Source organism: Acinonyx jubatus, chromosome A3, assembly GCF_027475565.1.
Source record: "Acinonyx jubatus isolate Ajub_Pintada_27869175 chromosome A3, VMU_Ajub_asm_v1.0, whole genome shotgun sequence".
NCBI lineage: Eukaryota > Metazoa > Chordata > Mammalia > Carnivora > Felidae > Acinonyx > Acinonyx jubatus.
The window spans coordinates 36,898,089-36,970,177 of record NC_069388.1 but is presented as its reverse complement, the minus strand read 5'-3'; the positions used below and the strand labels follow the sequence as shown (position 1 = coordinate 36,970,177).

General features: G+C 40.9%; 2 protein-coding genes across 3 annotated transcripts; one reads left to right on the top strand and one right to left on the bottom strand.

The window, feature by feature from the left end:
* Nucleotides 1–29,357: 29,357 nt before the first annotated feature.
* Nucleotides 29,358–64,433, bottom strand: BTBD3 (BTB domain containing 3). Of its 2 annotated transcripts, XM_027069563.2 has the most exons (5): nucleotides 64,304–64,433; nucleotides 37,710–37,995; nucleotides 37,128–37,218; nucleotides 36,418–36,536; nucleotides 29,358–33,368 (listed from the first exon to the last, which is right to left on the bottom strand). In XM_027069563.2, the coding sequence occupies exons 2-5, from the start codon at nucleotides 37,850–37,852 to the stop codon at nucleotides 32,336–32,338; spliced, it is 1,386 nt and encodes a 461-aa protein (XP_026925364.1). In that variant the 5' UTR covers nucleotides 37,853–37,995; nucleotides 64,304–64,433; the 3' UTR covers nucleotides 29,358–32,335. The 2 variants fall into 2 exon arrangements, with proteins under 2 accessions (XP_026925364.1, XP_014935125.1); XM_015079639.3 differs by lacking the exon at nucleotides 64,304–64,433 and having other exon boundaries at nucleotides 37,710–39,980.
* LOC128311160 (basic proline-rich protein-like) lies at nucleotides 62,566–65,607 on the top strand. Its single transcript, XM_053200256.1, has 2 exons — nucleotides 62,566–64,693; nucleotides 64,852–65,607. The coding sequence occupies exon 1, from the start codon at nucleotides 63,630–63,632 to the stop codon at nucleotides 64,602–64,604; it is 975 nt and encodes a 324-aa protein (XP_053056231.1). The 5' UTR covers nucleotides 62,566–63,629; the 3' UTR covers nucleotides 64,605–64,693; nucleotides 64,852–65,607.
* Nucleotides 65,608–72,089: the final 6,482 nt, after the last annotated feature.

Here is a 72,089-nt window from a genome sequence, read left to right as displayed (position 1 = left end):
GGGGACTCCCACTGGATTCACTGAGAGTCCAGGCCCCTTGAGAAAGGGAAGATAATTGTGCACAGGGAAGAGCCACAGGGGCACCTTAGCAAGATGGGGTGCTCTTTGGTTCATAAGTCACTCAGTAAAGCCATTAGATATTTAATTTTTTTAAAAAAGGAGAAAGAGAAAGAGAGCGAGAATGAAGGAAAGAACTAATGAAAGAATGGAAGGAAGGAAGGAAGGAAGGAAGGAAGGAAGGAAGGAAGGAAGGAAGGAAGGAAGGAAGGACAAGAAAGAAAAATGTCTGCATCCTGGGAAACTGGGGCTTCAGAAGTGGCCCTACCCTTGTGATCCTCCCACCCCACAGCCCCTCCCCTCCTTCACCCCCTTCCATCCCTACCCTTCTCCTCCTCTTTCTTTCTCTTTACTTGCATTCTGCCCTTCCTCCTGCTTCCTCTCTGTCTTCCTCCTCTTCTCCCCTTCCCTTCTTCCCCTCCCCCATCCCTCCTGCTCTCTCCAGCTCACCATTTTCACTATCATATTCAGAATACTGCCAGCTTCTCCATGATCCCTTCCCTCTGAAGAACTGCCCTTCTAATGTCTGTCTGTTGTCACCAGTAAAGCCCTGTGGGCCAGACATTCGGCACAACACGCAAATCTGGACTGCCTGTATAGTGAGGTGGCCGCTCCTGGGCGCTGCAGTGGGCAGCAAAGCCCTGGGAGACTCAGGGCCCCAAGTGGAAGCACACACGTGGCTTCTTTCTTACCGGAGGCATTTTATTGGCCTTGCAGTTCACAGATCTGCAGGGCGTGATGTATGGAATGGGAGATCGATGTGAAAATACTGTCAAGCTTCTGGAACTGGGAAGATATTTAGATCGTTCCACTCACGTACATCATATTTATGAAAGAAAAAGGAAGTGGGTGGATTATAAATGAGAAAAACCTGGAAGAAGAAATGCTATCCTTTCCAAACTCAGTCTTTTACCAACTTCTTTCCAAAAGGCTGAGCCAGCCCATTGGTAAATTTACGTTTGTGGAGTGTGACAATTTCTGGCTTTCAAAGAGCCCCTCTGCAAAAGAGGCAGCCATCAGGATTTCCACATGGGCTCCCCCAGATCTGCCCACACCCAGGCTTCCGCCCCACCCCAGAGCCTCACCCTGGGCATCCACCAAGTCCAACATAGGAAATGAGCCTGGGGAAGTCAGAGAAATCATTGCCTGTCTCCATCTTTCTGTAGATGCAGAAACTGAGGTCCAAAAAGGCAAGGGTTATACAGAGATTCCAAGAACCAAACTAAGGTCAGCCCTGGGGTCTGAGAGTCAAGAGCCCCAGGCCTGAATCCCAGCCCTACTCAAAGTTTCCCTTTTGTGACCTCAGGCCAATCACTGTGCCTCTGGGGCCTTAGTGTGGTTGATTTAAAAAATGGCCACAATTATTTATGCTTCCCCCTATCCACACTCTTTGCATGTGACTCTACTGTATCTCCCATCAAGAGGAGGAGTCTATTTCCTGGCGCCTTAATCTGGGCTGGCCGTGTGATTTGTTTTGGCCGACAGAATGTCACAGAAGTTCTGAGACTAAGCCTCAGGGGCCCTGTACACTATGGCTCCCTTTCTTGGAACCCTATCCAGCCATCATGTGCAAGATCTCAGGCTAGCCTTTGAGAGCATGAGAGACCACATGGAGCCTAAATGAGCCCCCAACTGAGGCCATCCTAGACCAGCCAGTTCTCAGCTGAGCTGGAGCTGCCCACAAATGTACAAATTTAGCATCAGGAGACCATAACAACTATCCAACTATGCCCATCCCCAATTTGTGACCGAGGGTATCATGAAATAAATAAATGGCTGTTATTTCAAGCTACTGTCTCGTTATGCAGCAGAAGTTAACTGATGTATTTGATTTCTTCATCTGCACAAATGCACAAAAAGGCTGGAACAAAAAGATCGCTCTTTTTTTAGGTGCTTTTGGAAATACCAAATCCATAAAAGGTTAACACCTAGAACTAATCTGTCCATTAGGGTAACCACTAGGCCCATATGGCTCTTTAAATTTAAACAATTAATTAAAATTAAATAAAAGTAAAATTCAGTTGTTTAGTTGCACAAGCCACATTTCAAGTGCTCACTAGTCACGTGTGGGTAGTGGCCACCGTCTGGGGCAGCACAGGCACAGAACATTTCCAGAATCACAGACATATGCATCAGATGCTGCCATCCATGGTAGCACCAGACCTCTTGACCCACCTTGTCTACACTTGCTCCCCCAGCACACCTTGCTCCATAGCAAATGCCCCTCACGTACCCTCTGAAAATTTCAGATCTATGTTTGGAGTTTTCTGTTTTACCTGGAATATCGATACCATCAAGGAGTCCTTGGATTGACTGTAAACAATTCCAGTATCTTAGTGAGAGAGAAGGGGAGGAGGGCTCTTGACAAGGTAGAAGAGTCTTCAGATGGATGCCAAGCTTTTCCTCCTTCAGGGGATTGCCCTAGTTTTTATTTTAAGCATTTTTTTCCATGTTGATAGGGTTGATAGCCGACTTTATCTGCATTCAATCCTTAAAAAAGATTGACGATTGATTTTTTTTTTTTCCTCTGTGTGTATGTGGGAGGTTTCCTCCCAATTCTCTTTCTACTTTTTCCCCCCTCCAATGCCCAGGGCTTCCTCTGACTTCAAAGAACTAGAAAAGACTCAGAGGAAAATGGGTATCTGACCTAATTAAGCATATAGATTAAGATTTTCTCTTGTGGTTGATAAAAAAATTCCCTTTTCTTCTCAAGCCTCACTCTGATTCCTGGATGAAGGAGACTTGGAAAACCACCTTCTTGCTCCCCCTCGATGAAGTATTGTCCCTGCAAGGAGTTGGAAGCAGGGCGGGCAGGTGAGGCCCATGGGAGAGTGGTGGCAAAAGGGGGCCATTAGTAGGGATGTTTGGGGACTGCACTTCCTGGGTTTGAATCCCAGTTCAGCTACCTCCTACCTCAGGTGGATCCTTGGTCTAATTACTTAATCTTCCTGTGCCTCAGGTTTACATTTGCAAAATGGGGATGGCAACTGTTCTTCCCTGGTAAGGGTTTGATGACTGAATTCAAGAGAAGCCCTGAAAACAGTGCCCAGCACGAAACAAGAGCTCAGGGTAGCCAAACTGGACACGCCAGTGCTCAGGGACCAGGGTACTGGTTCCAGTGCCCGCGCACTAGCTCCTGTATGCTTTGCCCTGGAGCCACTTTCCCTGCACAAGCAGGGAGCCTGCATGCCAGGTGTTGTCCAAAGCAGACAGTTACACAGAAGCCTCAGTTCCCTTGCCTTTGGGCAGATACAAGATGAGTTGCAACTCACACTCCAAAGCTGCCCTTACTCAGGATCAGGTTGAGCCTGGGGCTTTGCCTTCCTTGGCTTCCTCCACTATTCTGTCCTGCTTCCCCTACTCCTAGGTTCCTCCTGAGAGCGCCTCCCCAATAAATCACTCACTCACGAATCCTTTCAGGTTCTGCTTCCAGGGAATCAGACCTAAGACAGTAACGATGATGATGGTGATGATTTATTTTTATTGTTACTATTTTTATTATTGCAGTCATGCCATAAAAAGTGATTTTGATTCTATATAAGGTGATACTCATCATTTCTCTAAGTATACAGAAATCAGCACTTTCAAAGCACTTTGCTTTTCTCCTGTTTCCATTAATTGTTACGACCAGATGCTTCTGGGAACAAGATATTAAATGAAAACACCAGTCCATCCCCTCTTCTCTCCCCTCCCCTGGCTACTTCCAGCAAAACGAGGACTTCCTGTGCAATAATACAGACACCTCAGACCATAAGACTAAGCTGAAGCCTCTCAACCCTCTTCCAAACCACCATCTCCTGGGCCCCAGACTGCATTCATGTTAGGATGGCCTACGCTGAGAAGGACAGACCCTGGGAAAAGACTCCCACACATACCCTGGGTAGCAATGGTTCTCAGTCATAAGCCTACTTCACAATCCCTGGAGGGCTTGTTAAAATACAAATTCCTGGGGTGCCTGGGTGGCTCAGTCGATTAAGTGTCTGACTTTGGCTCAGGTCATGATCTGGTGGCTCATGAATTCAAGCCCCATGTTGTGTTCTGTTGTCACAGCTTGGAGCCTGAAGCCTGCTTCGGATTCTGTGTCTCCCTTTCTCTGCCCCTCCCCCACGCGCTCTCTCTCTCTCTCTCTCTCTCTCTCTCTCAAAAAAAAAAAATAAACATTAAAAAAATTAAAACAAAACAAATTCCTGTGTCTCATTCCCAGGGGTTCTGATCCAATAGGTCTGAGAGTCATGAATTGGCACACCTAACAAATGCCTAGGTGAGGCTGCCACTGCTGTGGTGTAGACCCAGTTGGAGTAGCATGGGCCTGCAAGACTCCTGGCTCCATGGGGATGGGCACAGCTGGGGGGTGGCCAGAAAGGGGCTGTGTCTGCAGTACAGAGTCCAAAGCAAGGCCTGGTTTCTGGCTCTTGAGTGATAATGTTCTTGGCCATGCAAGAACGTCCACAGCCATTCAGGGACTTATGAAAGGCAGAGTCTGCAGCATGGCAAAAGCTTGGTGTATCCGTTCCCTATTGCTGCTATAACAAGAGACCACAAATTTAGCAGCTTAATACAACACAAATTGATATTACAGTTCTGGAGGTCCCGAGTCTGAAATGGGTCTTAGGCAGCTAAAGTCAAATGCTGTGTCCTTTCAGGAAGCTCTAGGGGAGATCCACTCCTTGCCTTTCCAGATTCCACATGCTGCCCATATTCCTCCATCCATGGCCATATTAATCGGATCTCTGCTTCCATCATCACATCTCACATCCCATCTGACCCTACCACCTCACTCCTGCCTCACGCTCTCTCTTCAAACTCTGCCTAGCTACCATGTGAACAGTTCTGGGCTAGCCTGCTGGAGGATGGGATGCCACAAGGAGTAGAGATGAGCCATGCCATCTGATGTCATCCTAGACCAGTTAGCCTCCAGATGACCTTCAAGATATCTGTAAATGCTTGTGTGAGCCTAACCAGACTTACGAGAAATAATCAATGTTTGTTGTGTTCAGGCAGTACATTTTAGGGTGGTTTGTTAGACTCAGTGGACAACAGACACCCATCCTGAGAGGAGGGAGGGTGGTTACATTCTGGTTACTTTCAACCAAGTCCACCTTGCAAATGTCACTTACATGGCCACCACACAATACATTAAAAATCAGAAGAAAATTTACTTTAAATTTCATACTTCTGGCTTATTTGGAAATATTATAAGAGAAGTCTGGAAGGGAGCATGAGGAGGCCTTCTGGGACACTGAGGACATTCTGTTTCTTGATCTGGGTGCTGGTTGCACTGCAGGTGTTTCGTTTGTAAAAACTCATCAAGCTGTACACTTAGATATTGCTCTTTTCTGTAGACTTGTTAAACTTTAATTAAAAATCAAAAAAAAGGGGGGACCTGGGTGGCTCAGTCGGTTAAGCGTCCAACTCTTGATCTCGGATCAGGTCATGATCTCACAGTTCGTGAGATTGAGCCCCACATCAGGTTCTGTGCTAACAGCACGGGTCCTACTTGGGATTCTTTTCTCTCTCTCTCCCTCTCTCTCTGCCCCTCCCCTGCTCACTCTCTCTCTCTCTCTCTCTATCTCTCTCAAAATAAATAAACAAACTTTAAAAAAAAGTCGAAATAAAATGAAATACGGTAAAATAGCACTCTCGTTTAGTCCAGGCCTACAACATGAACAGAGGCAGACGATGAATTTAACTCCCTGTTTTGGAAGCCTCAGAGAGTTAAGAAAATCCAAATTAGCACAGTTCCCCCTTTATCCTGTTGCCCTACTTGAGTCATTATATTTCTTGCCTGTTTCCTATAGGCACCTGCATTTGCCAACTATTATTAATAACAATTTAATAATTATTAAATTATTATCTCTTATAAAGAATATTATAGGAATACCTTTTACTCAAATTATTATTATGTGTTCACTCATCTCTCAGTTTCTGGCTTCTTCTTTTTCTTCTTCTTTTTTTTTTTTTTTGAAACTATTTTGACAGTAACAATCAGCCCCCTCATGCAAGTGTGTAGAGTTGAAAGGCACACCAGGCCTAATGAGGGATCTTACTTTCTGGCCTCCCTTGGGTCGAAGTGTGGCCATATGACCAGGTCTCTCCAGCTGAACGTGAGTGGAAGTTGGTGAATGTCCCTTCCCTTTCAGGCAGTTGGGGCTGATTTACATAGACGCCAAGGCCCAAGCCATATATCGGCTGGACAGAGCCTGGCCCCATGAGTCAACATGTGGTTGAAAGCCATTTGCTGATTAGAACACCCAAATTGGAGTCTTTGGTGAGTAAGCAATAGCATTCTATTCTGATAAGCCACTGAAATATATTTATTTCTGCTGCTAGAGTTACCCTGATTAATACACTATTTCATCCCATGGTTATTCATGCATTCACTCATACAATAAATATTCATAAAATCTTCTCATATGCAAGGCACTGTGCCAGCTTTCTGACTTCAAGGATTTTATACGCTGGCTTAAAAATAAGGACAGGCTACTAATGCTTGCTTGCTTCACTATGTGGCAGACCATATATAAGACATTATAACATGTGATCTTCACACTTATTACAATATAGGCATAATAGTCTCAGTTACCTGAGGCTTACAGAGTCTGGGAACATAGAACTTCCTGAGTTAAACACCTGTGTTTTTCCCAAGACATCATTCCACATCCTAGAAGGGACATGAGGAGTGCTCATAGGAACTTTAGGCAAGTGCTTGAGGATTCAATGGCACGAGAGGGCAATGCTGAAATGCTGACAATATTCAGCAATCACTAATTACTTTGATATTCACACTTTCTCCTGGCGAGGCTGCCCACTAATGAGTCTTCTTCTGTCTGTGTTGTGACTGAGCCCCATCCTTGACTTCTCTGATGGCGATGCTTAGGGGGACAAAGAGGTGCAGAAAGGTCCACGCAGCTACCAAAGTGCAATGTGCCAAAAAAGCACCATGTGTAAGGACTCAGTGAGTCAGTAAGTGCTGCATCCCTCTGCACTGAGTGACTGCTCTTGGTGTTGCTTTTTTAAAACACTCCCTTTATTCCTCCATGAGATTGTCTTGGTAAAGCCTGTCTGGGTGAGACTGCATTTGATATGTTCAGTAAAACCATCAACAGCATAAAGCAATCTTAGCAGTTATCCCATCCATTCATTCATTCATTCAACAAATAATAATTCAATACATCCCCTGTCCCTGGTGATGTGCCCAAATTTTCTACATATCTTAATTAATTTCAGGCATATTCCACTCAGGAACATTCTCAGCATCCTAACTTGGCTGTAAAATCGAAGGCTTTGCATTGCCTTAGATGTAAATACGGGGGGGGGGGGGAGGGGGAACCGCATGCGGTTAACAGCACACAAGATCTTCAGATCTGACACCTTTCCCCGCGACTGGTTTGGAGTCTTACGGAAGTGGACAACCCACAGACTTCAAGGCTTCCTGTCTTAGTTAAAAGATATACAAATTGCTTCCCCAGTGCATCTTCTCAGGGGAGCTGCTCAGGATAAAATGCTGAGATTGCATGAATCCATCTCCAAGCAGAAACCTGAGGCAGATGCCATTATTTTTTCATGTCATCTTAATAGACTTGCTTTAAGAAAACAGTGGCGTGTTTGTGCCAGGGTCCTTGGTATTTTAAATTGGCTTCTGTAAGGATGCTTTATGATGGCAGAATATGCTGTTTGGGGAACCAAATGTTCCCTCAACATTTCACAAGAGATCCTTTACTCATAGTTCCTTTACTCATAGTTTTCCTTCTCTTCTGATCCACGCCTTTACTTTTGCCCTGGCTCAGAACAATCTCTGTTTCCTCTACTCAACAAATACTTCTGAGCACGTGTTTCATGCCAGGCTCTGAGCAGGGCTCTGAGCAGGGCTCTGGGGATAGGGTGGTGTGCAGACGGCAGTCACTGCTCCTGACTTTTAAGGGGCTTGCCACTGAGGCTGCGTTCTGCTAATGACGCTTTTCCATTATTTAATTTGTCAGTGCCCTCTAAACAACGACTCCTTGAACACTGTCTAGGTTGTGTCTACCTCACTGTCCCCAGTCAGAATTACAGTGGCAGGTTTGTAGGGTGAGGGCAGGTGCTCAGCCCATGGCATTGAAGGAATAATTGAGTGTTCGACAGGGTAGTTTGCCTGAATGTTATAACAAGAACAGTCTACTTTGTATTTCAGACTAACAGCCTTGGTTTTGTTGCCCAGGGCCTGGAGATGAAGAATAAAAGGATTGAAATACTCTCCCAGGAACTCTTATTTCTGTTCTACAAGGGAAAAGATCTTTATTCATTCACTCATTCAGCAAATATTTATTGACGGCCTGCTATGTGCCACAACTGTTCTAGGTCTAAGACAGATAAGCCCTTGCACTAACAGAGCTAACTTGCAACTCTGTAGGAATGATAGGCTATCGGTAAATAAATCATAAATAAACAATATAATTTCTGACCATGATAAGTACTGCTATGGAAAAGATATTAAACAGGGTGTTCCAGTTACTACTTCATCATAACAAACCACCCCCAAAAGTAAATGGCAATAAACAAACCATTTGAGTATGCTCGTGGATTCGGTAGTTCAGGAATTTAACAGGGCACAATATAGATAGATTGTTTCTGTCACGATATCGCCTCATCTGGGAAGATTCTAAGACTGGGGTGCTTGGCTGCTGCAGGCTAAACCCTCTGAAGGCACCTTGTGCACGTCTGGTGGCTGAGGCTGGTTGTCACCAAGGATATGGGCTGTGAGTGCCAACTGGAGCCCTGGCCCATGGCCTTTCTATGTGGTTTGGGCTTCCTCCCACCATGGCGGCAGCCTCAGGATAGCTGGCCTTTATTCCTGCTGGCTCAGAGCTCCAAAAGCAAGTGTCCCAGCAGACACTGTGTAAATTCTATCACCTTTAATAACTTGACCCCAGAAGTTACTATGAGTTATGCAGTGTCATTTCTGCTATGTTTCGTTGGTTTTAACAGAGTCTTTGAGACTGGCTCAGATTCAAGGGGTGGGGATTTAAGCCCCATCTCAGATGAAAGCAGTGTCTAAGAATGTGTAGACATGTCATAGAGCTGCCAGAGATGATAGAGAGTGGCCAAGGAGTCAGAGAAGACCACCCTCAGAAGGTCAGTTTGGGGCTAGGATGTAAGTGACAAGAAAGCCATCCATACAACAGTTATGGGAGAAATGCCTTCCAGACACAGAAAATGTCCAGCCCCCTGAGTAGGGAGCCTACCCAGTGCATTCTACCACATCAGGGGCACTGAGCCTGCCTGAGTGTGAGGCTCAGTGTTCAGAAACCCACCTTCTCATAGATATAAGCCAAAGACTCCATCACCAACTGCATTTTAGAACATTTACCTCCATCTGCCATCTATTTAGTCTTTTCAGTTGGTTCAGAATGTAGGTGGGGAGATACCCTTTATTGTCACCCTCCACCCCCTAATAACCTGCAGCAACTGGGCAACTGGTCCAGGAACCTGGAAGCATGTCACGGGTGTGTGATTGGTGGGTCACAATAACAAACGGAGATGCTTAGGATGGGTCTGTGACACAGTGTGGGGTTGCGAACCCAGCAAATTACAGATGCTTATGTTAGCCCTGGGGCTTGGTTTTACTATTCTGTGATTGAGCCCTAAGTGCCATGACCCAGGCAGGTGGCTTTAAGCCTAAAGTGCCAGTTTCACAAGACTTCACCATGGCAGAGGCTTTGTCCACAGGTGAACAGATATATTCTTGGAGGCAAGGCAGTGAGCAAAAGTGAGTGCCTAAGCAAAGATGCTTACCTTTGCTCCAAGGCACAACCTTAATCCTATGCCAAGAGGGCAGCAAACACCAGTCAACTATCAGGAGCCTAAGAAGCAAATACTGTCCTAGACTCAACAAGGAAAAGCCTCAAGAAAGGTAGGGCCACATGGGTCCTATGCCAGCTCTGACCCAACCTACTCAGTGTCTTCAAGTTCAATTCTCTCATATTACAAAAGAGGGAAGAAAAGCACAATGGCAGGCACAGAGTATGTGCTAAGTAAATGATCACATTATTATCTGGGAAGACAAAACCAGTGTTCCTTAAGAGTGGATGGAATGAAAAGAGAGTGGGGCAAGGACACCTCATTAGCAGTGACAAGTATTAATGGAACTGATTCACTGACAATGGGAAGGACTTGAAGAATAGTTAAGCCAACAGTCTTTACTAGGATGAAGAAACACTCTCAAGAAGGAGAACTGCCTGCATTTGGCTGATGAGCTGACTGGTTGATTTGAAATGGAGGCCGCTCTTTCCCTTTGTACTGTCGTGCTCCCAGAGAGGTTCAATGGGAAAAGATTTAGGGATCTTTTCCTTAGGCTCAGAGCAACCAAGGGGTAATGATATTCCAGGACCACTTTTTCCTTAATAGAGAAAAGCTTACGCTGGAACACTAAACAGCCAGAGAAAATAGATATACAGCTTCTGAAATTAGACAGGACTTGTATCAACCCAATTAATAAATGACACAAGGGATTTGAGGGCAGGGATGTCACATACAAAAGTGTATATTATGTCAGAGGATAAGGCCCAAAGGAGCTATTGATACCACAGACTACGAACAGCAATCTTTGATGTTGTGCAGTGTACAAGTTGCACAGCTGTACATGTGACCCTGCTTAGGTGGAAACTTGTAACTTATTAAGCTAATGTGGAAATTCTGAGATCTTATTCCTTTGTCTTTGGAACAGTGGCAACTTTCTCTAGACTAGGCCTTGATGCAACATTTTTTCTTCCTGAGAATTAGGGCAGATTTGAGTTTCTACATGATTTCCCATGCTCTTTGAGAGTGTTTCCATCAATGTTTGATTTCCCATGACAGTGGAGTGACACCCTGCACCTCCCAAGTTGGATCACATGACTTTACTGCTTCTGTTGGTACTCTAAACTTCTGTACTTCACAGCCATTCAGGAATACAACTGGGTCCAGAAGCTATATCCCTGGACTTCTTCCCAGGGTTCTTTCCACTGGAATTTGAAAGTATTAATACATCACCTAGCAAATGGTGACTACATTAAGCTTCATATATCCACTTACTGTTTAAATGAATGAATAGAATAGACATTCGACACTTGGGGAAGATTATGTCCCAAGGTCCTTTGTAAATCTACAAATCTTCAAATGCTATTAAAGCTATAATTCTCAAACTGGCTAAGGAGGGTATGAGCTCAATACCCCCCATTAAATTTTTTGTTGGAATCATGAAGGATTGTGTACAGTTTAGGAAAAGCAAATTCAACATACTGATAGATAGTATTTTTAACATAAGCCATAGAGCACAAAGGTCAATAAAACTGTGGTAGAAATAGAAAGTAAACTGAGAGAGCATTTCAAAAGATATAATTAAAAAAAACAGACTAACTGTCTACTAAAACATGTAATTTTTTTTCCATAAGAGACAGTAAATTATAACTGGAAATTTTAAGTGACCCATTCAGACTCCTGAATATTCCATAAATATAGGATTAAAGTCACAGATGCAAACTTCTGCTGAGTAAGACATTTCACTCTTTAATTTATAGGAAACTTTGACTTTCTGACTAAGAACTGTCTCCTACATATCTATGCATTCTTTTCCTAGAAGCACTAGTAGCTGAATTTTTGGGATGAGGTGCAATTTTAAGGGAGGAGCAAAGCACTGTTCTGTTGAATCTCAGTTGAGTTTCTCCAAAGAGAAAACTCCAATCACACAGGCTGAAATGACATCAGAATTCACTGGCTTATGTGTCTCTAAAGTCCGGGGGTGCTGGCTTGATGCAGATGTCTTCAGGATCCTGAGAGCTGTGACATGGTTCTTCTGCAATTCTTTTGGTTCTGTCTTCCCTTGTATACTGTCCTTGTCCTCAGGCTGGCTTCCCCTGTATAGCAAGAAGGCTGCAAGGAGCTCTGGGGACTTCCGTCCACTTCCTTATTCATATCCAGAAGTGAGCAAAGACATTTCACTCTGACGCTGGTAGACTGATTGTAACAATGGCTCCAATTCTTTACCTCCACATCCCAGAAACCATGCCCTTGGCAATGTGAGCTTGTAGTTCCCCTCATCATGAAGTGGAGTCTGTTTCTCCACCCCATGAATGTGGGCTGGCCTCACGCCTCTTTTGCCAATGGAATAAGGTGGAAGTAACAAGGTGCCAGTTCTGAGCCTGGGCCTCAGAAGAGGGTCACCTTTCACTCTCACTTGGAATCCTGGCTCCGCTAAAAGAACAAACCTCGGCTGCCCTTCTGGGCAATGAAAGACCACATGAGGCAGAAGCAATCTATCTCAGTTGAGCCCGACCTATGCTAATCTCCAGCCAGCTGACCTCCGTACACATGGGAGAGCCTAACCTGGAACAGCACAGCCACGCGCAGACCTGCAGCTAACTACAGACACATAGAGAAGCTCAGCTGAGATCAGAAGAACCACACAGCTGACTTGGAGAGCTATGACAAATTGTTGGAAGCAACTCTGAGTTTTTGGGTGGTTTGTTACACAGCAATAGCTAAATGATACCCAGATTTTCTAAGGTTGCCTTGATTAATTACATTGTTTTAAGCCACATGGTCACTCCCAAACCAATGACGATGGTTGACTCTCATCCAATCAAGGCCCACCTTAACCTGTAATGCGGAAGTAGAAGTGGAAAACTAAAGGAACATAAAAATGATCAGGAGGCAGAGAGGAGAAAGGTGGGGATGAATGCATTATGAGCAAACAACTGCTACCATCGCTGTAAAAGAATTCCCAGGTGGGTGATGATGGAATGAGGCAAGGGCGATGAGGTGGCCCACTGGGTGCACACTCTTCCCCTTCACAGCACATTCAGAGTAAATGGCCTGCTTCAGCAAAATTACAAGTCACTAACTTCCCTGAAATTTCTTGAACATTTTTAAAACCACGTCAAATCCACCAAAGCCAATGTTTTAAGTACTAATGGTTTCTCCCACTCCACATAAAATATATAAATAGATCAAATCCCATGGTTTTAAGCTCAGAAATCCTTCAAAGAAGAGAGCTGATGCACTAAGTAGGGCACATTTCCCCACGAGTATCTACTGTAGGCCCATAACTCACACATCATTTTCTCCAGGTGCCCTTTGCAACAAGGGATTCCTCCTGCAATACATCTAGTGCAATGGAGCCACTTTGTAACTCTGTTTGGAGGTAAGTTACAACACCAGGTTTTACTTAAATATGCTTTTAAAATGCTATGTTCTAAGTCTTTTTGAAATGCAACTGGAAAGGGATTAAAATCATCCTTAAAGAAAGAAAAAGAAAAACCATATGCAATAGAAGGATACTAAGCAATGGGTATAAATGTTGCGAAAGAATCATCTAATATAAAATCAGTAATGGCAGTAGGACTTCAAAGAGCAAAGAGCTACTACTAAAGGGAAAGTGAGTAGTGTTTCCTTTTAAATCAGGGGTAAAGATAATCATGGGTAACAAACATCCCATGCTCTGCATTTTTTTTTGAATCTCCCTTTTACTTTTGTAAGATAAAGAGCCAAGGAATGTATGTGAGGAGGAAAGTCATCTACAGTTCTAAAAAAACAAAACAAAACACCAATTTTATTGACATTTTAAAAATAGTATTTGGAAGTAGTCAGGTTTTTATTACTAGATAGCATACTAAAGCTTAGGGGAAGCCTCTGGCAACCAACAAAACAAGGTAACTCCAAGAGATTTTGGTGTGAAAACTGTCCAAATATGCTGGAGAGGATTTAACAAGAACAATTCTGTGTACATTTAAGAAATCATTTGTTAAAACTTAAGGAAAATTGGGTTGGATTAAAGAGCTGTAGAAAACAGGGACACATGAATGAGGGGTTTGCCATCTTGAAAATATTCCTATAACTTGACATATTTAAAGCAACCTTAGTGGATTGTGGTGGTACATTAACTGTATTAACAGCCCCAGTTTATAACAACTGCCTCATCCATGCCCTTGAGTACCACCCTCCCAGGTGACTCTGTGCTTGGACATGTGATTCTTTGGCCAACAGGACAGTAGCAAATTTCACTCAAGTAGAGGCTTGAAAAATGCTTGTGTATTTTCTCTTCCTCTCTTGGATTCCTGTCACCCTCATGTTTGCAAGTCCAGGCCAGCCTGCTGCAGCCATGTGAAGCTGGCTGAGTCAATGCAGCCTAGAGGGGTTTGAACCCATGAGAATATTATGCTCATAGAATCAAGGAGAAGACAGACACATTCTTAAAATCCTTAAAGGATCTGTTGTCCGACTTCATTTCTGGTGCCAAAATCCGTACTAGCTATCTCTTGGGGCATAACAAAGTAACCTAACATGTAAGGGCTTAAAAATAATGAATATTATTCTATGCAGTTTTTGTGTGGGTCGGAAACCTTGGTGCAGCTTAACAGGGTAGTTCTGGTTTGGGGTCTCCAAAGAGGTTGAAGTCACGATGTGGACTGAAGCTATAGTCAGCTGAAAACTTGACTGAGGCTGGAATATCTGCTTCCAAGATGGCACATGTACAAGGCTATTGCCAAGACACTTCAATTCCACACCACTTGGGACTTCCCGTAGGATAGCCTGAGGGTCCTTACCACATGACTGCTGGCTGCCCACCGACTGAGTGATCCAAAAGAGTAGCTCAGAGGCTATGATGTATTTTACGGCCTAGCAGCTAAAATCACACATCGTAGGGGCGCCTGGGTGGCTCGTCGGTTAACCGTCCGACTTCGGCTCAGGTCATGATCTTACAGTCTGTGGGTTCAAGCCCCGCATCGGGCTCTGTGCTGACAGCTCAGAGCCTGGAGCCTGCTTCCGATTCTGTGTCTCCCTCTCTCTCTGGCCCTCCCCTGCTCATGTTCTGTCTCTCTCTGTCGCAAAAATAAATAAAAACATTTAAAAAAAATTTAAAATCACACACCGTTATTTGTGTGATAGCCTACTGGTTTCCCAGGTCAGCCTATCCAGTGTGTGCCGAATCCCACAACGGTTTGAATACCCAGATGTGGGGATCATTGGAGGCCGTCTTGGAGGCTGACTGCCATAATGGTTTTACAGAATTAGATTTACAATTTAGTGTTCAAAGACCTGTGTATTTTTTTCCAGATCAGTCTCTCGTATTACCTGAATTTCCTCTTGGCCTCCCCAGCTTGCAGCACCAAGGGAATACTACTTCAGTGGTTTCTCCTAATATCCGTGGACTCATTGGCTACCACAGCCAAAGGGTAGCATCTCATCCCACCCCTTTCCTTATATCTCTCCAACAGTCAACAGACTTGGTAGTGGCTAGTTTTCTTTGTCTCATGTTTAATTTGTTGTAACCTCCTCTTCTGTTATGGAAGACATCTGTAGACGCCTCTCCTACTTTACTGGTCCACATAGCTGTTTCTGCAGGAACCTCTCCTGGGCACCTTTTCTCTCTGATGCTACTGCTGTTGCTGTCACTGCTACCTGAACTTCCACCCCCAGATACCCCCAGATGCCCTGGTGTTGAAAAGCCTTCCAGTGGGTCATGTTCTCAGAGGCACCAGGCAATCCATGAACTCGTGTGTTCATCTCTCCAGCAGATTGGAAGGAACTTTCCTTCTGCTCACGTGTGTGTGTGTGTGTGTGTGTGTGTGTGTGTGCATGCATGTATCCACACTTGCATGTGGAAAAAACTGCACAGTCCCTTAGTGAAATGTATTTTCCCATTTTAAGCTACATCTTGCTCCTAACCATGGTGCAGAGGAGACCCCACCTATTGGAGCTTTCATACTAACCTAACACTTCTGGTCTCCTCTCCCAGCCCAGTCCCATTACTGAGAGTGAACAGTAACCTTCCTTACTTATGGTGATTTTGTTTTCCACTCCTGACCCCAATGCCACTTCCTGCAATCTGGCTTCAACTGTCCCACCTTTCAAGTCTACCAAATGTGTCTCTGTGTATTTGAAACTTGATTGTGGTCCATAAATTCTTACTTTCTTTCTAGTGCAAACAGATCTATCTACTGGACACATAGATCTTAGTACTGAAAGTTTTTGTGGGAATATTTTATAAAATTGTTTAAAGCAACTGAGTTTTGGGGTGACATGTTATTACATAGCAATAACTAACTGATACACAAATCTTCTAAGAGTGAATTTACATTCTAATGTTTTATCTTATTGTCTCTCTTAGCACTAGATTATTTCACATGTATAGGACTTTTAGTTTACAGGTTTATTTTAATGGGAGATCCTCCCCCAGTACACACCTCTTTCCTTCTGTGTGTCTCTCTCATTGTCTAATACTACAGTTGCCTGCACCTGGACCTCTACTGCCACCAGTTAGAACTAGATCTCAGATGGTGGTGCAGAGCCAGTGGCGGCTTGGCTCTCAAGGATGTGCCTGTATCATCCACTTTCCCATGCCTTTACTTGGCAGGAGCTATCATCAGTGGCAGTAGTGGGATGGTCTTTTTCCACTTCATTTTATGACTCTGAAGACAACCCCCAGTCTATATACTTCAAGCAGGGGTCTCCTCAGAAGAAATAGCTCATGGAGCCCATATGCCTTTCCAGGACCTACTTACTGCTTGCTTTGACTGCAAGACTGGAGCTGCCATCGCATTCACTCTGTGCGTGTGCATGTGTGTGAGTGTGTGTTTCATTCCATTTCCTTTTCCTGGACTTGTTTATTCTGTATTTAATCCCAGCTTTGCTGTTCAATTTTTCACATGTAATATATATGTTCATTACTATTTGTTTAGAGAAGTGGGTAGTTGGGGAGAGAGTGGTGGTTGGGAAGCACTGAAGTCTTCACTCACTACACCATCCTTTGCCTGGAAATCCTGATTTATGTTTTTGAAAGAAGTTCCTCGTTGCTGTTGGGAAAACATTCTACAGTGGCTAGGTTTGGATACCAGGAACGTGTTAGGGGGCTGTTTCAGGTGAAAGACAGTAGTGATTAGGGCTAGCCTATGGGCAGTGGAGTTGAGGCAAAATAGATGAGAGGTCTATTTTCAATGTCAAAATGGCGAGATTTCTTAACAGATTAGATGTGGGAAATGACGCAAAAAGAATCTAGGATGACTGTGTCTTAAGTATTTAGATGGGAGCTCGTGACCTGTACTAATACTGGGAAGATGGACAAGTTGTTTTTGTTTGTTTGTTGCTGGGAGGCAGTGGTGACAATCGAGACTTTCATTTTGGAAGTGGACATTTTCAGATGCTCACTTAGAAATCCCAGTGGAGGGGCGCCTGGGTGGCTCAGTCAGTTCAGTGTCCGACTTCGGCTCAGGTCGTGATCTCACGGTTCGTGGGTTCAAGCCCTGCGTTGGGCTCTGTGCTGACAGCTCAGAGCCTGGAGCCTGCTTTGGAGCCTGGAGCCTGCTTCGGATTCTGCGTCTCCCTCTGTCTCTGCCCCTCCCCCACTCACACTCTGTCTCTCTCTGTCTCTCTCTCTCTCTCTCTCTTTTTCTCTATCTCAAAAAATAAACATTAAAAAAAATTTAAAAAAAAGAAAGGAAAGAAATCCCAGTGGAGTTATGAGAAGGCAGCTGAACACACAAACCTGGAACTCAGGTCTGGACTGGGGACATACATTTAGAAGTCACTGTATGTCCTGACCCAAATCTTAGTGGAGTAACAAAAACCACTTCACTCCGCTCACAGTTATTGTGGGTCAGTACTGGAAAATGCATAGTGAGGACAGAACCTCGCTGTTCCCTAAAGTCCGGGCCTCCATTGGGAGTGACATAAGTGGCTGAGGCTGAAACAGGTGGAGCAGGAGGATCCACTTCCAAGGTAGCTTTTCCCACTCCTGTGTCGTGCCTGGGCTAAAGGACTCACTCAGCAGGGAATGTCAACCAGAACACCAACATGTGACTCTCCAGCATGGTGGTCTATTTCTTATGTGACCATGCAGAGCTCCAGGAGTGAGCGTTTCCAGTGACCAGTGTCATGGCCTTGGATGGCCTATCCTCGGAAGTCACCCAGCATCCCTTTCATTAGGCTCTATGGACCACCCAAGTTCAAGAGATCAGAATTTGACTCTACTTTGCATTGGATGGAATACCAAAGAATTTAGGATCATGGTTAAAATGGCCACATCTTCCTTATCAACTGTTTACTCATGAGAAAATGAGCTCTATGATATAGATTTTTGTCTTCTGTTCTGTATTCTACTGTATCCCCAGTACCTAGAAATAGGAATATTTGTTGGATGAATGAATGAGGAATATAAAGCCATGGAACCAGATTAGATCACTGAGGAATAAAGGATGAGAGGAAAGATTACCAAGCCCTGGGTATGAGAGGAAAGATTATGGAGCCAACATTTAGGACCTGATGGAGGAGAAGCAGACAAAGTTCTTTGCCAAGGATTTCATTAACTCTTTGCAAATCAATCCAGGGGACATGCTTACCTAAAACCCATGCCTCAATCTCTGCATCGTGCAGTACCTGGGAGCCTAGAATTCTCTGTCTTCACGGCCTCAAAGCCACTTCCTCACAAGGACAGATATACCACCATTATGTGTACCCTTAGCCCCCAGGGGTGGCTCTTTGCTGTTGGATTGGGATAGACAACATTGCATGTATGGGCCTGAGGAGACATACAATAAAGGTTTATAAGAGAAAAGAAATACACTATGGGAAGGGACCCATAAGCTCTTAATAACCACATTCCCCAGTACAGAACCCTGAGGGGCCAAGAATTTAAAATTTGAACCTGGCCTTCCAGGTTGCTATGAAGTCTATTTGTCAAGATAGAATGCTTATTTAGCATGTGTTAGTTTGATATGTAACTTTTAATATTTAGACATAGAATAAATAAATGGAGGATCTGAGGTATAGGGGACAGTGGTGCTACTTAAGGAAGCTAGAATATCTCATACTCAACTCCAATCCACATAAATCCTTTCTGCACTTGCAATTAAAATTTGCTAAAATTAGATCATGTTGCCACCAGGGGAACTGTAAGAATGCCCTAATTAAATCATGATCTAAACTTCCAGGCTTCTCCCAGATATGATTAGCAAAGATCAAGAATTTAGAATGCCTTTCCCATTTAATTAGGAATCTTATGAAGTAGGAGTCTTCATTTAAGCAACTAAACATAACTGTCAATCCCTGCATCTAAGAAGATGCATAATTTAAGTTTTAAAATTCGGACATCCAGCATTTGTGAAAACCTTAGTCTGTGTTTATACGACTCCAGAGGTGGGCTGATCACAGAGAAGCCTTTGTCTACGTGTATGTCTAAAACAAACTAAGTTGACTTTGAAACATGCTTTCAGCTGTACGTTATTGGAATGGGTCCCGCTGGCACTGCAGATTTAAATGTAGGGGGAAAGGGGCCTCTGCCTAGGACCTACCTGACAGGTATGAGCTCATTGATCTATTCCTACCTGAATTAAAATAATTTTTTCTTGTGGGAATTCTCAAACATACACAAATGTAGACTGTACAACAAAATGAAAGCCAAGTGTTCCTCACCTCGTTCAATGATAATCAACATTCTCTTCAGTTTTTTGTTTGGTGGTAATTCTCTAATAGCCTCAAATCAAATCCTTTTCTTTGACTGAAGGCAATGGGTTTCTTCTTGGTTTGGCCTTGCTTTTCATTTTATTTCTTTATTTTTCTTTCCTTATCTTAGTACCTGAATGAGATTCATCCTTCTTTGTGTCATCCAGAATGATGGGATACGCAGATAAATAAATGCATTCATCCCACTGAGGGGTTTTCACAGCATTCGTGTTTGGCCACTTTTCTCCCTTGATTATTGCACAAATGTTTCCATTGTTAACCAGAAAGGAAAATGCTTCTGGGAAGAAATTGGAAAGATGACATCAATTTAACACTGCCTTTTGGGGTTAGCACAGAATGACAGGACAGCAGGAAGCAGTTAAAAAGCTTCCCCTGACAAGAGACAGAAACTAAATGATTCTGAGAGCCTCTCCCAATCAGGCATGGTATTGACAAGAGACCCACTCTGATAATGACCTATGAAAGACTGCATTCTGGACGCATGCAGTAATTTGTTTTTCTAACCAGGGCATCTTAGTGGGAGTTTGGGAAGACTGCACAGACCTTGTGTAAATGGCAGTCACATGGCAAAGCCTGACAAGTGGCACATGTAGGCTGTAAGAAGCCACTCGTCTTTTCTTATCTATGGGTCAGGGATTAGGTGTCTGGTGACATTCACCTCTTTGTTCTGACCTATCTTCATTACTGTGACAACATGGCACCTCTGGGCTCCTCTACCTGCTTTGTCCCTACCTATTCCCCCACCGCCTGTTAAGTGGCCTTTTAGCTGTGAGAGGTGAACACAGTTCTGGTAGCAAAGAACTCCCTCACCTTTAACATCTTCATGAATGAATGTGGGGATAGCAGGCAGGAAATGAGATGGATTGTTCAAGTTCAAAAGCTATAGGTGGAGTCCGTGAGCAGCAGAGGAATGGTGCCTTTGAGGCAAGAAGGATAGAAAAGGAAGGATGAACACATGCATGCCAAGAAGACCTCTGGCTCCCCATGCAGGGCAGACTCCACCCAGCCTGAGGGTTGGGCACAGCAGAGCAGTAAGGAAACTTCAACACCATCTTCTGGATTCCAAGTATGTCTGAAGCTGCCATGAACCAGACGTGGCTCTTCCTGGTGAAGGACAAAGCTTGTACATCTTTCCAGCTGCTACATGGCCTGAGGGCAATACGTGATGCAAAGGAAGCCCTAGTTTCTGGCCTCACTCCTCTACTCTGAATGGTTGCTGGGTCTGGCCTGCACTCTGGGCTCGATTTGGAGGCCCAGAAGCTAAAAAGCCTCTAAGAAACAGACCTGAGAAAGTCACCCATGGGGCTCTCACAGAAAGCTTAGCAAACCCACAAAGACTCGTTACAGAGTGTGGGTGGTAGACGAGGGGGGTCTAACAGAGCCACCTCCTCTCCCTCTGGCCACCTGTCACTACTAGACATCACTCACTCACTCCACCCAAAGAACTCCTTTCCTTCTTCATCCAAAGGCTTTGTTTGCATCTCAGAGGAAATGGGGAGGCACCAGTGTACTTTCTCTCACCCCCACCCCCCATTCTGACCCTGTACTATCTTGTTTCTAGTCCCATTCATGCTCACTTCTGAAGCTTTCTTGGAGGCCAAGGTGACTTGCATATATGGAGGATTTGGTGTTATCAATCCAACAACTGTTTACCTGAAAAGGTAGGTAGGTGTTTCTTTGCCCTTGTAAGGAAGGGCTTAGTTCATTTCCCACATGACTTCTGAACTCTGAATAAATGACACATTAAAGAATGGCAATAAAACCTACCACGAACATCTACAAAACACCCCCAAACAGAGTGTTTTTGCACACCACGTTGGTCTGTGCACTGTAATCTTACTGGAAATGGCAGTAGTTCAATCTGCTTGACTATACTCCCTTGGAAGGTACATTCTTCCTGAATGCAGTTGAGGAGGGAGGAAAGGGGGATGAGAAACTTTAACATGAAGAAGTTTGTCCCAAGAGGTGCTCAAATTCAGCCAGTTTTGTGATTGGGGTGAATGACAGAGTCAGTCTCTGGGAAGCCACCATGTGACATGATTCCCACTCACACTGAATGTTACCTCCAACCCAAATTATGCCTATAGTCTGGAATTTTTACAAGGAGTAATGACACTCTTACTGGGTGAATGTGAAAATATTTACAGTCTATCACAATTGTTCTATTTCTGTAATTCTTTATCTAAGGCAAATAAGCCTAAACAAAAGGAATGGCATGAGGTTTCTGATAAACCTATTTGTCAAGTAAATCTGAAATGTGAGGAAGGAGTGGACCGATTTAGCAACTCTTTCAGCAATCAAAACTTTGGTTACTAGCAGTAACCAAGTATACGGTCTCTGTAGGGAATGAAAGATCTGGGACATTCCAGTAGTTAAAATTTTCTGTCCTGTAGAAGAAAAACAGATACAAAGTGGCCAGGGCTTTCCTCCAAGAGCACTGGTGAGGGAGGGGTTCTTCAGAGAAGAAAGGAATGGAAGTAGGGTCAAGGGCACTGTCATATTCCCCCAAAGACCAGAGAGTACACAGCTGGCTTATGAATGTTCACGTGAGGTGACAAAGCACTGCTGGAAAGATTAGATAAGCAAATGTTCTGTTGATGAGGCCTTGGTGATATGGTCACAATATGCAGAGAAGATTAAGAAAGCCCTTGGCAAACAGACCTTAGAGGAATACAAGTGATATGCCCATCCCACCGGCTGGTGGATTCACCCTAAACAGTCCTTTCTGCTGAACTTCCCCAGATCAAACACTGTGTGGTCCCAGGTCAGGGATTCCCAAAGAGTTGAGAAATGGGAGAGAGGCTCCAGGTAGAAAAGCTGTGTGAGGTTTCCTGCTCACCTGAGTGAGACCCCACCCTTGCTCCCTGCTCCAACCAACCCTCTCCCTCCAGTTCCTTCTGGCCCCAAGGGATGGCTGAGCTGTTGTATCAACCTACGACTTCCTCTTTTCTTCCTGACCCTGAGGGCCTACCCAGTCTCTCTCCATCCACCTGTACCTGGAAGAAGATCATGAACCATCTAAAGTTTCCTAGGGGTGTTGCTGTTAATGATAATGAAGAAACACACAAGGGAAAGGCTCCTTCCTCTCCACCTCCACAACCTTTTTTTGCTTTACTAGGGCCTGGTTTTCTGAGTTAAATCGTACAGCAATGCTAATGGGGAAGTATACAAGAGTGGAAGTGATTTCAGTGACAATATTACATCTAACAAGGTGTTTAATACTCCAGGTGAAGGCTCCAGTTTGAGGAGCTGGAGCTAGGGGATGAGATGTGGTCTGATGAGAAGACAGTTTTGCCTGGGGAATTGAGGCCAAGAAGCAACGCGTTAGCAGAACCAACTACGTGGTGAGGACCCTTGCCAAATGGATATTTGGGAAGTATATGCTATGAGTATGAGAAAGATTCCTCCCCCTCTCCCCTATGAAATCCTCATGTTCACTTAATGCCTTTGGGGATTGTGGATTCTCTGTGGGTAACTTCAAGTGGCACTGACTCTGAGGTCCTGGTTAGAAAGGAGCACAGGGCCTGCATGTAGGTACCTCCAACACTGATGGCATAAATGGCCCAATACGATACTCATCTTTTTATCCACAGCCCTTGCTACATGACTCTGCAGCTCTTCTCAGTAAAGAGGTAGAGTCTCATTCACCACCCCTTGCTTCTGGGTGGCCTTGTGACATCTTCTGGCCAACACAACGCAGAAGTGATGGTGCACAAATTCTGAGCCCAAGCCCCCAGAGGCCAGGCACGTTCCTTCCTGTTGTAGGTAATTCTCTTGTGCCTTGGCCACTGGCCTGAAACCACCCAGCCCAGCTTGCTGGAGGATAAGAGACAATCGGAGCAAAGTTGCCCCAGCGAAGACAGCCAGTACCCAAATGTGAATGAACCCAATCAAGTATGTGTCGCTGCCAAGACAACCCACAGCCGTTCTTAGGCACCAGAGCATAAATGTATTGCCGTGCACTCCTGAGGTTTTGTATTTGTTATGTGATACTTGTGCAACACAAAGCTGCCAAAAATCTATTTTAAGTATGCCATTGTGGGGGTCTGGTGGAAGATGAGAAGAAGAGAACAGAGAGTGAGGGCTACAGAAGAGGCTGGGCACAGGGCTCTGTCAGGACCAGTGGCCAGGAATATCAGCCTGGAAGAGATGCTGCACGCTGAATGAACAGGCTGGCACATGTCTGAAGGAAGTGGAATGGTTACAGAGACAGGACTCAGAAGTGGGGTTCCAAACATGGGCGGGCACCAAGACCACTTAATAAAGGTGATTAGAACTTAAGCAGGGGGCATGGTCAAGTGGACTAGAGATGGGACCAGGACATTGCTGAAAAAACTGGATCTTTGAGCTTTTGAGGTGCAGATGGAGGGCTGGGGGGGTATAGGGAGACTGATGAGAGCAAGAATAACAAGCAGAGGTCAGTGTCAAGCAGTCAGGGAGTCAGAGAATAGGCCTTCCGATTCCCCTGGTTTACTTTATCCACTAATGCTGACTGTGGCCTTGCTTGGGGCCAGTTCCAAGATTCATTGAGTTCAGGGTATATGCATGAGACTGCTTTCTGAGAGTCTGTGGTGCCAGGGTCCCCAGCAAAGAGCAGGGTGCTGAAGCTAAATGTCCATGTGGGTGTAAGAAAAGGTTCCAAGAGGCTTGTCTATACCAGTGGTTCCCAAATTTTCATGCGCATCAGGATCCCCACACACCTGCTCTGAGCTTCAGATAAAAGTGACTGGTCCCTGAATGAGAATCTCTGGAGAGTGAGGCTCCTAAAAGCGTATTTTGCAAAACAGAGAATCCAGCCCTAAACCAGGGACCAAAAATTAGCTGATGTCAGGGCCCTTGTCAAATGAGGCCCCGGCACTGGCTCAGGAGGTGAGCCCACAGAACAGGGGACATTCACAGGGAGGGCAGTAGAAAGGAGGTAAAGTGCCAGCAAGACTGTGGGGGGAGGCAGGCAAGCTCAAATTCTCCTGGCACACCTGTGTTTACCTGAAGAAAGACAATTAGCCATTCAGTGACTCCTTGTGACATTCACATCACTCATCAGGTCAAACCTCCTTTCAACATGCAACAAATAATTTCAATGCTAAAAATGATTTTAATCCCCAAATATTTGGAGAAGGGGTGATATCCAAAATTGTCTAAGATTGTAAGCCAAGAATAAAGAGCATATTTTGACTCTAGCAGAACAAATACAGGGGATTTTTTTTTTTTTTACCAGCAAACAGACTCCTCTTGGAAAATGTTTTCAAAGGGTCTCTCACACACCTGTCGTGTACTCCCAGTCAGCTTTTACACAGCAGTTTTGAGAAATTCTAACTGGTGTGCTAGAATCCATCTACATCACATCTCTCATTAACATGACAAAGTTGAAATACTTTTTAGAAATTTGGTTAAAGTAAGAAATTCCTCAACAATATAGCTCTTTGTAGCTCTATATACTCCTTAGCTATTCACCAGTGACTTGAAAGAACAACAAAATGATTTTTTTTAATTTATTTTGAAAGAGACAGAGACAGTGCAAGTGGGGGAGGAGCAGAGAGAGCGGGAGACAGAGAATACCAAGCAGGCTCTACACTGTCAGCGCAGAACCTGAAGCAGGGCTCGAACCCATGAAACTGCGAGATCATGCATGACCTGAGCCAAAACCGAGTCAGACGCTTAACTGACTGAGCCAGCCGCGTACCCCCAAAATGATGCTTTTTTAATTGTCTGCACTGACAACTTATGTGTGTGTAAAATGAAAGTAAACTGGTTCTCATAAGGGGATATATGAGGAAAATGCATAGGTTTAATTTGTGGCCCTTTAGACTTTGTTTTACTTAATCAACATATGACACTTCCTGTATGCCAGGTACTGTTATAAGTGCTTTAGAAATTTTAATTTACTTAATCATCATAATAATTATCTAAAGAAGGCACTATTATTATTGCCATCTTTCTTGAGCAAACTGAGGTTCAGAGAGGTTAAGTGACTGGCTTGGAGTCACATGCAGCTTACAGCCGTGGTAGTCTTGCTCCAGCATGTTATTAACCAGTACAGTCTGTTGACTTTTTTCCCTTCCTTTTTTTTTTTTAATGTTTATTTTATTTTTGAGAGAGAGAGAGAGACAGTGTGAGCAGGGGAGGGGCAGAGAGAGAAGGAGACACAGAATCCGAAGCAGGCTCCAGGCTCTGAGCTGTCGTCAGCACAGAGCCCAACACGGGGTTCAAACTCACAAGTTGTGAGATCATGACCTGAGCTGAGGTCGGATATTTAACCGACTGAGCCACCCAGGCGCCCTCCTTTTCCCTTCTTTCTAAAAGAATCTTAGAATCAAGAGTGGGTATCTATAAATCAATTATCTACACAGGATGGTAGAGTCAAAACAAAAAAACAGAACACTTCTCCTTTAGGATAAATGTAAGGCAAGACATCTTCACCAAGCCCTCTTAAGTGGATGTCACAACCACCACACGCTGGGGATCACCCTTCCACTTTCCAGAATCTTTGTCATTCTCTCCAATCCCTGGCCCCCTTCGGTCCTCATTTGCATTACTCACAGCCTAGCCCTAAGTACTTCTGTTTTCATTCTGAGCTAGCCTGTACTTCCCAGAGCTCAGAAAGATGTTTCGAAAACACAAAATTGTGTTCTGGTCTATTTCAAATCTCTTTAATGTCACTGCTTCATTCTGTGATAAAAGCCAGGTAATTTAGCCTAGCAGATGGAAGTGTGTGTTCAGGTCCAGTTCATTAGCTGGCTCCATACGTGGCACACAGTTAGGTGGCTTCGTTCTCCCACATGTCCCTTTTCTTAAGCCACGTGGAGCTGTTTGCCCTTCTATCTGCTCTGCTGTTTTTCTAGAATTCCCTTCGCCCTTCCCTGCTCCAACTTGCAACACACCAAGCTTCACTAGATAATTCTAATGCATCCTTCAAAACCCAGCTCAAGCATCACCTCTTCTTCCACTGATGTGGATGCCCTTTGCAGTGCTCCTGTCGTAGCCAAGTCATTTCTCTCCTGCCCTGCACAGGCCTCTCCAAGTGTGAACTGCAGATAGCAGCAGCAGCAGCAGCAGCAGCAGCAGCAGCAGCAGCAGCAGCATATGGAAGCCTGTTGGATGTGCAATTTCTCAGGCCCCACTTAAGACCTAGCAAATCAGAACTTCTGGGGATAGAGCCTGGCAATTCATGAGAATTCTTGTGCATGCTAAGGGCGGAGCAGCACTGCCCTGGACCTTTTGAGAGCACACACCATGTCTTAATGGGTCTCTCTACTGACCGGGATGAAGCAAAGGATCAATAAATGACCAATGAGTGAATGAACATTGGGCTAATCCTTTCACTAATTAAACCTTATGTCTTTCATCTAAGAAACACTGAATAGTCCCTTGATGCCGCCAAATGTTCTTAGAGTTGGAATTTATCTTTAATTTCAAATTGGTTAAGGCTCAGGTGTACTGTTTGTTTTGGCACTATTATACAGGACACTGAAATAAACTTTAGAGCTGGTTAAGACAAGCACAAAAATGTATAGAATCTCTCTCAAAAGTACATTTTTATGTATTCTACAGTACAGCAGAAGGTGGTCCCCTCTGCTTCAAGCTTTAAAAGATTATTTGCAGCTTTCCTTAAGTAGTCATCTTTCTTTAGACTATTTTTTGAATACAGTTTAGGAAGGAAAATGCAAATTGTACAGCTACAGTGAAGACTGATACATATCAAAATATCTCATAGACTCTTCTGATTTCTCACAACAGTCCTTATGCTATCTGTGCTCAGAAAGCTTTACTGCAGCACTTAATGTTAAAATTAGGAAGGCCACTAGTAGGACTTATTTTTAAACTTTTTCGGGTATAATATCACTCCTCTAAAACAAACCGATGTAAGAGATAGTCTATTAAATATGAACTGCTTGCCAACATCATAAACACAAAAAAGTACCTTAAATTTTGAAATAATTTTCTGTACTATTGCTCCACAAAGTGGAAAAGGACACCATTCTTGAAGTCTAATACAGCCCCTCCCCCTCCTTCATAGCCTCTGACTGGTTACTACTGAAGCCAGCTTAAAGGAAAATCAGTCGGAGTAAACGGACATTGAAGTTCTGGTAGTCGAATGGGTAACTATAATTGTGCCCTGTATACAGAACTGTTTAAAGCACAGCTTTAACAAAGTAAAGAGCAGATGTTTTGTTTAACTATTTATCTTGAGGTTAAGAACTTTATAGACAGAGTATAAAACAACAGCATCTGCTAGTGAAACTGCTGTCGATTGGACATTTAAGTAAACAGGCAAATAGAAAACAAGGGTCATAAGGACAGTTAGGGTTGGCATAGATGGGAATTACACCTCTCCCACCACTCCCCCTCAAAAAAGGCTCAAGAGAGGCAAAAGAGAGAGATGCCCAAGTTAGAAATGTACCCAAAGGTTCTTCAGCAACTGATCTATGCTGCTGGCTAGTGTCTTATGCTGCTTGGTATTTGGCAGAGTCAACCACTGTCTTCATCTCTTCCTCACAAATATTTCCATCTCACCAACCTGACCATATCTTGAGAAGGTCTTCTCACCAGTGTCTATATTGCTTATAGAAATACATGCAGAATTTCTTTTGAAATGTCTCCCCAGTTTCAGTTTTGTTATATTTTTAAAAGTGAAGATGAATGAATAAGAGGAAATGCTGAACAAAGGGAATACCTGGTCAATAAATGTAAATGGCTCAGAAATAAAAGGCTTAAATGTATTAATTAGAAATCAAAAGTGTACTCAACTTCCATTGAGGCATCTCAAGGACACCCAAAGTGCTCCTCTAACAAAGACTTAGGGTAACCACACATTTTCAGGGCCATTTGCTTGTTTCAGCCTCTACATTGCATGATTTAGGTCCTCAAGAATGCTTTCTCCCTTCCTATTTCTTCCCTTTTGTAGGCAAGCCATAGAGTCCACTGAGAAGAATGTGTAATGTCAGTGACATGTTGATCCTGGGTGCCAGCAAAGGAGCTCATTTCCATTGTTTTGGGATATTGAAAACAACCATATGGACTACGTTTAAATAGCGACAGAGAAAACAGATGACTTTCCCGGATTAGAGACCTTTGCAATTTAGGTTGTATCTGTAATTAAATCTGATTAGAACAAATATTTCCAGTTTCTTTATTCTCTGGAATAATTCCAAAAATTTTTTAAGAGGTATGCTTTAGAAATTGAACCCTGAGTAGATGAAGTGATTAAGCAAATATATAGGATTTCACAATCAACTATAGTAGAAGAGCAAAAGAAGGCTGCAGAGAAAAAATATAGTACACGTGTATATAATTATGTGTGAATGTGTGTGTGTGTATATATATTACTTGATATGGACAAATATAATTGAAAACTAGTTGAGCATGTAAAAATTATATTCAAAATTCTCACATGACATTTATTTTTTTCATTCAGAGACTTAAGCTATTATAACGCAGCAAGAACAAGCAGCACTGGTTACATCTAAAGCTAGATGTGATTCAGTATCAACACCCCCTTAGTATAGCCAGACCCATAGACATTTGAGCAACTATAGCATCAGAATGCCAGCAAACCACAAATTCCATATAGGGAATATAAATGCATCCATTCACTTCCTCTCATTAACTTAACAGTCAGGCTTTGAACAATGAGATTGATTAACATATCCATTGTTCTCCTACGCTTTTGCCTCAAATTCTTACTTCTTTAGGGATCAAAGATATCTGAATTCTTAGCAAACAAATGACCCAGCAAAACCAGCTCTGTAAAATGTAGTGGCACCAAAAGTGCCAGAATGGATTTTTTACTGTTTCAAGGGACCTACAAAAATGCTAAGGAAAACAAATCTATGAACCAATTTTATTTTTATTTGCATTTAACATGATTATACACATTCATGTGTCTAACAAGATCTGCACTGTTACATTAAAAATACAGTACAATAACATTCAACATGAGGTACTTCATATTTATATATTTTTCCTTCATAAATAATGCTGTAAGCTACTAAATTCAAGCACTATGAATGCACAAGTGGCTAGTGTCTTGAATTAGCTGAGCTTATTTAAACACCTTAAAAAACAAAAAAGACAGTTCAGTGCAATAATTATGTAGAAATTAGACCATTTACTTAAATACTATATTAAGATATGCTTAAAGAATGTTACATTAGAACTGCTAGCCTAGTTCCCCTTTATCCCCAGTATGAACAACAACAAAGACTGCCAGATACATTGGGAAAAGCATCTACAGAGTATTCTGTTTAATAAAGTTGTGTTTATACGCTAGAGTTGCCTGCCTTGTCAGAACAGTAAAAGCTACAAAATTCGAGATTACCAAAGAAAATAAAGCAAGCACGTTAGCTTTCATTCCATGTTGTTGAAAATGCAAAAGGGAGAACAGGATTTAAAATACAAAATTTCTCAGTCTAAATACAATTTTCAAATTTAACCCACAGCTCTTGACACCAGCCAATCAGGTGGTGGATGTGTCTTTTCTTTTTAAGTAATAGTAATTAACATAAAATGAAGCGCTGACACCCCCAGTGTACAGGATCTCCCTCTGCTCTCTACCAGCTGTTCCCTAGCCACGTGGAGGGCATCTTGCTAACAGCAGCACTGACAGTGAGCGTTACCAAATGAGCAATCTTCACTCTGAGGTTATCACACCCACCTCAACAATCTGAGATGATGAAATTAGTGCTAAATCAAGTTTTTTCTCCTCTGGCTTAAAAATGAGTGCCTTCTAAACAGGTACATAGTCTACCAATTTGCATGGTAGCTATGAGTTACTGAAATGTTTAACCATAATTTAAAAGCAAAGTCCTTTATAGAAGTATTTTTTAAATTGAAAACATACCTTTGTTTCATAGATACTTTGCCAAAACTACTGTGTGTCATCTCCCTAATAAGAAATAATTGTTAGATAATTTTGGAAAGTTGTCCTGGGAATACTCATCTATAATCACCAGCAACAGCTTCTGATCATCTATGCTAACAGGCATAGGTAATGGCAAACATGATTAAAACATTTCCGATAATCGATAATCCAGTGTTCTCCTCCGTCAGGGAAGCCAGCCAAAAGCAACAAGCCCACGTCTACAGGGGAAAAAGTGGCCCAGAAGCACAGTGAATAAGATCAGGGTAGTCACTCACTGGGGCCTTCCTCAGGCCAGCAGGGGGACCATTTGTGTCTCACCTCTTACTGGCCAGGCAGGGAGGAGACAATTCCTGAGTCGGCAGACATACCTGCATGCACACGGACGCGCACCGACGCCCACAACGCGCACACGCCCACCCACCCCAGGACTAACCCCTGGCTCCAGACAAGCCAGCATGGGGCTCACAGAGCAGGAGAAGGAGGCGGCCAGGGACCACACTCTGGGTGGTGGGGGAAGCCATCTCAGGATCACACTGAGCAGAAAAGCTGCTCAGAAACACATGGATACTTTAGCTGGAAGTGAACACACTGGACACTCCCAGGGTCACAGGCACTAAACCATCACAAGCCGTCACTGAAGGAGAATTTTTGGATGAGCTTTCCCCTCCTTTGTTTACATTAGCCACGTACAAATAAGAGGGCTGGATGGAATGCTGATACAATGAATATTAGGTACAATCAAGTATATCACTCCAAACCTTTTTTTTAAAACCCTGCAGGCATATATTGGCACTTTAAGATGGCCAAAGGCCAAATTCTAGCAGTCTAGGAACAGGACATAATTATAACTAACTAAGAAGATAGTATGTATGTGGTCAAAGTAGATCAGATAAAATGTATTTCAGATTAAAAAAAAGAAAATCAACAAATAAAAGTATCTTATTACATTAACACGTAGTGCTACAAAACTAATTGTTACTCCATACGTTTGAAGAACTTTTGGTCCTCTTTTCATGGGAAAAGGGGAATAAGATTCTATACAGTGTGATTTATAAAAACAAGCATATGGTGACGATCAGAAGCAAAGTGGGGAGAAGACTGGCTTTTTTCAAATGGTGCAGTCTACCATGCCATCAAATAAACTATTTGTAGAATGGGACTTTTTTAGGTTTACTTTATAAGCTGTTTTAGTTTAAATTAATAGGCCTGTGATTTCTTCCCTACTGACAATAAAAATTTGTAATTTAGTTAGTTCTAAAAGAAGTAATAGTTTATCTCCTAAACTAAAAGAATAAAAAACTGCTTGTCATGGCCCAAGCAAACATCCAATTTCCTTTGCAGTGTTTAACATTTAACAATCTTACGAATTTAGGATTTGAGAAAAAATAATGCCCAGAGTAAAATATTTAAAATGAAATAAGAGCTAAACATGACTGTCTACTTTCTAAATGTTACTTATTATGAAGCAAAACTTCTTGCAGAAATTGTACACTGAGATTTACCTATAATTTTTGGGGGGGGTGGGGGGGAGAGGGAGTTCTCTTAAAAATAACTCTTATCATTGTTGTTCTGGACTATTTATTTCTATTTGTCAAAATAAAGCCCTAGAGGAAATTCAAGGTGATCCAAACGCTTTAAGTGGGACAAAGCTGGGAGGTCAGTGGGCAGCTGGAAAAGAGCACAAATTCTCCCCAGGTGTATAGATGCAACTCTAAAAACCACAAAGGCTTAATAAGAACTTGGCTCTTTTAAGCATATAGTTAAAAGCTGAATGCTGCATTTTTGCCTGTACATAATTAAAAGGTTGAAAGAAATTAGAAACTGCCTACAGCTTCATTCATTATGAACTACCTGCGTGGATCATGTATCTGCAGATGAGCTAAGCATCAAGCAAGTAGGAACCAGATGTGCACCTCAGAGCTCACACTGCTTCAGGAGGTGTTTTCAAGCATAGAATATAAGTTCAGGGATCTGCCCTCCCTGCACCCCAGTGCCATTGGTGCTATCTGAGGAGCACTGGAACTGGACAGTCACCTTGCCACACTGAACTTCCGTCATGCCTTCTTGTCCGAAGTAGCTGAGTTCATTGCCATCCAGTATCACGCTGGCCGTGTAGAAGGTGTCTGGCTCAATCTGCACTGGGTACTCAAACCACACGGGGAAGGTATTGCTGGAGCCATCTGAGAAGTACTTGCTCAAGTTCTGCCCCAGAACAACGCCCTGCCGCTTGAGTTCAATCTTGGCACTGTACTCTGCAGAGCCACAGCTGGAGCCGTACAGCCCAAAGCCGGCGATGAACACTCTCTTGTCAACTGCAAACTGGATGCTGTCGCAGCGGCCCCGGTAACGCCACTGGTTGCTCCGATAGGCACATGACTGGAAGCGGTGACAGCGCTGGGGCACGAGGCCCTTGCGGGCTTTACTCACAAACTGCAACTCAGGCTTTTTGGCTGCAGTGTACCAGAGGAAGATGTCATTGGTCTCATTGAGAGTTAAAACTCCAGACTGTGCAGCACCATTTGCAAAATCATCCAGGGCCATCGTGGGTATGCGGATCAAGTAAAGCGCCTTTCCGAGGACCTTGCGTTTATTTTCAATGCTCAAAGCTAGATCTTGTCGCTGGCATTCCACTTCAGCCCAGTTGAGAGCTGCCTCAAAAACCACAATTTCTTTGGCATTCAGAGTTTCCCTGCGGAGGATACTTTCTAGAGTTTGGAAGTCAATATCGCAGAATCCCTCAGACTTGAGAGCTAACTCAGCCTGGGCATCGATCACCTCCCAGCAACGCTGGGTCAGGTCTGGCTCCTCAAACAGGCAGCTCTGGGAGAGGAGCACACAGGCGTTCTTGGCGCTCAGGCTGGTCTCCAGGAAATTAACGCAGGCTCTGGCGAGGTGAGGGACAATGTACTTTTTGGCAGCATAAAGAGTGGCCAGCACTGTGTCAGCAGCCAAGTCAATTTCATCACAATAGATATATCTGAAAGACAGCGCACAGCATATAAATGGAATTTTCACAAAATGAGCGTGTCCAGCAAGAAAAGATGCAACTACTTTCAAGTTAGTTCCAAGAAAATTGTCTTATGTGATAGTTATTACAAAAATGATTAGGGATTAAAGAAACCTCTGAAATATGTTAATAAATTATTAATATTTCAACTCAGCAGTAACTTTGTATAATTAAAGACATTAACTTTGTGTTACCATTCTAGCCTCTATTTTATAACCTGCATTCAATGTCTTAAAAAAAAAAAAAATAGAAGATATTAGAACTGTTTGAAAAAGAACTGCATGTCAGAGTTAATATTAGCGAAAAACAGCAAAGTTTCTGTTATATACATCATATTATATTTAATCAAAGAATAATCTCCCTATGTTCTAGATGCTATATATATAGTTTTATTTTATAATTTTCGGCATTCATATAGAAACAAATGCCTTCAATACTATAATGTTGGCAATGACTGCATCTTAATGCTATTAACAAAGTATGACTTGAATTTTTCCTAAACACAAAATAAGACCTGAAATTAAACAAGATATTTTGCAAGTAGTTCTAACCTCAAAAGATTATCAAACATGAATTTCAACAGTATCTTCCAGTTGCCTTTACATAGAATCCAACATACACTTTGTATCTGGCTCTTCTTTTTTTAAACCCTAAATTCTTTCCTCTCTCTCTCCCCCACGCATTTCTTCTACCTTCAGAATTAAAGAATATATTGTTTCCAGATATATTTAATTAAAAGACGAAAGCAAGAAGGCCTAAATATGCACTCTTTTTAGGATTCTGTGAAGTATCCTTATGTCAGGAGATAAAACACTTCTTGGTGATTTGGGGGGGATGGTGGCAGTCTCTCTAAATGGTATGTAAAGGTAAAAAAAAATCATCTGCTTCTCTTAGATTGCTATGGTTGAGTACAAGAGTCAGTGAGAAGTACGTATGGGTGAAAAATACAAACTGATAACACTTAAATTTTAAAATAGTTCTAGCTAAGTTGTTTAGCTACTTGCTGTGAAGTTTTCCTTTCGTTACTATATTTTAACTTCATGAAACACTTTTAACAAAAGATTAGCAATGGCTTCTGTGAACAAAGTAAAAAAACTCCACAATAATGACAATAAGTAAAATGCCCACAACCACAAATGAAACCTCCAGTTTTGCTCCCAGGAAGCTCCTTTTCTTCCGACAGGCTAAGCCATGTACCACCACTGGCAAGACCGATTTCACAAAATACCGGCAGCTTAGTGATGCTCTGACCTGAGAACCAGGACCTTGGGGAGGAATCTGGAACACAGTCAGCACTTTGTAGTTCTTACCCTGAACACTGAGCAGTAAGCCGTGTTCCCTTTTTCTTGACAATTCCCTTTCTAGGAATACTGGCTACTCAGCCACACAGTGCACTTGTCTGGAAGACCTGGCCTCCACTACTCTGGAGACAGTGCAGTACTGATCAACAGTGGCCCAAGGGCAAACAGCACCCTACTACATTTCTTATTCTTACCGCTTTTGGTGGACTGCATGTATAATTTTAAAAAGCTGTATTGAGATATATTCTAGGTAATACATCTGTAAGAAAAGATGCTTAGCAAATGACTTAGGTAAAATGTAACTTTGTAATTTCTTATTTATGTTTCCTAATTATGTATACATGTGGCTGAATCAACAACACTACTGGACTGCAGTGCAGTCAAAATGCTGAACTCGTGTTGCCGTTTTCCTCCTCCAGAGACAATGTCAAATGCACAAAGCTGACTTTACGGGGGAAAAAAACAAAACAAAACAGAACAGAACAAAATCCTTTCCAGGTAAAACTGGTTTCTGTACACATCCCTCGTCACTAACTGTTGGTTGTTAAAAAGTGGTGGATTAGTTTCACCTTTTGGTAGGTACTTCATATGCTCACTTATCTTTAATTTCCCTATTTCCCACTGTCAAAGTTTCAGTTAGAAGAAATTAGATTTCAAAACTACAACATAAATAGAGAATTGAATACTTCAAGTGCTAGAACTATAGTACTTATTTTTCAGTAGAAGCAGACAATAAATATATTGCAACATTTTAACTATTTGTGGGATTATTGTCCAACTTGTTGACACACAGAATAATTTTTTTCAACCAACCTATTTATTCCAGTGAACCAAAATCCCTACAGCAGCAGATATCCTTGAATTCCTGATATACTTGGTGTGCTAGAATAAGGATTTAACACAAATCATTAAGTATTATTTAAAATTATCATCAGATTTTAATCACACTGTCTAGCGCCAATACACATCAAAGAAGCGGATTCTATTTAGCTGATCAACATGTACTGGATTCTGAAAAGCACCATGAGACATAAAAAAACTATTTTTTAAAGAAGTATGTACCTTAAAGCTTTACATTTTTATATTACCCATTAAATACATATAAAACTATAGAAAACTATTCATCTGTCTCAAAAATGTCTCCTCTGCTACCAAATGCAAATGCCTCTTATCCTTGAGAAATGGTATGTGATTTTATGTAAGAGTATGTATATGCATGTATATATAAAGATCAGATTATTTCAACACAGTAAGTTTTACATTTGTTGACAGAAAACAGTAACTCCTGGAAAACTCAAAAATCTCCTAACTGGTGGTACTTAAATGAGGTATACAATTTCTGGAACTGTGAAACAAAAATATAATATATGTCTCTAAAGACTTCTTCATACATGATGCTATCAGAGATAATATGCTCTATTAGACAATGCCTACTCTAGGAAGTTATTTTTCTTTAAGTCATTAAAAATGAAATCACTGTACATGTCACTTGCTCCCAAAAATCTCACGCCCAAGTGTTATTATATATGCCTGCACCATTCCACATGCTTTCCACCAAAAGATGCACAGCAGTTTTCTCCAAAAACATTTACAAGGTAAGCAGCTCCCTCTTTCTTCATCATTCTCCCTTTCTGTTACACAGAACTTACATTTAACTGTGAAACCAGCGGAGTACAGACATGGCATAAACAAACTCTAAACAAACGAACGGTGCTTACTTCAGCATAGCGAGAAAAGCAGCAGGCTCGACATCTGGTATACGGATTTCATCTTTGTCCTCAGCAAGTTCTCCGTAGAACATTGCATGGAACACAGAGCTTCCAACAGCTAAAACATACTGTGGAGAAAGGGAAATCTTATTTCATGCACTAAACTACAAGCATTTTCAGTAAATCAATCCAGAAAAACAAGTCTAGGCAATCAGGTTCAGTGGACATAGAGCACCTACACCTGCTCTTTTTTCAAAGCCAAGGTACAGTGTATCTTGCCGTGAAAGCATGATAGATGTTCACGCAAGCCAGTCTTTACGCTGCTAATTACCTCAAGGCTTTAAGAGATTAATGGACAAGTTCCCTCGTTACAAAATAAATAAATAAATGCATAAATAAAATAAAAACGTATCTAACCAATTTCTAAGGGAAGAGTAATAAACATGACTTTCCTAACCTGTCCCAACAACTTTCCATGACTGGAGAGTTAAGAGGGCATGTTTTTGTGTGGGACGTAAAGCAGGGTAGAGAGAAACAAAGAAAAAAATTAAGCGTGGCCAAGACCCTTTGGAGAGGCTGTGCCTTCTCTGTGATGGGTGAAACACGCACTGCCTGCCATCGGCAAGCTGCCCACCCCAACCAAGTTTCATTTCAGGCTCATGGAAAGGGTCCCTCTTTGTAAACCTCAGGACTAAACCAGTAATGCAGCTGTTGCTTACTTTGTGTCCTGGCAACCGCTGAGTCCCACCTGGTGGCCCAACCACAAAATGTACATCTGCCATCAAATCATTATTGAACATCACTGCATTTCTATAAACAGAGGCAATTCATTAATTCACAGCAGCCGGCATTTTTAAAACCCCTCCCCAACATACAAAGCCCACAAAAGAGACACAAGCTAAAGCAACAGTTTAGTAACTTCGGGGTAAAACTACAAATAAAGATTCCAACTAAACAACTCTGTGATCATTGCAAACACATGGGAAGTAACAACAACAAAAAAAAGTTACACAAACTTTTCATCAGGCTAAGGACAAATAAAAGGTTTCTATCTTCAAACCTTCTGTGGTCCACAGACACAATCCTGTCACTTAAATGTTACAGCTTGCAAAAACATTTTTATCTAAGAGGAAAACAGCTGTACTGTTTTGGAAAAGATACAAGGCAGTTTTCCATTACCAGTAAAGCTTCTGGGAAAAGAGGAAACACAGATTTACGTTAAAATCCATTACAGGTTGTGCAAAAGCAGAAACTTCAACACAGGAAAACTTTGCAAGTAAATGTGCTGGCCCGGCACTTACCTTTCTCGAATGGTAGGATAAAGACCCTGCCAGTTTGGGGCCGGAATAAGGTTGTTGTTACTGAGGTTCTGCTGGTGGTACTGCTGGACAGTGGTGCTGCTGGAGCTGGCTGGTTTTTTACGAGGGAATATATCAGCAGCCATCTTCTTCTTCTTTTTAGTCTTCAAGGTAATTATTTCATAACAAACTGGGGGCAACTTGCTGTTGCTGCCGCCGCTGCTGTTGCCGCTGCTGCTGCTGCTATTTGTTTTCTTCGAGCTTTTCTTGGACCTATTCTTTACTGTCTCTGGAAGCATCAAGAAGAAGGTGAGACATTTCATGTTCTTTTCCTTGTCATCTACCATGAGTACAGTGTGTCTCTCTTTACGGCTAGAGATCCCAAATTGGTGTAAACATCAAGGAAAGGAGGCTAGCACGAGCCAAGATGTTAACAGAAACCAACAAGCTGATGTTTTGCTTCTTTTCTCAGCCGGACAAGGTGACCTTTTCACTATGTTGAATAGAAACTGCCTTTAAGTTTTATCCAGTACTGGGTCTGCTAAATACATCTCCATCATGATTCCTATTTCTCTTATTTGCTCATAAAAATAACCCAGTTTCCTAGATCACCTGCAAATGCTACACTGAGCGAAGATGACAGGCAGAGAGCCGCACTGCTTGTTCTCTGAATTAGGTTAGCAAGATGTGCTGGAGCCGCGCGAGTCTGTTCAGCCGGCTGAAGTTGTGTGGTGAATGGATCGGAGGAGAGTAGGTATTACAGCCCTGCAGATGGAGTCAGACAGCCAGTGCTCCGAGCCAATAGCTGAAGTCACCAATCATGATTGGACCAAGCAAAACAGTGACACCTATTGTAACGTGCATAGCTCTCATATTAAAGGAACAGCAGTTGCATTCTGTTGCCTCCTGTAATATTGCATATTTAAATAAGATAAACAACCTATGAAATATATCTGCAAACCGGAAAGGAACAGTTTGTGCCCACGGATTTCCCTTCAGTAGACATACATTTTAATTTCCCTTGCTAAATAAGCAGGATCAATTAACAAAGGGTAGGCACTGATATGTACTCTGTATTTCTAGTAAAATCTTTATCCCAGCAGCACTTAGTTTCAAATACTTCAAACAAAATCCTCCATTCTTCCAGCTAAAATGGATTATTAATAGCAAAACCATACTAAACAACACATTTATTACAGCTTAATGGAAAGGAATGTTGTTTTTCTTTTTCCGGTCTCTTTGAATGCAAGTTATAGTCTAGTGCAAAATAAGAGAGATGAGGTCATGTGTTCATTTCACCTCCCAACATTTTCTAGTTCCTGTAATGATCTTTGACAGGAGTTTCAGGTCAGAAAACACTTTTAAATTAGTCTAAGATTATACCAGTAGTAGTTTAGCAGCACTGAAACTACAGACAAATAAAAATAAGATTCAAATGAGACAAGTCTGCTAATCAGTTTTTAAAGGCTGTAATTCACTAAAAATATGTCAGATGGGGGGCCCTGTTCAGGACCTCAAAATCCAGCCTAAATGTTATGGCTACATTTAATTTGTCATAATTTTGAAGAATATAATCCACATATTCTAACAGAAAACAATAATAAGGCCATTCAAGATGATACATATTCTGATGCCGCCTAGTTAAAATGCAAACAGGTTCTCTCTGCCTGGAATCAGAAGAACATAAACTACTACCTATATGGTTTTCATAGATGTGAACCCCTCAACAATTTCTAGCTTTGTTGAACAAGCAAAAACAAAACACCTGCTGTAAGATCCACACATGTTTGTTTATTTTTAAAGAGGGACTAATCAGGAGACTTAATCTCACCCCTAGCTATCTGGACTACTCTCATTTGTCCCAGGTACAGCTGCTATTTGCTACTCCCCCCAGCCCCCTCCGCGACCCCCGAACGCAGACTTCATGGCCATGGTCCTGCTTGTTGCACAGCATTCATCTGAATAATGAGTACCTGACAGAGTGAGGGCTCAACGAATGGAGCTATGATGATGATTATAACTAGTAATCTGCTGCAGATAACACACCGAAATCAAACTTTAATCCCTGGGACCCTCGGTCATGAGACTGAGCCAAGGAATATCTTCTGTATTGTCATCATTATTACCCTTAAAACCCTTACATCATTATTGCAAAGCCAGTGCAAGGCAGACTGTGTATGTAGGACCATGGCCTTTACCACAGGTTATTCACCCCCATTTTAGATGGACCCTGAAGTGCTGCTTATTTACTACAATCATTGTGTTCCCAATCACAGGGCTACCACAAGCATATATATATATATTATACACACACACACATACTTTCAAATCCCACAACGTTACAGGAAGAGAGCTCTAGAGACTCATTTTTAAAGCCCATGGTGAAAGGTATAAAGAAGGAACAAATGAGCTCCTATTTGAACTAACTCCCAGACTGACGTTAAAATCAAAGGATTTCTCTCCTTGCTGGTCGGCTATAGAACTTCCTGACGACAACCTCCTAGGAAAGCCCCCACGACGGGATGACAGGAAGGTCCTTGGTCCTTCTGACCAGGATAGTCCCACACATACCTGGCTTTCAGGTCTGACAGTAACCAATTAGAATGGAAAGGGAAACGAGCTGCTACAAGACAGACTCACTAATAATTGTTAACTGGACAGACAAAATAGAAAAAGCACAGGGGCACCTGGGTGGCTCAGTTGGTTAAGCATTTGACTCTTGGTTTTGGGCTCAACTCATGATCTCACAGTTTGTGGGCTCCAAGCTACTAGTGTGGAGTCTGCTTGGGTTTCTCTCTCTCCCTCCCTCTTTCTCTCTGCCCCTGCCCTGCTTGTGCATGTTCTCTCTCAAAATACATAAATAAACTTAAAAAAAAAAAAAAAAACAAGAAAAGCATAAAAAGTAGAAGACTTCGTGGTTTTTGCTCATTTCACATGTTGTTCAACACCTTTTACCAAGAAAGCCTCAAACAAACACTGCTCTTACACCACTAAAATAAAAAGTGCACCTAACAGTTTGAGCGAAAATTACAGAATATTTTAAAAACTGCTCTTTCTGAAATTAAAGGTTTCAGGTATTTGGACAATTAAGTTTCGTGGAAATATTTTGTGAATATACTAGTTACAAGAAGCAGTCCTAAACTGGAGTCCCCTAAAACCGTGCTGCAAAGAGGGTGTTGCCCTTCATGAGGTGTGGGGGCTGATGAGCATGGCTGTGAAAGATGTGTTCTTCACTACAAAAAAGTAATCCAATTAAAAGATAAAAATGACATTTCAATTTTTGTGGCCAATCTGAAAAGCATGAAAATGATAATAAAATCAAGACATGGAAAACTTCTTAAGAGCTTCATTTTCCTACCATGGTTTAAAAGACAGGTAGTATAAAGTCCTTGCTACTACAAGTGTGGTCCACAGAACAGCAGCATCAGCAGCAACACCATCTCCTGGGAGCCTGTTAGAAATCCAGAGTCTGCATTTCAATAAGACCCTCCAGGTAGTAAGTATGATGTTCAAGTTTGACAACACCTCATGTAAGATTAAATAAAATAAGAGGGTTACAGGGTCTCCCAAAGATACAGTATCAACACCTGGTGCCAGGTTTTGCATTCCATTATCAAGTAAATGGAGAAAAAATACAAAATGATTTAATTTGGCTTGGTCATAAAACTTAACCTTTATGTCTTACTCTGAAATTCTTCTGATTAGACCCAAAATGTCAAAATTCTAGGATTCACGTGTGTGCACACCCAACTGAGAGGCTTCAAAATATTTTTCAATGCTCTGGAAAAGCTCATGCCCAGATTATTTTACAGGACAACGACAGAGACCATTTTAGTCAGAAACATTAAGGATTAAAGAATGCCAAGATGAACGACTTAATATTTATACAATAATCTACTTCATAATTCTGTTTCAAAAAATTAGTATTGTGACACAGCAAAACTAGTAATCAAATAATGTGGTTCAGTCCTGGTGCAGCCACAAAAGACTGGGTGTATGTGTGTTGAAGGTGAGGGGTGCCTGAACAAATCATTTAGCCTTAAAGGGCCTCAAGTTCCTCAGCTACAATATGAAGAGGTTCTCTAGAATAGATGACTGTTTTTCAATCTGTACCTTCAATCCACTTTAGTAAGAAATGCATTTTATATTCAGACTCAGTATTAGCACAAATGTGAAAACACACACAAAAATGGAAAGACCGTTCACAAAACAAAACCTCTTAGCATGTTACGACAGTATAGATATTATCTTATTTTTCTCTTTTATTTTTATTGTTGGTCTGAATTCATTCCATTGATTTCATGACCACAGTTTAAGTAATAATGGTCTAGCTTTATTTTTAATAGCTTTCAAGGTTTCATATTCTAGGGTTCTTTTCTATCAAGAACTTGCACTTGAAGGAGAATATGGCAGCTCAACAAATAACATGCACAACTGGGAGTGTGCATTTATTTTTCTAGAAAGAGAAGTCATAGTTATCATCTGTCCTTCAGAGTAATCCATGATCCAGAACACAATAAAATATTATGAAAATCTAAGACTGATGTGAATATACAAAGTATTTATATCACTTTCCTCTCTGCTTTCTTTTCTACAGTCTAGTTCATTAAACACAAATTATAGCTTCTTTTTCTCCCTTGAAATTAAATGTAAAGAGTTCAAACTCCATCTGTTGAATCTACAACCCAGAAACATTACCCACTATGTTGAAGAGTGAATAAATCAAGGATATCAGCTCGAAATCTATTGTCATATTCCACCTCTAAAATTTCCTTACAACAACTAGCGTTACACCTCCTGAATTTTAAAGCTGTTATGAGACATGGTTAATCCACCCTAATATATTGGTCAAGGAGCCACCAATCTTTTATGAAGTATACACATGTATCTCCCACTTTTCAAAAGTTCACATTATGGACTTCGCTCTTATGAAGGACCTACATTAATACATGTTTTCACTAGCCAGAGGAAATACAAAGAGAAATTTTGCTTTTATGAAAAAAAGCACAACAGGCCTTCAGCATTTGTTTTGCAGTGAGCCATTCCAGAGGCAGTACACATTTTGAGAAAAGTGGCACCACCACTCCCCTTCCCCAGGAACTCTACTCAGCATCAAGCTCCATAGCTCTGAACTCTATGAGCATCTGTGCTTTACACCTTGATTTATTTTGTGCATCCATTAGCAACATGTGTCCTAAAGTATCAGAAAAGCCAAAGAGAGGCTATTTTTTGGGGTCTGGGAACACTCAAGACTTTTTCCAAATAAACTAATGGTAATTGCTTCTTCTTTGTGCCATTTTGGCCTACAAAAGGTTTCACAGGTACACTGTACTTCTGGATAGTAGGGGAAACATGTGCTCTTAAAATACAACATGCTAATCATGTAACATGTTAAATGACTGGCATACGATAGTGAGCAAGATTACGAACCAAACTTAACAAGTTAGCTAGTAAAAGGGGATTTTAGATAATTTTTACAATTGTCAGAAAGTTCAATCATCTTTCTCTCTTTTCATTCAATTCCCAATAATAACAAAATTATCAACAGAATTTAAGTTCACTTAGATCATCCTCTTCACCACTGGAAGGTTTGCCAGACATCCCTTTTTATTTAGTAGAAACCTGTATATTCAGTTTGGGACCTGAATGAGATTTGGAACAGAGAGGGACAATACAAATTAATACATTTAATGCAACTCTGTCCACAGATAAAGTGACTAGGTGTCCAGAAGATTAAGGGAGTTGTGAATAGTTAGGGAGGGGGGCAATGTCTGGACTAGAATAAAGATTTCCAGACTGCTTGCCTAATGTTGTCTGTTCCGCTCTAATTTCCATCCACAGTTAATTATCCCCACATTTTTACATAATGCTTTATTTTCATATTTTTATCTACTTTAAAAGAAAAAAAATATATGCAAAAATTACAGATATGAAAACCATGAACATGTGTATGTGTGTGTACACACACACACACACACACACACACTCCATACCCTGCAGAAAGAATTCTAGGGCATTTTCTGGAAAGAAATGGAGAGGACCTCTAACAGGAAGGAACATAAATGCCTAACAGCCATGAGGAAGCTGCTGAAACACACTGAAGAGGCTCTCCAGGTAAAACGAAAGTTGGAAAAACCAGGCACTCGTGGTCTACCCCAACAAATCCTATGTCAACAACCAAGAATGCTGGCAACTCTTGTTTAACTTGCTCTAACTCTGGACTCCTTGTCTGAACTTGCATTTGGTTTACCACAAGATACCTAAACAGCTACAAGTGAAGTTAACATGATAAACTGTGGAAAGGATCACTTCTAAAAATTACTGATAGACCATCACAGAGAGAAATTTCAATCTAACCTGATTAAGTCACAATGGAACAGGGTATTGTTTTTGCTTACTTTTCAATACTGAGCAAAAAATACACTTGTGATATAAGAGATAAAAAAGATAAGCAGCAAAATGTTGGCAGTTCCTAAAAATAGCAACAGCTGCTGGAAAATAGACGATATACTTTCTAAATTTAGAAATAAATATGGAGCCAAGCATTGGCAGCATGGTATAGTGAAAAAAGCAAGAGCCATCAAGAAGTGACCTTAAGGTACTGAATATCCATGAGTCTCATTTTATTCATCTGCTAAATGGGGTAATTATACCCATTCAGCCCTTTCAGGTTTACTGTGAAGGCAAGATTACATGTTTGTGAAAGCGTTTTGATAAAAGTCTAAAACGCTTCCCAAAAGGTAAGCTTTCACTATTAGTAACAACTGTACCCAAAGCAGGAAATATTTGTGATACAATCTTCCAAAACAACAAAACCCCAAAAATTAATCTGGCTCCCTGCCCTTATAATCTTCCAGGCCTCACAACTAATGACATTCCATCCCCATCTGCAGGCTTGCTCTAGCCTCACTCACAGGCCAAGAGGTCCTGGGTTGCTGAGGCTCTTTGTGGGGATTTTGCAGGTGAGGTTGTGTTGTACACTGTGATTAGGTCCCCACCTGATGCCTACATCTACACCTGGAACCCATACTCCAGGCCAGATGTCCCCTGGAGTTCACGCCTGTGAGACCGCCTGTTGGCAGATGCCCTGCTGGACCCCTTTTCTGAGAGGGACCAAAGCTACAACTTACCCATCTACGAAACTAGCAACTCGACTTGACCTCTCTCAGCCATGACCTAGTTTGAATTATAGCACCAAGGGTGAGAACACAAGCATTTCGGCGAAGCATACCTCAGTGTGGCTGGAAGGATAAGGCTCGTGGACAGTTTCATTAAGTTATTTCCTTCTCACCACACAGAGCTCCAGTTAACCTTCACTTGTTCTTTAAACTTAGAAAATATGCCCAAAGGTAGAATGTGACTATCTCTGAAGGCAGGAAAAATGATTTCTTTTTAAAATTTTGTATGATATTTAACATGATATTTGATGCTTATATAAGCTGTGTCTGTATACACTTGTTTGGAATACTAAACACCTCACTGAAATCCCAAGTCATTCTCTATCATGTTAAATGAGGTGATCGTGAGAAGAAACAGTATATAAAATTTATCATATGAGATACTCTAAAGATAACTATTTATTTATTTTTTATTTTTTAATGTTTTTATTTATTTTTGAGACAGAGAGAGACAGAGCATGAGCAGGGGAGGGGCACAGAAAGAGGTTGATACAGAATCCGAAGCAGGCTCCTGGTTCTGAGCTGTCAGCACAGAGCCCGACGCAGGGCTCAAACTCAGACTGTGTGTGTGTGTGTGTGTGTGTGTGTGTGTGTGTGTGTGTGTGAGAGAGAGAGAGAGAGAGAGAGAGAGAGAGAGAGAGAGAGAGAGAGGGAGGGAGGGAGAATCCCAACCAGGCTTTGCACTTACTGTCAGTACAGAGCTCAATGCAGGGCTTGATCTCACAAAACTTGAGATCATGACCTGAGTCAGATGCCCAACTGAATGTGCCATTATTTAATTATTAAGACCTCCCCTGTTTTAACGTCTCTGAAATTGGATTTATCTTATAATTGATGGCAGCTAATAGTACAATTAGTAGGACTTTTTCTTCCCTTTCTTATTTGTACATAAAATAATACCATGTCTTACAGCTGATGACACCTTATAATCAGTGAAATAAGGTAAAAGATACACAAGTCAATGGAAAGAAAGGATTCTCTTTAGATTGGTTAATTATTCCCCCAACCAGGCAAGATGGCCTCTCAAAATTCTGGCTCAACTACACTAGAATAACTAAGCTTTCATCAAGAAGTCCTTTGTTAAAGTTTATAATCACAATTCTCAATTGAGTTTGCTACTTTGACAACCAATAATATGCAGAGAGTCTAGATGGAAATTCCAAAATGAGAATTTCCATCGGTAAGAGATCCAGCATTAATGCAATGCATTTCTCCTATTTTCTCAGGGCACAACAACTATACATGTACACAAACCTGGTTAATAGAAGCCTGTTAATTCTTTGGGTAATGTTTACTAAAGATATTTTACCAATCAATGTAAGATTAACTTACAACATCATTACACATAGATTAAACCTGGAGCTAAATGAGTCCTTAGAAATCATTATTTTCAAACAAATAGAATCTACATTAAAATGCTAAAGAGGGAGACATATTGTTACTATAATACAATAATTCTATTCTATGTATTACTTTCACCTAGGTACCTAAAAACAATTTATCCAAAGAAAAGTAAAATCAGGCCTCAAGAAGTCTCTTGTGAGAAGGCCAGAAAGAAGACTACAGCGATCCAACAGGGGACATTAATCCTACTAGAAATGCTGGAATGGAACAATCTTGCTGTGACCTTCTGTAGGTTGGTTGTTGGCTTCAGGTCACAGGAAGAAAATCGTGTGCTAGTCAAAGAAAAACATTTTTTTTTAGTTTTTTTTTTTTTTTTTTTACTTCAGTGGGTGATTTTTTTTTCCTGATATTAGGAATAACTAAAAACATTTCCATAGTCAGATCATTAAAATAAAATCCAAAGCCCTTCTTCATTAAGGCCTAACCTAAACTTAACCAAAGAATGTCTTGCTGTATTTGGGAAAGTCACTTTTCCAATAAGCACATGGAATGGGACAATGCTCTAATCATCAGATACTGTATATCAATACTGGTTATTAATGGGGTAAATATCACAGACCAATTTCCCTAACATTCACAATTCTACTGGTAAAAAAAACTCTACAAGATGGAAAAAAAAAAAAAGATTACCAAATACCAGTCATCTAAATATGTGTTGTGCCCTTAGTCACTAAAAGGTGCTTAGAAATGAACACTGCTCTCCTATCATTCAATTTACCACTACCTCCTAAAACACCTGAAGTAATGATATACATGATATTAGGTTTAAAATTTTTATCACTCTAAAGTGAACAGAATTAGCTTTGGTAAAGGCAAGGCCGAGGGCGGCGGGGGGGCGGGGGGGGGGGGGTTGGCAAGTGAGCGTGACTTTTATTTCTTATTTTAACAAAATCACATAGAAAAAGACTAGTTACCAATGTGGTGATTATGTCATCATAATAAATACATCGACAAGGGTCTCAATTAATTACTATTTAATGAAATGCCTTCCTTCACTTTTACAATGTATGTGTCTGGAATGAAATATAGTTATTTTAAGCAAACAGTGCAAGATCTAAAAATAAGAAATCTGCTCCACTGAGATAAAGTGTGCCACGGGAAAATACAAACATATGAGAAATTATACAAGGCATCTTCACACCCAATTTCTAACCTATCTTTTCTAGAGTAGGGACCACCAAATGAAAATGAAAAAGGCACATACATTCTAAACTAAGCCACAAAAATGTTTCCTAACAAAAAATTCAAGTAGAATTAGAAGCCTGTGACAGAGGATGATTATAGAAACCAGCTTCTGGCAAAAACTCACAGTAAAATCTATCCTAAACCCAAATTTAAAAAATAGGTTTTATGCTACTTTTAATTAGCTGTTAAGTACACAATTCTCCACGACTGTTGTGAAGGACACTGTCCTATAAAGGTTGGCAAAACCCTCACTATATCAACACCAAGTAACATTCAGAAATTGCCCCCATTTGCTGCAGAAAATAATAATTTGGCACTGATAAAGTATTCCCTTGTTGTTTCCATCCCTCATGCTGCTGTAATTGGAATAAAGTTGAGAGGGTTCTGTACTTAGTTTCACTGCATGCACCAGAAGTAGAAAAATAAGGTATTTCAAAGAAAAATTCAATTGTAATATATATTCAGCAAGCATTTCTTTTTTTAATTAAGAGCTACTATATAAGTAGGTCAGTACTTGAACTGCCCAGAGGTACAGAATAAAAGAAGTTAATTTCTCATAAAATAATGCTCCAATGAGTCTCACTTAGAAAGTCAAAAGTATTCATAAGAGTATGTTTTTAAATTTGGGTTTCCTGAATCTCTGCATCACAAAACAACAGGTAGACAGTGTTTACATGTGTACGTTAACTATAATGCAATTAAAGATTAATGAACATTCAAATCCAAATATATCCTCAACAAGTGGCAATTCAACTGTTTAATTCTGTTGTTGTTGTTTCAATAACAGAGAAACAGCCAGTTCACCATAATTCAGAGGTACATGGACCCATACATGGGTTTCAGACCGTCTCTGAAAATGGTGATCACAATTTATAGGAGTTAGGTCTCTGCATACGCATTCTAATAGCCAGCTATAGGGAAGCCGTGATCCACTAAGACTTTAGAATTGGAAACGTGGTTGATATCACTATTTAAGGTAACATTCTCTCATAAAGTTTAAAATATAGCATCAAACAGGAAACAAAAAGGAATATTAGGTGGCATGTGGCCAAGTGCATGTCAGGACTGCAGACCAAATATCTCTCCAGGACGAAATGAAGAAATTCTGTCTCATCTTTCTCAGAGAGAGGAAGCCTCATGTTTTGCAATGCGTTCTGAATCGCCATGACATGGCTGTGAGCTAACTTGTCCTCTTCATGAGCTCACTTTGCAAACAAGACTATTCCCACACTGCAGATGAACTAATTGTCTCCTGCCATCCTCACTGCTCTTTCTTCCCTACAAATCTACCCACCAGAAGCCTTCAATGTAGTCCAAAGACACCTCAACAAGGAAGATTTTCTGGTGCTTAGAAACTATCCATGCAGTACTTTCTCACATTCCATTTTGCCTTATGGTGTCTGATTAGAAGACGTTCTCTGAGGGCTGCATCTCTGCATCTCCCAAAGAGAGCTAACAGCACCACACCCACATCAGGCTTTCAATCACTATGTAACAGGAAGGACCTAGTCCAACACATCCAAGTCCATCTAGAACCCTAGATGGCATTTGTGGAGTACAACTGGTCCTGGGCTTAAAATGGTCTGAAACTAAGGTCTATGATGTTTCTAGCTGCCTGAGCTGCAGGCTTATGCTAGGTACAGTGGTAAAGAACCTAGACATCTATTAAATGTGTCCCCAGGCTCTCCTGAACATGTCTAAGCATAAATGTGGTTTTGTAATATCACATTCATCTTGCAGCTAGGCCAACTGACAATACTAAAGTTCAACTTAAAGCATGTCCCCACATGTGCTTAAAAAGCAAGGCTTTACTTTACCAGAAGTGTAAAACTTACTGGAGTAAGGATATTCACATATTCAAAGTGTGAGTTAACCATGGCAAGACCCAGTTACTAGGACAAAGCTGCCTTTATCAACTAGTCTCAATTCATGGTCTGGCATATTTATTTATAGCACCAGTAGAGAATTTTAGTGATTTAATGAACTGGAAAGGATAATAAATTCTCGGCAATTCACATGAAAGGAAGAAAGCAGTCATATGAATAATCTAAAAAAACAGATAATTAAAGAGACTTTTCCTTTGAAATGTGTTTCGTCTATATTTAACATTGAATGGATAAATTTCCACTACATTAGACACACCCAATCTTCAAACAAAGTAATAAAACAGGCCTCTGTGTACAGGGCTCGGTATATGAACAGTCTGGAAACTCACGCCTACATGGCAAACAAACACAGTGCCAGGGATGGGCAATGTCACATTAAGATTACTGCGGAGCATGAGCACAAGTAGAAAAGTACACTTCTTACACATGTCTCTACACCATGCTTTACAAAGAACCAAAGTGTTAGGTAAAAAAGTATTTGTTTTTTTTCCCAAAAAAATAAAGAATTCTCAACTTTGGTCTATATATTCTCTTACAATATTGGAGTAAGAATAAATGGAGATAGTAATATCAATAGTGGAACAACTGAATATATTAACTGTGGCTGCAAAAGCTCTTGCATGTTTATAAAGGAAACTTTTACCACCAGCAAGGATTTTAAAAATCATTAGTAGGGTTGACAACATTAACAAACTGTTATAAACCAATGGCTTGAATTGTGTGTTGGCAAAAAATAAAAAACGTGGATTTCTAAATAAGTTAAATTTGTTATAAAAATGTATTTTTTGGAAGGTGGGATAAGGTAAATATATTGTTTTGGGCCTGCTGTGTAAGTATGCATGATTTTAAAGTATTAAATAGCATTGTAAGCGGTTTTGAAATGTACTGATGAAGAAAGTATTTGAAGTAGGTACAAGTGACTGAAGCCCTCTGAACCCCCCTAGAAACATCTGGTAGTGGCGATGCATAACCAAGAACCCTCATGAGAGGAGCCATCTGCTCCAATTAGAAAAGGGAAGGTTTTGTCCAGAAGCTCCAAAGAACTGGTCCACAGCCTGGCTGTGTGACTCTTTTCACTACTGATGCTGCTAGTTCTGAAGCCACCTAAAGATCATTCCAGTGAATCCTGAGCAGCCAAAGGACCAGTCAAATCACCCTTCTTTCCCCATTCTTCCCTGCCCAAACCTAGGGAATGGGAGTATTTAGGAATAGTGGTGAAACAGCTTGGGCAAATGCAGATTAGCTACTGTGCATACCTTTGCCTTAATCAATGCAGTTTCATGGGGAATCTCTGGGAGATGCAGCAGTAAAAACTGTTGATTTAATTACGCCTTAACCCTTGAGCACACATCTTTTTAATATTCTTTGTGATGAAATGGGAAGTATGCTTAAAGCATTTCTAGTGAAACTGAAATAGAATGGTTGCCTTGAGGGAAAAAAAAAAAAAAAAAACTCCTGCAATTGTTTGTGTTAGAGCTGAACCAGCCACTTTTTCCATGGAACACCAATGAACTTGAGAAAATTTGCCAAGTATGCTTATTCACATTTAAATATCTAGCAGACATTTTCTCAAAAATGAGGTGAGACTGTCACTTCAAACAAAACAAAATTATTGCCAATGATGAAATTGAAACGTTCGAGCAAAACTTAAAATTTTGGAAATCTTGATTACACCACGGTGAGTTTGAGTTTGATAGCTTCCCAATACTTAAAGACTGTTTCTAATGAGATTGGTGATGCTATTAAATGAATGTAATTTTTTTATATTGTATTATGAAACATAACATTTGAAGGATTTGCATAACACACTGATCCAATGTTTTCTAATAATAATGTAATTACAGTAAAGAATCATGCACTGGGGGAAATGGTCCATTCAAAGTAAAAGACCAATGAATTTCAGTATAACAAGAGTACACTGATGGTTTTACATTTCACATGGCAATTAACCTTTAAAACTACCATTCAGGGGGGCCTGAGTGGCTCAGTCTGTTGAGCGTCTGACTCTTGATCTTGGTCCAGGTCATGATCTCCCAGTTTATGAGTTCAAGCCTGCCATAAGGCTCTGTGCTGACAGCACGGAGCCTGCTTAGAATTCTCTCTCTGCCTCTTCCGCACTCGTGCACTCTCTCTCAAAGTAAATAAACTTAAAAAACTTTTTTTAAATAAAAATAAAAATCTACCATTCAAATTTTGATGAGGTATCAAACATTCACAATAATCTGAAAAGGGTATTAAAATGTCTTTTCTTTTCCAGCTGCCTATCTATAAGACCAGATTTTTGTCATAGGATTCAAACCAAAATATTTATTTTTATTTTTTTAATGTTTGTTTATTTTTGAGGGAGGGAGAGAGAGACAGAGAGAGAGCGTGCATGCGCATGAATGCGGGAGGGGCAGAGAGTGAGACATAGACTCTGAAGTAGGCTCCAGGTTGTTAGAAAGGAGCCCGACACAGGGCCTGAACCCATGAATTGTGAGATCATGACCTGAGCCAATGCTGGATGCTTAACCAACTGAGCCACCTACGTGCCAGAAAATATTTATTTTTAAAACATGTAAGTAAATATATAAAATTTATCTTTACTTTCATTTCTGCACCAATAAATAACAACAGATATAACCCCTATAAACAAAAGTTCTCTAGATTTCTCAAAATAAAAGAATCCTGAGACCAAAAAGTATGAGAACTATGGATGCCTGCCTAGCATCCTAAGGAATTTGGATTTTACTGTAAGCATATAATGTGGTCAGTCATTAGAGGTTTTTAACAGAGAGTCTTTTAAAAAGGTGTTTATACATACCATCTTTTGGTTTTACTCTTCTAGAAAACAATAATCCTCGAAACATAATTCTCAACTGCTCACTTCCCAAAAAAAATTTTTTTGTAGATAGACAGAGGATGCAAGAATAACATGACAATCTCTGCCACAAAAATTAACAGCGAAGAACTATTATTCTATTTTTTTTCTATGACAGTTTGGCAACTTAGCTTTGCTCCAGCCTCCCAAAATTCACAGAACATGAAGTGCATGATTTATTAATTGACACCTTCATGATATTGAGATCTTCTAATAAAAATAGATTTTGAGCAGTCAACTGTCCCTAGAAACTTCACATAAAGCAGTAAGAAAGATGCAGTATGTCTCCCCAATAATCTACTTTCTGCTATATTACATTCCCTTAGGAGAATTAGAAGTAGCAACCTCTGCTGTTTCCCGATGGGAAGCATGGCTGCCAACATTAAGAGAATTTGCTTTTTAAACCATGTTTATTTTATTTTTGGGAGACAGGGGGAGTGGAGGAGAGGCAGAGAGAAGGGGACAGAGGCTCTGAAGCAGGCTTCATGCTGACAGCAGCAGGTCTATACGGGGCTTGAACTTAGAAACCGAACCATGAAATCATGACCAGAGCTGAAGTCCACCGCTCAACCAAGTGAGCCACACAGGAGCCCCCCTGTTCACTTTTGACCTTCATTTAAAGACAGACACATTGGGGCGCCTGGGTGGCGCAGTCGGTTAAGCGTCCGACTTCAACCAGGTCACGATCTCGCGGTCCGTGAGTTCGAGCCCCGCGTCAGGCTCTGGGCTGATGGCTCAGAGCCTGGAGCCTGTTTCCGATTCTGTGTCTCCCTCTCTCTCTCTGCCCCTCCCCCGTTCATGCTCTGTCTCTCTCTGTCCCAAAAATAAATAAACGTTGAAAAAAAAAATTAAAAAAAAAAAAAAGACAGACACATTAAGTTACAACATGCCTCTCTCTCACACTAATTTAATACCTTCCTATATACTACAGTATTTGAGGTTATAGAATATCAAAATCTGTATACATATTAAGTAGTAGAGAAGTTGTTGGAAATAAAATTTAGGTTAGGACTTTGATGAAGTCAAAAGGAAATATTTAATCTACCATCAGTAACTTTTCATTTAAAAATAGCCTTTTCTAGGGCACCTGGCTGGCTCAGTTGGTGAAGCACGCGATTCTTGATCTCAGGGTTATGAGTTCGAGCCCCACGCTGGGTGCAGACCTTACTTAAAAATAAAATCTTAAAAAAAACCCAGCCTTTTACTAAAGAGCTGGTGTTCAAACACCTTCTTAGCTTCACTCATAAAAGGATTTCAGGGGTTGTGTATGTTGGTAGAATTGTGATCCTCATAATTACTCTATACCCAACAATTATATGTTATTACAAAGACAGTAAAATCAGAATACAGGTTGTCCTGAACTTGAGCATCTGATTTTCCTATAACTTAAGACAGATACCATTATATATTGACATCCCCAACCAATACTCACCTGGTAGAATATATCACTGCCTGGTGATGATTTTAAGTACCTGCCGGCAGCTGTATGCTAGCAAGAACTCAGGATCAAATTTGGCATTTTGAGGAGTCTTTCATGGCACTGACAAGAGAAAGTAGATAATAAAGTAACCTAGAATTTCAGGTAAGCATGGGCTGATCCTGTAGGTCCCAGAGAAATACTGTTGAATAGTATTAAGTTAACTAGAAAATCTACTAATTCACATAAAGAAGTTCCACAACACTTATTGAAAGATGTGAAGCCATCTGGGGGACAGGGTGGGGAGTCCGCCATAAGAAATGACCAGCAGGGACTGGAAGTGACTGACTGCACACTGCACACTATCCCTCCAGTGCTGACTGCCTGCCCTCCAACAGATGGGTGCTAGCTTCTAGCACTTACTTACCCTGTCTCCTAAGATCCCAGAAAAAATCATGGGAAGGGAGGGAGCACTCTGGGATGCACCCATGGAGAATGGATGTCCCACGTGGGAGGTGGGGGGAAGGCTATATGCAAGAAATAGCAACATTCAGCAATAGCTGTTTGGAGCCTGAACCTGCATCTTGAGCAGGAGGTACTTCTGGGTAGATTCTCGCCATTTTTAATGTTGACAATAAGATTTTGGGAAAAGAAGCATGCTGTAGGTCTAATTTAAAATATTACCATCTTCTAGACTTTCCAGGAATATAGATCATTCCCCAAATAAGACATCTAAATGTAGTTTGACTATTACACTTGACTTTTTACTACATTTTCCATGAACAAGGGTATGAAAATAGGTGGGAGTCTTGGTAATCTCTTATCTGTCCAGAGACCTAAAGTAAAATAATTAGTCCCTCACTATAGAGTAGGTATGTTTGCTGGTGCTGAGTAGGCAAGAGCACCACTTCCAAACAAAACAAAACAAAACAAAACAAAACAAAACTGAATGCATATAAAAGGTGGCAATTAAAAAAAAAAAAAATCTTTAGAAAGAAAACAAATGTTTACATATGTTCCTAAACCAAGTGTAGAACTTTAAAAACATGGCATGTTTTCTAACTGGGCTATCAATTAATAAATAGCCTAAATTAAGGGTTAGTTTGTGATTCAGCAACAGAAAGGCAGGTCAATGCTCTCCATTCAGACTTGGCCAATAAGAACTTGTTTGGGGTTCAAAATAAAATAATTGTAATAAAACCCAGATGCTAATATGAGTTTCAAAGGCAGAGCAAATTTATCAGGCAGATGCATTCAGAACAGTGTTGCTTCAGAAATTTTATTTCTAATGTGTAAAGATAATCACGGCTAAAACGTTTACACCCTCTAATTGAATATGGGGATTGCTCTTGCTCATATACTACTACAGAAAAATTAAGTAGATAAAATACAAGGAACTAGATATGCCTAGGGAAAAAGAAAGTAAAGACTGAAGAAAAATTGTACATTTTTGTATTTAGGTAACAGCTATTGGGTTTATGCATTTCTGGAGATACATTTTGGTTTACTGTCTATTCTTTGGTTGCTTATATGATCTCTAAAAAATCATCTTTTTCCTGCACGTGACATTTATTTGCACAGCAAATGCAACAGGATAAACCATACAAACACTTCCTGCTCTATCAAAAGAGAAGGGAAGGGAGTCTGATGTTTTTGAGATACTATGGAATTGGAAGGACACAAAAGGAGGCTCTAGAAATACCGTAAGCAAAACTCTAAAATGACTGCTATAATGATTGCTGTGGGGATTGTAGTCTGGGAAGCTGAAGGTAAAGGACTTGAGATGCTTTGATTCCGTGGATTCAATATCATGTTCAATTATGTGCTTCTCTGCGGCTCTGAGTGGTTTCAAAATCACTTTATAAAAGAATTTATTTCAACCTTAAGGAATAAAGTTTAAAGGGGACATAAGAGATAGAGAGATGTCCTGAACAGCAAGAAGGCGCAAAAGGAGAAAACAAAAAATGGCTACATTCCATTTTAACAGATTGGTTAAAAAACAAATATAGTAACAGTTAATCACTGATATTTACCAGGGAGTTCAGACAGGTAATTTGAAAAGTTCCCAAAGTGAGCCTGCTGCCCACCCTTGGTTAAGAGGTGAAATCCGAGAGCAGGTTCTAGAATATAATTCACCTGATTCAAATATGAATAAAGGCTGTTGGCTAGGCTTTTCTGACAATTAAGAGACTTGTCCCTACACATTGGCACAATTTAGCACTTAACAGGCAGTATCCTACTTAATCCTCATAACCAGTGTATTATTATATCCACTGTAAATTATACATGTTCTGGAACTTCTCCATTGCCGGTAGGGTGTTAAATCATTAATGTTGGACCCAATAATGCCAAGGACTATGCTACTTTATTAAGAAAATCATTGAAAAAGAAAAAAACAAAACAAACCAGAAGGCAGACTGCATTCATTCATACAAAAATATTTACTGAACACCTTCTATGTACTGGACGCGTGTGGCACCTTAATGAACAGACATAAAATATTTGACTTACAGCCTAGCAGGAGTGGGGAAAGACAATTCACCATCAGTCAGTCAGTCAGTCAGTCAGGTTGTATTTTAGAAGGTAATAGATGCTACAGAAAAAGAAAATGCAGAGCACTGTAAGAGGGATCCAGGCCATAACTTGCAATTATATATAAGGTAGACCTCACTGCCAAAGTGATATTTTAGTGAAGACTCACTCAAAGGAGGTGAGGAAACTGGCCATGAATGTATCTGGGGAGAAAATATTACTGGCACAGGAAAAACCCAACACAAAGACTTGAAAGTGGGAATATGCCTGATGTTTTTCAGGATCAGCAAGGAGGTGAAGATGACTAGCATGGAAAGCAAGAGAGGGAGGGAAGTGGGGAAGTGGGGAAGAGGTCAGAGTTAAGGCTAGCCAGATTGTATTGGGCTTTGTGAATCATTATGAGGAAATCTGACTTTTATTCTAAGTTAGATGGAATGCCGTGGAACGGTTTTAAGTGTAACCTGACTTCTGTTTTAAAAAGATCGCTCTGGGGGAGCCTGGGTGGCTCAGTCGGTTAAGCACCTGACTCTTCAAAATTTCGGCTCAGGTCATGATCTCCTGGTTTCTGTGTGTTTCCATAGTGTAGAGGTTATCACGTTCGCCTGACGTGATCTCCTGGTCTGTGAAATGGAGCCCTGTGTCTGGCTCTGCACTGGCAGCACAGAGCCTGTTTGGGATTCTCTGTCTTTTCTGCTCCTCCCTCACTAGCACTCGCCCTCTCACTCTCTCTCAAGATAAATAAACATTAAAAAAAAAAAAATCACTCTGGGTGGCTCAGTCAGTTAAACACTCTTGACTTCGGCTCAGGTCATGATCTCACAGTTTGTGGGATTAAGCCCCATGTCAGGCTCTGCACTGACAGCACAGAGCCTGCTTGGGATTCTCTCTCCACCAACCCCCATTCATTCTCTCTCTCTCTCTCTCTCTCAAAATAAAATAAACTTAAAAAAAAAAAGATCAGTCTGGTTGTTATTCGGATAACTTGTTAAAGGGAAGCCAGGGAAGGAGAAAAGAGAGGTCACTGTAATAATCTAGTCAAGAGGCCTGGAAACTTAGACAAAGATGCGAACAATAAAGGTGAGGAAAGGGGCTGAAATCCTGGATTTATCTGGAAAACAGGATTCTAGATACATATGAAGATAAGTAGGATTTGCTGGTAGTCTTGATGTGGAAAGAAAGAGAAGAGTCAGGATGATTCCAAAGTTTTTGGCTTGAATAATCTGAAAACTGTACCTACCACCCACCAAAACGGGGCAGGCTGCAAGGAGAGTAGGTGTGTAGAGAAAAACAAAAAATCAGTTTTAATCCTATTAAATTGGAAGTACCTTTTATGTATTCAAGTTAAGAAGTCAAAAAGGTAGGTGATATGTGCTCCAGAAGTTTCAGAGCACTATCCCTGCTGGAGATATCCAGTGGGGAGTCTTAAACAGCTACATGGTATTTTATTGAAGTCTCCCAACTGTTTATGACAAGAGTCCTACAGGAACTGAGCCCCGAAGCATTCCAAATTAATAGGTTGGTGAGGAAAACCCAGTGCAAATTTTTAAAAATGACAGAAAAAGTGAAACTAGTGGTCTAGTAGTTTAAGGAGGAAAAGTAGCTGCATGTGGAATCTTCAAAATCAAATGACAGATGTCAAAAGAGAGGGGATGACCAATTATATCAATGCAGGCAATAGGTAAAGATGAGAACTGACTGCTGGATTTAGCAACTTGGAATAGCTTCTTTAGAAAAAGTCCTAGTGACTCTATCCTCCCTCACCCCAGAGGACAATTACAGATTGAATATGATGTTATAGTTCAATTTGCTCATGAACTGAATTTGTTTTTCTAAAAAATTATCCAAAGGAGGGGAGCCTGGGGGGCTCAGTCAGTTGAGCCTCCAACTTCAGCTCAGGTCATGATCTCATGGTTTGTGGGTTTGAGTCCCGCATCGGGCTCTGTGCTGACAGCTCAGAGCCTGGAGCCTGCTTCGGATTCTGTGTCTCCCTCTCTCTCTGACCCTCGCCCGCTCATGCTCTGTCTCTTTCCCACAAAATAAACAACAACAAAAAAAGAATTATCCAAAAGAAAGGATTTACTGCAATTTAATATTTGGGACTCAAATCACTTGATCCATTAAGAAATACCAGTGATATGGGCACCTGGGTGGCTCAGCAGGTTAAGAGTCCACCTCTTCATTTCACCTAAGGCCAAGATCTCATGGCTTGTGAATTCAAGCCCACATCTGGCTCTGTACTGACAGTGCAGAGCCTGCTTGGGATTCTCTCTCTGCCCCTCCCTGCTCACACTCTCTCTCAAAAATAAACATTAAAAACAAAAAGAACTACCAGTGATAATCTTTAACTACTAACAGTAATTTGTTAACATATAATTCCTATCCCTTCACAAAACAAGACAAAAGAAAGCAACCTCTAGGTAAATTGGAAATAGAATATATATTTCATTTCTCCTGATGAGGAATTATGATAAACCAAAAACCAATATTTTACTACTGTTTTTCCTATTAAAGAACACAGGTTTGCACATTACCACCATTACTATTGATAACGAATGCTCCAGAAGCATTTTATAATGTTCCAGAATGTTAACATTAGTCAGCATGCCATAAAACCAAAATATAAGGTATAATTATTAGAAAGAAGTAGACTTAAGTATCATTATCGGTAACTGATTATATAACGAGGAAACCCAAGAGAATAAACTGCTCTTAGATTAAAAGCTCTTAGAATAGCCAGCTATAAATAAATACACAAAAATCAACAACCATCTTATACTAACAATAACCAATTTGAAGAATCCATCACAATGGCAACAGAAAGATAAATACTGAAGAAAAACATTAACAAGAAATATCAGGACTTCAGTGAAACACAAACAAACAAACAAAAACCCCCAGTTAGGACAGCTAGAAGGTCTGAATAACAACTTTTCAGGTCCCTTAATAGAGACACTGACTACTGTACATGTAGATGAGAGTCCTCACCAAAAATCAAAAATACACCTAACTGTAGTGGAAAACTGCAACAAAATCACAAATGTGGATAGCAGAAAGACAAGTAGCAACTTACCTGACCTAGAAGAGTGACATAGGGTGGCAAGCTAAAATTAGGTTAATAAAGTTTGTTTAGGAAGCTCTACATCCCTGGATGCCCTTACAACCTAACTTGCTGCAAAGGTCTGGCTGACAGTCCCAGAACCCATCAAGAATGGAGATGGATTCCTGACAAAGTAGATGAAACAGTTAAGTCTTTGGGTTGTAAACCCACAGGAACCTTCCCCAAAGTGACCTCTATACAAAGAGGATTCTGAAACCTCTGCCAGATCCCTCCGGGAACACTAGCAGCTAGATCCTTTCCTCAGCTCAGGATGCTGGAAGACAATCCTCTGACCAGACCAAGAGGAAAAAGCCTACAGTAGGCCCCAGTGAACAACTCAGAAGAAACAGTAAACAGTCAAAAGGCTGCCACTGGGGAGGAAGACTCAGGGGATTGGGGCTGGTGGGGAGAGGGGCAAGGGACCATTTATTTTACAGTAAGCCTTTTGGATTTAAACTATGTGCCTGTATTAGTTTAAAGACAGCAAGATGGTAATCTTTATCTGAAAGGACAGATGAATGTACTTCTGACTTTTAAAAGAATATCGTGACTTGCTCTACCAGGTATTTTCATGTATGCTAAATCCACAGTACAAAATATTTGGCATTAAGTTTAGAGATCAGTGCATAGATGAGTAAGACCTAAAACAGAAGCAGACCCAAGATTAAGTCAAGATCTTAAAGGAAAGACCATAACCAATGAGGAAAGGATGGACTTTTAAGAATTGGTGTTGGGGGGTGCCTGGGTGGCTCAGTCAGTTAAGCATCCAACTTTGGCTCAGGTCATGATCTCGCAGTTAGTAGTTACTAAGTTCAAGCCCAGCTTGGGGCTCTGTGCTGACAGCTCAGAGCCTGGAGCCTGCTTTGGAATCTGTGTCTCCCTTGCTCTCTGCCCCTCCCCCACTCATGCTCTGTCTCTCTGGTCTCTCAAAAATAAATTAAAAAAAAAAAAACCTTAAAAAAATTAAAAAAAATGGTGTTGGTAGAAGTGACTAACTGGTAAGGAGAAGGTGGTATAAGACAATTCATATACATACATTAATACAGAATTAAACCTAAAAATCTAATGTATTTCCAAAATTTCAGTTATATTTACCTCACTTCTGGGTTTTTCAAACATAAATGTGTAAAAGAAAAATCATAAAAGACAAGACAAAGCTCGACTACATTAAAGTAAAACTATTTTGCTGTTTGGAAAACACCATTAAGTAAATTAAGAGACAAACAATGAGCTGTAGGGGGAAAATCACTGCAAATATGATAAAGGCAGAATACTATATAAAACAGGTATTCAAAATTATTTTTCTAAATCACCAACTAAGAGTGAAGAGGGCAAAGTACCTGAACTGACAGCTTTGAAAAGGTAAACAAGAAGCAAATCACTAAGTTCACTACTTACCAAAGAAGATAAGTTAAAATAAGATCGCATTTTTATAGAAAATTAGGAAAGATTAAGCACTGGAATGCTGACACAGTGGGAGACCATTAGGTGCATAAGGGAATCAATGTGTCTTAGCATAAGCAGTTTGGCACTGTGCCTCGAGAGTCATAAAAGAGTTCACCTCTGCCTCAGGAATTCTGCTATAAATCCAGCCCAAGCAAGTCAGAGACCCCAAGACTTTCAGGCATAGGCATTTATCCCAGCTCTGCCTCCAAGTCTGTTCTTACTTTCTGAGCCTACTTCCTTTGCCAGACAGACTCTGTTGAAGGCCTTCCTCTATGATTCATTCCATCTCTCCAAATCTCTATGCTGTAGGCATTATTAGGTAGAATTGGGTAATTAATAAAGTTCACTCCAACCCAAAGTGATCAAGGTCAGATTTGCAACCAGTATTTCATACCAAATTTTCAACCACTAAAATGCAAATATGTCAAACAACAGAAAACTCATGAAATAAACTTTGGCATATCCATCATTAGAAAATCTTACGTTCAGGGGCACCTGGGTGGCTCGGTTGATTGAGCATTCGACTTTGGATCAGGTCATGATGTCATGGTTCCTGAGTTTGAGCCCCACACAGGGCTCACTGCTATCAGGGCAGAGCTTCCAATACTCTGACCCCCTCTCTCTCTGCCCCTCCCCCACTGGTGCCCTCTCTCTCCAAAATAAGTAAACAAAAAAATATTTTTAAAACTTATGTTCAAAGATTTAAAGGCACAGAAAAGGTTAAGCGAAAAAGTCATATTTAAAACTACAGATGAAACTGAAATGCCTTTTTTTTTTTTTTTTTTTAATATGCAGACAAAGAAAAAGGGACAAATGGAAACATACCATCACATGAACAGTTCTATTTCTGGATGATGTGATTCTGAGTTTTATTTTCTTTGTTTTTTTTTTTTAAATTCCCTAAATGTCTACAGCAAGAATAATTTATTTTAAAATGTTTAAAAGCCATAGAAACAATAGATCCTCTCAAATGGGAGTTGCTTAGAAGCCCTCAATTTTGAAGCATGTGATGCAAAAAGGAAAGATTAGGTGAGAAGTTACTATCTTAGCAGAGCATTACTGTTGAACTACAAGGTCCATCAAATGAGAGGGATTTCCATCATTATTTTCTCAGAGTAAAATGGGAAAAATCAGCCTTTCAGAATCTGCTTGATAGTCCAGTTAATAGTTTAATTACCACATAGAACAGGGGATAGTTGCAAGAGAAAACCTCTTCAACTCTCAACACATGTTCAGAATCACTGGCCTACTAAAAGCATTTTGGAATTGATGGGATTGAATTCTGATATTTACACAGTAAAATTTGAAAGGTTTCAAAAAGCAAAAAGCCTAAGACATGTAAATGATATTTCCGTACTTTTTTGTTCAGAACTGTTTTAACAGTTCCTTGAAAGGCAAACTGGAATTCGATGGCTATAGGATACCTGTTTTGAGCATAAAATTATCTGTTTGGATGTGTTTTCTGTGTTGGGGAAGGGAAAACATTGGGCAAATTTGTAGACAAATTGTGTCTTTCCTTTGTTAAAGTGTAACACTACAATTGGTTTAATTTATGTAAAGAATCTAGGCAAAGCACTTTCTAGGAACCAAACTGTTTAAAGGTTGATAATGACTTTTTTTTTTTTTGCCACAAATTACCAGAGATTTTTTGCATGACTGTAGGATTATATTTCACTTTTAAAATTTCTTAAATGTAAGATGTCTTAGGACTTTGGAGAAATGATGTATGCAATTCTTAGGTCTGTGTGCCCCAAAGGAAAAAACTGTTTCAGAAAACATCGTTTCCACCTCATTTTGGAACTTTCTTAAACAAGTTCTCAGCGCAAAAACAGGGAAAAATGAATATTCCTCGTAGCTGCTAGCAGTATTAATGCCAAGCAACAGCATTAATAGTTATGTAATTACTTAGAAAGAAAAACTGGAACTGTATGAGCTCACCCTTACCTGCACTGAGGCCAAGAACTGAAAGAGTGATTCAAATTCTTCAGAAAAGGAACAGTCCTATTCTGAAACCCAAAGGTAGGAGGACCCGCCCACTTCCCCTGGAGGACTCGTTGCTATAGGAACCCGCAGTAACCCTTCAGAGCCAGAACAGTCCGGGGGAGGGGGATCCTCCCAGGGATTGGGGGATGGTTAAAAAAAAAGGGAACGAAGAAAGGGTAAAGATGGGGGGGGGGGGTTGAGAGGTTAAAAGACAATGAAACCCCTTGGGTATGACAGGGTCAGAGAAGGAGGGCTGAGGAGCCCCAAAGGAAACTCAAAACATCAGTTAGAACAATGTCCTGGACGCTATAGTCACATTATAGTTAAAGTTTAAGTTTGAACCATTAGAGACACTTCCCTCCCTCCCCGGTGGCAAACAAACCACCCTCTGTCGATTCCTGTGTTTGGAAAATGAAGCTAGACTTTTATCCCCTCCATTACAAACTGAATGCTACTTCGTAAAATTGAAATCTTGACTTTCTTATATTAAACCACCGGTTCCCAAACTATGCTTGCACATTGGAATCACCTAGGGACCTTTAAAATATACGTTGTTTTAAATGGTCTTGGGTGTGCTACTTGAGCATAGTTTTAAAACTCTCCAGTGGTTCTCTTCTTCAGCCAATTTTGGGAACTACTGTACTCCGTGATTTGGTGAGGTGGTAAAGAGTATTTTTAGAAGAGGGGAAAAAAAGAAAAAGAAAGCACAATTATCTCCCTTTGTCTTTTTAAGGCTAATAATAGAATTACTGGCTTTCCCCAAGCACACACAGGACAATAGGTTTCTTGATAAATAGGAATCCCCAGAATGCTCTAACAATACTTTGTTTGAGATAAAAAGACTAGGCAGCATAATCTTTTTTCTTCCCAAGACAGCAAACACCGTTCTTACCCAAACACCAAACTTATACACCTATTTTAAGAGCGAATGGGCCATGAATGACGCTCACAACTTGGGAGTACGAGCTCCAGCACCAGAAGAAAAACAGACCCCCAGTAGCCCACCATCATTCGCTGGGGTTCTGCGGCGACCAGGGCTGGGCAAGGACGGGGTGTGGGTCTCTGAAGCCCCCAATCCGGGCCCCGCTGGCAGCGCCTCAATAAAGTTACTCAGGGAAGTTTGTTCGCGTTTCCAAGCAGGCGCTTCCCCGGGCCAGGGGCGCGGCCCCCGCCACCTGCTCGGCGCCAAAGCTCTCCGGCCGCGCCCCCTCCCTGGACCTCCGCCACCTCCGCGGGTCGCGCACACTGCGGGCGCCCGTGTGATCGGCTGGTGCCCGGGTGGGCTCGCTTCGCCCCCCCAACCCCCGCGTCCCTCGGCTGCAGCTGGCCCAGCCCCTCGGGCCACAGCGCCAGGACCTCTTCTCGGGCCCGGCACCATCCCGCCTGGAACCCCTCGGGAGGGCTTTCCGCGCGGCCAGCGTTTCCCGAGCGAAGGCGGGGTATCCGGGCACCCCGCATCCCGGAGCCCGACGCCGACCGGCGGACCCGTCCCAGCCCAGCCGCGCACGGCCCCTTCGGCCCGGGGCCGGGAGCGCGCCCCTGGCCAGGCGGTCCGGTGCTGCGCACGCGCGGAGGCGCCCGCCCGCTCACCCGCGGCGCCCTCACTCACCGTCCGCGCTCTTCGTCACATCTGGCGTCGCCGCCGCCTGCGGTGCTTGCTGCTCGCCGCTCGCCACCCCGGCCCGGTGCCCACTCCTCAGGCCCCGGCCCGGGCACTCGGGGATCCAGCGCCCGGCGGGCTTGGCGGGCACCCGCACGCAGGGCACGCTCCGCGGGGCCGCGCGCGCGCGCCCGGGAGCCGGGAGGGGGTGGGGCCAAGCTGGCCACGCGCCTGGAGGCAGCCCTGGATAAATAAGGGGCATGCGCACTGCCTGTCCCTTCCTGGGGTCCTGTTTCTGGGAGACTGGTGACCCTGGACCAGTGAAAGGGAGAAGAGGCAAAGAAGGCCAGGAGACCTCCCCACTGTGAGGCGCATTCGCCCTTGTCCCACAGACTGCAGGTGTTTTTCTCGGGTGCCTTCATCTAATGTGTTAAACATTTATTGAGCACCTACTTTGGGAGACCCTTTGTGTAGGACCAGGGCGGTCTCCATTAATGGGGGAACCATTGGCTTGAGATTGCTTTTCCTGCAGGGATTGCATCGTTCTCTTTGAACAGATAAGGCGAGTGCACTACACTCTTCGGCAGTTTGGGGAAGGAGAGTTGCTGCTGGATCAGGGTGATGATAAAACTTCACTGAGAAGCCTGAAAGAATAAGAGCTGGAGTCAGAAGTTCACCTGGAGAGAAAGGTGAATGAATACAAAGGAATAAGTGGAAAAAAATTATATATGTGTGTATACATGTGTATACATATATGTGTATACACATATATATACACGTGTATATGTACATACACACACACACATACACACCCTGCACACCCTGTTGGGGGTTAAAACCTGAGTATATCATTCATAGAGCCGAAACGATGGGTGGAAGAGTAGTTGAAGCTCCTCTGGAAATCATTTTTAACGCTTAACCTCAAAATTTTGCTTTTTTTCGTGAGTACTTAAAAAATGTTAAGGATGGGGGGAGAGGGGAGGCGGTGAGCTGATTAACTTAAATATATAAAGACTGGAGACCTACAATGTAGCATATATTCTGGTACGAAGTGGTAGTGTCCTAAATTCTAGTGTTGGCACCAGGAATGGAAAGCACGGAAAAGTTTTCAGAGATTGTGAAGAACAAGATTCCCTAGCTTTTGTCACTGCCTTTTCGGGCATACGGAGCTGTTTATAATGACAGACACCTACTTCATTCAATTAGATCATCATCTTTGGTAGGTATTTATTAGTGGATAAATTAGACCTCTAAGATATACAGCCACAGTTACTAAATGTTTCTTTTAACATGAGATGAGTCCTGGAAAAACTTAGTTCTACTCAGTTGAAAAACGTGTGTGTGTGTACACACATGTATGCATATATGTATATATGTATACATATATGTGTATATATGTATGTGTATATATGTGTGTGTGTGTATATATGTGTGTGTGTGTGTATATATATATATATATATATATATATATATATATATAGGCTTTGGAAAACAAAAACCCCTTTTTCTAAAGCCCAAATGTTTCATAACAAACTGCTGATACTGTGCAAATTACTAGTGTCTCTGAGTCTTACTGTGCTCATCTGTAAAATGGAATTATGATGGATATGGAATTAAATGGAATAATGGAACACATTAATTTTAATGTGTTATGTGGGCTCTGCCACAGTACTCAGATATTCGGTCAAGCATATTCTAGATGTTTCTGTGAACAGGTATTTTTTCAAGGTAAGATTAACATTTAAATCAGTGGACTTCAAGTGAGGTAGATTGCTCTCCATGATGTGGGTAGGGCTCATACAATCAGTTGAAGGACCTAATAGAAAAAGACAGACATCCCCTGAATAAGAAGGAATTCTGCCAGCAGAGTGCCTGTGGATGTGAGCTGCAATCTTTCCCTTGGGTGTCCAGTCTGCCGGCCCACCCTCCAGATTTTGGACTTGCCAACCTCCACAATCATGTGAGTATAAGTCTCTCTCTCTCTTTTGATAGGTAGGTAGGCAGGTAGATAGATAGACAGCCATGTTGGTTCTGTTTTTCTGCAGAAACCTGACTAATATCCCTTGCAAGTCTCTGAAGATTACGTAAGTTAATTACCATCTGAATCTGAAAAAAAGAGATTATAATCTTTAATTTGTGAGGTTATGAAAAATTAAATGAAAGTAGGTAAAGCATGCAGCATATATTAGGGTCTGAATTACTTATGAATGAATAGCAGAGGCAAAACCAAAAGAGGAGAAAAGGTAGATATTGGCACTGTGATAGCATTTCCTAAATTCACTGAGTAATAATTTTAAATTTAATAAACGGACTTTAGAGATGACAGAGCATTTTGGTCTTCCTAACTCTGACCTGCTAAAAAAGTGATACATATGAATATTTTAATTATTTGCAAGTAAATGCCAAATGAGCTATTAAGATAGACTTTAGTTATACTTTTAAAACACTGGACATGCAAAGCAGAGATATGAATTCACATCTGAATATTTTATTCCAATTTAAGTGTCAGTTCAATTCACTCTACTTGCTACTTTGGAAGGAGAAATCTAAGAAAAGTTTACTTTTGAAATAATTCCCAGTCCCAGAGTAGTGCATGATACAGTATTGAGTGTATTATTGAATTCCTTTTGGGGCAGGCCCATAGCTATTGCGAGCTTGCAAAAATGGATAAAATATTCCATTTAATCTACAAATATTGCCACTTATTATGTACTAGGCAACATCTCTGCCCTCAGGGAATTTATCAAACAGCCTAGAAAAAAATGAGTAATCATAACTAAAAGGCAGAATGTGGCAAATTCTTTAGGAGGAACATAAATGAATGGGTCAATCTTACCTTGTTCAAGAGATGGATGCTGGGGGCTCTCTCTCCTAAACCTGCCTCCGTTGTGGCCCCCAGCTTTGTGCTGTTTCCTGTGGCACAAGCCAGAGGGGCACAGCAGCAAGCATCTTTTAAAACTGTTTTGAGCAAAGTTGATAAATATCAAATAAAATAACATTCCACATTCCACTGCCTCACTTGCTTCTGAGCTGTCAGAGGTGGTAGGGTTGAAGAGACATCACTCATTGAGGTTGTGAGAGCTCCTGTTCTCTTTGTTTTCTCTATATTGTTGTGGCTGTTATTTTGTTTAAAGGAGAATTTAACTTTAAGTGAGAATTTAACTTTGGAGTTAAAAAAAAAACGTAAATTTTTCCTGACCTAATGGAGATTTATGAGGAAAAACAAAAACAAAAACAACCTAAAATGAAAATAACAAAAGGTGGGGTTTGGGTTCATAAAAAGATAAGGAATGATTGAGTTGGAAACTATTACACAGGTTGACAAAGATGACCCTACTGTTTGTCCGATAACAGTCCTGTCATAACATGACCTCCTTTTTCCTTTTGGCTATAAATGAAATATTCCACCATGGGTGAGAGTAAACTAACTCCAGGATTTACAAAATGTAATGATTCTGGGGAAACTACCTAGCATTTTAGTAATCATTAAATACTGAGGATGGGGTGCCTGGGTGGCTCAGTGGGTTAAGAGTCAGGTCTTGATCTCATGGTTCGTGGGTTCGAGCCTCACGTCGGGCTCTGTGCTGACAGCTGGAGCCTGGAGCCTGTTACAGATTCTGTATCTCCCTCCCTCTCTGCCTCTCCCTTGCTCATGCTGTGCCTCTCAGAAATGAATAAATGTTAAAAAAGAAAAATTTAAATACTCAGGATATTTTATTTTGAGAGTTTGTGAATATATTCATTTCAGGAGCTTTGCCACGGTGAATGCGAAATAAATTAATCTGGGATTAAAGAAAACCCTATACTAGAAAAGGAAGAGTTTTAATAAAATCGAAAGGAATGGCCTCCAGCCATGGATGTTAATTATCATCTGATGAATAATAATGATGATAATAGGAGATGTGAAATAAGTTAAAATACATCCTGGGCTAGATTTTTTTTTTTTTTAATTACAAACCCTGGAATGTTGCCTTATAAATTTAACCAGTGTGCTAGCATTAAATGGTTTAAAATTAGACTTAAAACACAATGAGCTCTGTGCTATTCATATGTAGCACTCACCATGCGATTTTTTAGTAACACTATTCAAATGAATTCAATTTTGATCAGTATCACAAGTAGAATGTCGATCACCCAGTAGAGAGAATGGCAGTATAAATGTTTCTTCCTATAAGCATATTCGATCATGAGAAATCAGAATTCAATAATGTGGCACAATATTGGTTATTCTTTACAGGCTTTACCTCCCTCTTTAATATTTTATGCCACTGATAAAATGTGATCAATTGACACTTTTCAATATGCTGACTTTTGCACATTTTAATTATACGTTTATTTTTGAATATTAAATAAACTTTACATCAGCATGCCCTTTAAAATATTAAATTGAGGGGCACCTGGGTGGCTTAGTTTGTTACGCCTCTGAGTTTGTCTTAGGTCATGATCTCGCGGTTTGTGGGTTCAAGCCCCACATCAGGCTGTGTGCTGACAGGTCAGAGCCTGCAGCCTGCTTCGGATTCTGTGTCTCCCTCTCTCTCTGTATCTCCCCTGCTCACACTGTCTCTCTTTCTCTCTCTCTCAAAAATAAATAAAACATAAAAAAATTTAATATAAAATTGAGTATAATCGTAAAAATTAAATGCATATAAGTGATTTTGCATAAGCAATGATAAAAACACTGTAATAAATGAAATATTGGGTTAAAGAGGGTTTTTTTCTTTAAAAATTAAACTCCTACAGAACATTATATCCAGTTTTGTGGAATGTAAACCCATACTTCATTAGGGAAGGTTTTGTAAGGTCATATGAATATTAAAATAATTATTTCCATACCTTATAGTCTAGTTTAGTGGGACAGTCTAGGTCAGTGCTAACAGAAGAAAAAAAGCCACAAATGCAAATACATATGTAATACTAAGTTTCCTGGTAGTCGCATTTTAAAAAGTAAAACCAAACAGGTGAAATTAACTTTAATAATATATTTTACTTAATCCACACGTTCAAAATATTATCATTTCAGCATGTAATAACTATAAAAACTGTTTATGACATATTTTACATTTGTTTTAATACTATGTCTTCAAAATCTGGTGTGTATTTTCCACTTACAGCTCACCTCTATTTAAACTAGTCAAATTTCGGTGCGCCTGGGTGGCGCAGTCGGTTAAGCGTCCAACTTCAGCCAGGTCACGATCTCGCGGTCCGTGAGTTCGAGCTCCGCGTCGGGCTCTGGGCTGATGGCTCAGAGCCTGGAGCCTGTTTCCGATTCTGTGTCTCCCTCTCTCTCTGCCCCTCCCCCGTTCATGCTCTGTCTCTCTCTGTCCCAAAAATAAATAAACGTTGAAAAAAAAAATTAAAAAATAAATATATAAATAAACTAATCAAATTTCAAATAGTTAGTAGCCACATGTGACTAGTGGCTATCATATTGGACAGCGTGGATCTAGGACTAAGGTCACTGGTTCTCAAACGTGGCTCCACATGGGAATCACCTGAGAAACCTGAAAAAACTTTCAATGTCTGGGTCACAGTCCCATGATCCTAGTGTATTTGCTCTGGGGTGTCACTTCGGCATTGGGATTTAAAAAAAAAAAAAAAAACTCTTCAGGTGATTCTAATACACAGCAAAGTTTGAGATTTACTAGTCTTACTTGTTTATTTTATTTTTTTGGTATTACCAAAACAATATTATGAAAGCAATGGCAATTGTACTTTACTTGAAATCAATATTATTTAAAAATCATGCTGAAACATACTAATGGTGTAACATATATAATAGCATAGATGACATATTTACATTACTACTGTTTCTAAATATAATTAATAATTGCTAGTAAAATTCCAAAGCTTTGATTAATTTGGCCAGGAGTTCAAATGTAACATGAAGATTCCAGGTGACGATTTAATCTCAGTACTGAGTGAGATTTGTTGAATAGTGGCATTTCTGTATGTCTTCTCTGAATTTTTTACTTTGTGTTTGTTTAGCAAATGTCCTAATAGAGAAATCACCTCTGACAATGGGGTCATAAAAACTTTCTGTGATGGATACATTTGTTTCATATGTTTAACTCTTGTGTCCAGTATCCTATTGTTAGTATAAGAGCTAACCCACACCCATGACAAATATTTCTCCTCTTGTTTTCTATTCTAGCAGTCTTTGTCCATCTGTACTTAATATATTGGTACATCTAGTATTTCTCAGTGACAAACCATCCTAAGACTTAGTGGCTTTAAAACAACAACCTTTAGGGGCGCCTGGGTGGCTCAGTCGGTTAAATGTCCAACTTTGGCTCAGGTCATGCATGATCTTGCAGTCTTTGGGTTTGAGCCCCGGGTCAGGCTCTCTGCTGAGAGCTTAGAGCCTGGAGTCTACTTTGGATTCTGTGTATCCCTCTATCTCTCTGCCCCTCCCCTGCTTGTGCCATTGTCTCTCTCTCTCTCTCTCTCTCTCTCTCTCTCTCTCTCTCTTTCTCTCTCAAAAATAAACGTTAAATTTTTTTAAACAGCAAAAAAAAAAAAAAATAACAACCTTTATTACTTCCATTAAGTCTGTGGGTCCACTGTGCCATTCTGTGTCTGGGCCAGGCTTGGCTAACTTGTCTGAGCTCTCAAGCATCCACATTTAGCTAGTGGGGTACCTAGAGGCTGGTCTCAGCTAGAACAGCTCAGCTCAGCTCTTTGTGGTCTCTTATCTTCTAGCAGGCTAGTACAGGTTTGTTCTGAGAGCAGTGGTGGCCCTGCAGAGATGGTATAAAACTACACAAGCATATTTTCAAGCCTCTGTATCAAGTTGACACTGTTTCACTGGCCAAAGCAAGCCACAGGGGCAAACCCAGAGTCAGTGCAGGAGGGTACTACCAAAGGGCACAGGCATTAGTGCAGTCAGTCTGCCATGTCTGGTGTTTGATTTGATTCGTCCTATCATGTTTTATTCTGTTCATTGCCAGTTGTTCTTACTCTGCAATGTTTTTTGGTTTTTTTTTTAACTATCTTAGCTGCAGTGTTGAATATTTCTACCTGTTATAAATGAAATCTTTCTCTCAAAGTTTTCTTAGTATCTGCCTTTAGGAACTTTCCTTTGTGGTTTAGTCATTTTTATGCTTTTAAAGCCTCTTTTTAAATTTGATTGTGTAGATAAATAATGAAAATAAATATGATCTTTGATCAAGTAGACAATCAGTAAATAGATACAATGTGTTTAAAAGACTTCATGCATTATCTTGAGATCAAAAAAAAGTTTTAAATGCTTTATATTTTGCCAAAGCTCTAAACCTGATTTCAGAACAATTAAATAAGTGAAAAAATGTTCATATGAATAAAATATTGATGCTCACTTCCCGCTTGTCCATTGTCTACTTAACACTTGTATTTCAGCATGCATTTTTCACTGCATTTCTTTACAATAGATGGTTTAATTCATCATGTAAAACCATTCTGATTGAATTTTGAGGAAAATATACTAAAGGGTTATATATGGAGAGCTTCGTAAACCCAGACATTAAATAAAAGCCATCGTATTTTGTCAGTTGGGGATGTGACTAAGCTATGTTTTAAGAAATAAAACAAGTACATTTCTGTCTCTGGGGTTACTTATTTGGTGGAGGTTCAGAGTCCTATAGAAACATTTTTTTCTTTTTCCCTATAAACAAGCATTATAAATTGTTTGTTACTAGATTATAACCTTGTAAGAGTAAATTACAGTTGATAGAGCTTTGAATTACCATGCAACATTTTGTGCCTACATGAGTAAATGACAAAAAATAGACTAAGAAAACACCACATACTTATGTTGTGC

Excerpts from the sequence above, each read along its gene's own strand:
- BTBD3 (XM_015079639.3), bottom strand. The coding sequence starts at position 38,053 with ATGGTAGATGACAAGGAAAAGAACATGAAATGTCTCACCTTCTTCTTG. Across the intron at positions 36,537-37,127 it reads AGCGGTTGCCAGGACACAAA|TATGTTTTAGCTGTTGGAAG; the intron begins GTAAGCAACAGC and ends CTTTCTCCACAG. Across the intron at positions 33,369-36,417 it reads GCTTTTCTCGCTATGCTGAA|ATATATCTATTGTGATGAAA; the intron begins GTAAGCACCGTT and ends GCTGTCTTTCAG.
- LOC128311160 (XM_053200256.1), top strand. The coding sequence starts at position 63,630 with ATGAATGACGCTCACAACTTGGGAGTACGAGCTCCAGCACCAGAAGAA.